Genomic DNA, 72,089 nt, shown 5'->3' with positions numbered 1-72,089 from the left:
TCTAGAGGATGAGGCTTACCTCAGCTTCGTTTACAGAACCCAGACAGCTCCTTTGCAAAGTGTGACTGGGAAACCACTATATCGTTAAAAAAACCCTGGTATTACCTGTTCCAGATTTGCAATATCATAAATTGCAAGAAAGATAAAGCCTGCTCTAAGCTCTAAGATATGCAACTTAGTTTAATAAAGTACAGTATAAAATAACTTATATTGTAATTCACAGCAAATTATGCATTTTGGAAAAATAATTTTTGCTTCAAAATTCCTTTTGCTAATGAAGCAACATATAAGAAAACATACATACTGCAGAATTGACTGGAGAAAAACAAGTAGAAAGTAGAAAGATGTTTATAGTATTGTTTTCTCATATTTTCACACATCAGGAAATTGCCATTTTCACCTGAAGGCAGGAAGCACTGGGTATTCTATTGGAACCCTGTCCTGCATGGTCAGTGATGTTCTGTGACCTGCACTCTCCTGTTCAGAATAACATCAGTTACCAGATACAGAACACTTCCTGATGTTGTTTTGGATATTTACTTACAAGTTTATGAGAAAAAGAAATCTTTACGGATAAAATCTTCCTCTGAAGTATACAGCACAATCCAGCAGCATGTGCTTATCCCTACAGCTAGCACTGTGTTGGGTACTGGTGGTCAAACACATAGCTATGCTTTGAACTGTCCTGGAACAACCCAGCTGGGAAGAAATTACATGTAATCAAGTATTTCTTAAAAAAATGTATGTTTTCAAACATAGGGACCTGCATAGGCTTTATTGGTGCAAGTCATCCGAGTAAGTGGAAGTATGTACACATAAGACAATCTGTGTCAAATCAGCAACCCGTGCATGCAAGGTAAACAGATGTGAACTCATCTGAATCATTTCACAATGTGGCTACAAATGAAAAGTGCAAACACGAACAGCACAATGCAATCCATCTGAGAAATTAGTTGGGAAATACTAACAATGAATAACAATAAATGAAACTTCCCAGCTACCTATTTGAAGGAAGAAGGCAAAGTGAGGACACGGTCTGGAAACTTTCACAGTGAGGAACCTGGAGACGGGGAGCATAACCCCTGTCTCGGCACCAAGCTCAGCAACATCCTCTTGCCCTAGAACATGGCAGCTGAGAGTCCAGCCACTGCCAGAGCAGCAGCTGCTTTATATTTCCAGAGCTCAGTGTAAATTACCATTCAGATTAATGGTTTTAGATACAGACCGAACTTTTCCACTGTGCAATCAACTTGTGAAGGAGTTGATTCATGTGACGTTACAAGAAAGCCATTGTCAGGGTGACCTCACTAAAAGAATAGACGTGGTTGTGTCAATGATGTAGCATATTTAAGATGCTGTTTCCTTGCCTGGAGTCACATGAAATATTATCAGTACTCTCGTAGCTTAAACAAACATCTGAAAAAGATCATCCATCATCAGTTTCCATGAAGGTGTATTACAGAGGGCATTGATAAGTCTTTCTTTAAAATTCTGTTATTTTTACATGTTTCTAAAATTGGAAAAAAATCACACAGAACAAAAATTCTTAAGTAAATGTATTTATTATTCTTGGATTTTTTTTAATGCAGAAATACTGTTATTTCAAGTATAGGCTTACAATCCTGTTTCATTGTTCTTTATGCCAAAACAAGAGACAAAATCACCCTGGTCAACTGCATTTTGATCAGGAGAGTCAAACTGGTTTCAGATATTTATGCACAAATCTCATTGACAGCAGGATCAATTATATTCGCACATGAAATGAGAATCTGCCTCAAAAAAAACACTAAAAAGATTAAGAACTCTTGCTATCTTAACACCCTTTTTACACAGAAAAGCCACTTGCATACATGGAGAAAATATATATTCAGGATACGAAGACCAAGTTCTCAAAATCCATGTCACTTTGATAGCTACAACGTTAAAAAGCAAATTAGTCTTTTAATACGGACAACCACTTGGGACACAAACAGAAACAGCTTTTCCCCCATTCCATAAGTTTTAACTACATATAACTTGGTGAATACAATTTTCAGAACAGACATCTGTTTCACCTGTCTATTGTTTTAAGAAGTTAAAAGCTTAGTTCATTGTCAATGGTTATGAAGCAATTTTCTATCCTTTCATATTTTATGTGACTATCAAATACCAAAAGAGTGCTCTCATTTATTTCCAAAAATGCCTTGTGCATTAACTGGTGCAGCTCAGAGCAGGATATGGATAATGCTGAAAACAACTACTGAAAAATACATTTTTGTGCTGAAAATAATTACTTCTCTTAACTGCAACCTCTTTAGCATGGAATAAGGCAAGCATCAAGGGACATGTGGGCAATAGGAAATGGTTTTGTAGTTGTTAGTAGCATCTTCTTTCTTGCTTTGTACTATTAACAAAAGCTAATGTTAAAGCAGTTATGAAGAGCCAAACAGGTTCTCTACTTCCATTTTAGTGATAGGATTTGCCTAACTAAATGTTATTCTCTGAAAGTGAAATTCACATTTCACAACTCAAAGCTTCAGCCTCCGGACCTACAGCTGGAGTTCTGTCTAAATGCAGCAGAGGACACAAAACAAAACCATCTCTTATTTCTAGAGGTCGCCTCACTTGGGCACACCCAACCTGAGCCAGGTCCTAGAGGAACGATGCGCTCACCATCCTGAAATACAGAGGCTGAGTTGGGCGCCAGTTATCAACCAGGGGGAGATCAGGTTCATTCTCGGCATTCTTGGATAGGCTGCGGAGCTTCGCCATCTGCAGGAGAGCAAAAATCAAAGTGTCCTGATGGAAATCCTTTGGGATTAAATCCACAGCCCAACAATTTAAACCAAGGAGGCTGGCCCAGCCCCAGAAGCTGGGAAGAAAGACTCCTTCAAAGTTGTTAAGATGTCCTTCAGCCCGTCACTACAAGACCTGTATTCATGTTCTTCTCCTAGCAGTAATATTCTTAGAAATAGTCAATGCAGAAAAACTGGGTCCCATCTGAACAGGATTGCGAAAAGTACTGTCATTTATGTACTGTCTACAGAACCATGTACAGCCATAGAAACCGTGGGAAGCCCTCAGAAAATGCCTATGCCCTAATAAACCTCTCCTACTCTAACCGTGCCTTAGTGTCTGACTGTTAAGAAGCCTCTGGAATTGCAAGGTGTTAAGGTTAAATTATAAACTACTTGTTCATTTCCATTGTGGGTCTGTAGCAGAGTCTATATTCTGCTGCAGTGACACAAAAAAGTCCATTAATAATAACAGGAATGTAATCTGGATAAGGACTAGGTCAAGGTTTCAAATAGTTTGTAAACAGGGTCTGCAGCTTCATTGTCCTTGGCCATTTTTTTTTTTAACCAAGGTGCATTTTTTTTGAGGGATGCCCTAAGACGAGTTCTGCCCATACTCTTCAAAACTGCATAGTGCTTTTCCTCTACTGCTTTCTGATTTTCAAAGGATGCAACAGATATACCCACTTACAGATACATTATGTTCATTTGTTGTCACTGCCATGCACAACATTAGACAGAAAGCATATCAGCTGTGATTCAGACACTTGACACGTCCCTGTTTGAATGGCTTACCTTGAAAAGGATGCATACATTTTGTCATGTGTACACTTGAAAATGTAGCCCCATGCATGGCACGCATCAACTTTGTTTGCAACTAGCTTCAGTACGCTGATGTTTCTACCTTTTATGGTACAGAGTTCAAGTCCAATAGAAGCAGAACTTCTGTCTGGGCTGTAAAAGCTGGGTTTGCTGTAACAATACTAATTCCAGTTTATGGACCAAGCTAGCTCAGGCATCTCAACATTGCTCTTCACTACACGGATCAGAAAAGCCAGCTATCTCAGTTTGCCTGAACAATGATGAGGCCACATTTATAACCAGGTTAATATGCATCAGCTAGATTATTCATCTGAAATTAAATTTCAGATTCCAGATTAAGAGTAATTTGTATGGGAACAGCAGGAGACGAAAACAGTTCATCAGTTTTATTAACACTGATAAAGTACTATTGGAGAAGAGACTGCTGGGTTTTATTATTATTTGTGGAAGATCCGCCCTACTCAGTAAAAAAAAAAAAAAAACCAGCATATATTCAGGCTATAGCTACATAAAGGTGAAAAAATTAGTCTGCAATTGGATAGAGTTATTCCACAGTTAAATTCCTATCCCTTCATTAAAAGTAATCTGAGCAGCTAGGCCACCCACTCCACATCTCAGAGGGATTTCTGGTGAATTGATTGTTCCTGCAGAGTACTGATTCGCAGTGACTGCACTTACCCTTGTGGCTAATATACTATTACCATCTGGCTGCAAAAGCATCCAAGCGATCCACTGTAAATGCACACGCACTTAAAATAATTAGTATTAATGAGGTAGTATGCTTTCTAGGATTAGAAATAATTGGTAACGCAATCCTCTTTTATGAATACATTTAGACTGCAGGCACTCTGGAGTGAGGAAAGTCTTTCTATTGTATTTGTACACAGTACCTCACATACACTGCCAATTCTGCTTGAAAAGCAGTTATCTCAGGGTAAGAGCCAGTGTCCCATCTATATGTAGCAATTTCCTTTTTACTTTAAATGCTCCATTTTTTCTACAGTAGGGCCAGTTAGAGAACAGTCTGTACGTTTCCCAAAACTCACTAACTTTAGATAAGCTGAAAAAAAGGCCATGATCCAAATACAGCAGTGATCAGAAAGTCTGTTCATGAAGCTGGATCAATGATGTGATTAGTTATTCCTTTAAAAATGCATTTTAAATCAGAGATGCTCAGTAATGACGACACTTTTCCCAACAAAATCTGTAGCTGATCTTCTGTAATATAAACCTCTACGTAGATTTATTTTGTGGAAACCAGTCAGACCATATTTGTATTTTTCACACAAGTACCAGCTTCAAAATAGCCCACATATTTTAACTTTTGGATGGGCAATGAAACAGGAGGCAGATCCATTCAATAAGCTGTGAAAATTAAGCTGTAAGTTATATGAATACATTACCATATTTCATCTCTTGCCAGCTAAGCTTCCCATCATACCTGAGTTCTATTCTTTAAAAGACAGAGAGCCACATAAATACAAAACACTAGAAAATAGGGGTTTTTTTTGTGATACATGCACATCAATCAATACAACAAAACACCTTATCACCTTGAGAACCTAAAATGAAGTTATGTGTCTACACATAACATCTACATAATACGTCAGTCACTTGATTAATGTTCATGTTCTCACTATCCTGGAGTCTTGAAATTTGTGATATCGTATCATTATAGTCTGCTGAGTAGAGGAATAATCTCAGATGAGAAAACTGACTTGCATGGTACGAGTAGAATCATAGGCTGAAATGTGATGAAAGAGAGCATTCCAATTTCTATAAATGGCATTGAGGGGGAATGAGGATTAACAAGAAATACTTCTTTATGGTAAGTGACCAGAGAAGGCTTTCAAATTCACAAGAAATTATAGTTATCTGATGCTGCTCCTGTTTGTGAAAATTTAGCTGGTATACCTTCCAGAAGCATGGGTATCAAGATCCTGATATAACACTTCCGTAATTTTCTTGGTTGCGTGATGCCATCTAGAATGTGGGGCAGACAGAATCACCAACCAATAAATTTGTATGCTGATAAGAGATGTTTTGAAAGAAGCATGCTATAAGAGATACATTTGCAAAGTAGAATGTTCAAAAAGTTGGAAATGCTCAGCTGCGTTAGGTGAGAACACTGGACTCCTGTGTACAATGTAGTTAGGGTACCTGAATTGTCCCACTGCATTTCATTGCAGATGGTCACTTTTTCACAGCAGCTTTATTTCATAATTTGTCCAGCAACTACCCTCAAACATTCATCATGACAAGCAATTAATACCTTAAGTGAGGAAGCTTGAGACAACATAAATGGTTGAAAAAATACTGCATAATCAAAGTCCTTGGTGCAAACCTAACATAAGCTTTAGCTAAATGTGACAATGTTCTGATTTAAATAGTTGCAGGAGAATACAAGTTAATGGCTTGAGCTTTCCTACATTGGCTCTTGATGTAATGCAGTGTTTTGAGCTCTGTGTAAAACAAAAGGTATGAGCCACAACCAGCTCCATCCTTTCCTACTAGTAAGGGTTAATATCGTGGGAACACAAGGACTGGGAAACAAAAAGAGAACTACTCTTTCCTTTGGTTGATGTCACAAGAGGTCTTTTTCCCATAGGAGCAAGAACTCTCATATATAGTAACTACTGCCTGCTGTCAGCCACACTCCAAACTGCTATAAACTCTCACTATCTACACTGTGTTATCTGAACCACCATGATGTCTGATATGGGCTAGGAAACAGTGAGTTCCAAGTAGAGAAGGTCATCATCTCTGCTCAATTAGTTAACATAGGAGTCATACAGAGACAGATAAAGAGGTGTGTCTAATAGGTTGAGTGCACATATTAGGTTGTAGACTGCAGTCCTTTGAAGATTTTTACAGGTTCCCTATGGAGTCCCAAGGTAGTTTCTAAGCCATTCACTTCTTCACTGTCCTTTTAATCATGCAATTTCTCACAGAATCCAATGAGCATTTTCCTTGTCAAAAGAATAAGATCATGGCACATAACTAAAAAGAAGTGGGTAAAATATTATCTATTTGAAGTTTACCTGGTCTGAGCTGACTATGATAGGCTCTCTAAGAATAATCCAGGTGATGCATTCTTCACAAGGTGGAGTAGTGAAAGACCCATGGTATGTCCAGTAGTCATGAGATTTAGGGAAAAGAATTGAAGGATCGAAGTTTGGAAAAGGAGCTTCTTTCCCCTTTTAAAAAAAAAACACAACAAAACCAAACAAAAACCTCTTCAACAGCTGTGCTGATTTTGGCTGGGATAGAGTTGACTTTCTTCCTAGTAGCTGGCATAGAGCTGTGTTTTGGATTTAGTAGGAGAAGAATGTTGATAACACACTGACATTTTAGTTGTTGCTAAGTAGTGCTTACCCTAGTCAAGGACTTTTTAGCTTCCCATCCTCTGCCAGGTGCACAAGAAGCTGGGAGGGAGCACAGCCAGGACAGCTGACCCAAATTGATCAAAGGGCTATTCCATACGATATGACATCATGCTCAGTATATGAACTGGAGGGAGCTGGCTGGGGGGCAGTGATTGCTGCCTGGGGACCGACTGGGCATCGGTCAGTGGGTGGTGAGCAATTGCATTGTGCATCACTTGCTTTGTATATTCTTTTATCATTATTATTATTACTTTCTCTTCCTCTGCTGTCCTATTAAACTGCCTTTAACTCAACCCACGGGTTTTACTTTTGTTTCTGATTCTCTCTCCCATCCCACCACGTACAGGGAGGGTGAGCAAGCATTTGTGTGGTGCTTAGTTGCCGACCGGGGTTAAACCACGACAACAGCTCTAGTCAAGATTAAGTAAAGATGCAGCTCTGGTATTTTAAGAAACGGAGAGTGACTCAGGTACTTCAAAGGTATGAACTAAGGAAACTAAGCACACATCTACACAAGACATAATAATGCAGTGTAAACATAAGTGAACTGAATGACTCTTCATAGATGGGCCCAGAGAAGCATGACAGAACATACAACTCCACGATGCTACTTCTTGTACCTGAGCTAACTCATGTGAAGCAGCATCCAGTACCAATGTGCTTCACTCATTTCTGTGCAGAAATACTCTTCCTTCTGGCCTCCTTTCTTATGGAAATTCTGCCTATCTATTGAATATTGGATTAGGTCACCATATAATGATGTGAGACAGGTACTCTAGATTTATAATATTTGTGCTAATAACAAACAAGACAGCCTACGAAACATTATGTGGTAAGAATCTCATATTATCTCAGACAAAGATGTCTAGTCAGTGGCATTTCCAGAGGTCCATCAGGCAGCCTATTTCAAGGCCAAATGGAGCAATTTCTTTTGTCACTGACCACTGAGGGAATACGACTCTATGCCTAGTTTTTACGTGAGTAAAGTTTGGCGAGAGGACTCTCATTTTCACAAAATTATAAGGCCCACTAAAGCCAAAGAAGGGTCATATGTAAATGGAAGAAAGGACTTTTCTTGTTAAGGAAAAGCTACCCATGGTTTTATTCACAAGTATATTCTGGCAATGTTGCAGAGCAGAATATGAACACTAGAAAGTTATGCTTCTTGATTTTTTTTTTTTGTCCTCAGAATTTGCAGCAATCTTCCTATAATGAAAAGCCCAACATTGTTACCTTTGTTTTGATAGCATTTATTTCTTCAAGAATTCTCTTCATCTCTGGTTTGGGAGTTTTTCCTACCTGTAAAGAAGAAAGCATGAGCTAACCAAAGAGTTCTGCTCGACCAGTTTTCTTCTTTCTCCTATTTTTTTGTATGTGTATCTAAACATATATCAACTGTAAATTTACAATGCATTAACCCAACCTATCACCCCTACCAGCTTAGTAAGCTATGTCTTCTGTCTGTACCCTCTCTCTGTACCCCAACAGATATTATGATCCAAATGAGGAAATTATATCAGTACAGAAAACAGGTAATTTCACAATACAGCCATTCCTGTTGACATTGAATTTTAGCCTAACAAAGACAAACAAGTCTTCAGGTTCAAGTACAGAATTTGGGAAAAGTTTCATTCTAATTTAAAAACCAGATTTCATGGTCAGATCTACTGTTTGCAGTTGTCTATCTCAACACAGATGTCCATTTTTCTATCTCTAGTGAGTATTAATTAAACAAGAGAGAGCAAAGGCCAATATTTCAGGCTAAGCCTGCATGCCCCCAAAGGATTTTAGAAAAGAATGAGTTACATGTATTGTCTGTGAGTTAGTTTTGTCTGGGAGAATGTTCATGAAAAGCCTAGGAGCGGTATCTGTCCTTGAAATCGGTTCATGATTAGCATAGAAGACAGCTGACTGCTATTGGTCAGAGGGCCACTACTGATATCATGTGCCCAAAGCAGGGGCAAATACATCCGGAATTACAGCTTCTACCAGCCACACAGTGACACAATAGCTGCTGGGACAAGTGTACGCAGTATTGGATACCATTTGAAATAACATGACTCATGCTCTGTAACTTGAAAAGCATGCATTACTGAAAGGCAAGCCCTTCAATGTGGTATGATCCCTAGAAAATATATTCAGAGGGTTTTGCTTTCTTAACCCTGTGAGAATAGAAAACTCTATAGTAGCAGTACAAAGAAGGGTTGCATGCTTCTACTTACTTGCAAAAATATGGCCAAAACAGCTACTCCATCAGTTCTTCTCACAGCATCAAGGTAATTACTGTATTTGGGATTCCAGTGTAACAAATGTAGCTGGAAACAAAGAAAAACATGTTAAAAAATCTATTATTGTATAGCAAGCCATCAGAGGCTGAATTTAGAGTTGTTCATATACATGAGAGAGTTTGAAGCAACAAAGAATGAAGATTAGGCCTTCCAAAAAAAAAAAATCAAAAAGAAAACAAGGGACAGCAATTCATATATGAGTTATATCAGCCATATATTACCATTTAGACTACTATTTGCTTTAAAATAAACTATAAACATGTTAATACAGAAATTGCAAAAAAGAACAGAAATCTCATCTTAAAGCTGAAGAACACAGAAAGGATGCTTAAGCAAGCAGATGGAACATGCAGTTCAGAAGTCATCTACTGATATGTAATTCATTTCCATTTGGCTTTCAAATTACAGCAATTCTGGCAAAGAATCCATATGAATGTAAGCGCTGTATATTATTAGTCTACAGTTCTCATCTTCCCTTACAATCCTAAACTGGTAGAAAATCAAGGCAACACATTCTTCCTTCTTTCTGTTGCTACAGTTTTCTACTTCTGCTATAATACTATCATTTCAGAATACTGTTTTACTAAGTTTGCATTGCTTGTCAGTAATTCAGTCTTGCTGTCCTATGTTTCAGGCCACATTGTTTTGAGAACATGAAAACTTTTGTTTCACACAGTATTTTTCTTTTCTTATGCTGTGAGAATTACTTCAACCCGATTCACATTTATAAGAATTGATCGGAGTAAGAATAAAATGTCACAGATTGATAAATAGAAAGAACTCCTTGAAAAGAAGACAAATGACAAATTTTGTCCCACCTGAGTGATAACGACAAATGTTACTTTACACCCTATTTTAAAGTAAAAAGTGGTGAGTCTTACCTCTCCTGCATATCTCACTCCATTCACAACATGCTCAGAGCCATGGTCGTCAGACGAACCCCAATGAAAGTGAAGCTGACGCAGCCTGTAGACTCCTGCAAGTGGCCCACCTCTCAGCACTGCAATTGATAATCTGCAACAGCATTAGGCTCAAGTATCTTCCAATTCTTTTAAAAGAAATGCATATATATTTAAAATATTTACAATTTACTGTACAGATGCTCTGCGTTCTGAGAGTACCGAGTACCTCTTGGAAATCTGCACTGATTTTAGCAGCACTTCAGGCAACCATCTTCAGCTATATGCACTTACAGGCAGATGAAAATTATTTGTGTCTAGGCTTCCATTACAGTCAATAGAGATCATTGTTTTAATTCAGCTGCATAAATGTGTATCTAGTACCTTCTGGGATATTCCAAAGACACCTGGACAGGACTGGAAGATGTGATACAAGATCTGCAGAAAAACTGTACTTTTCTAAAGCAGTATCGGGGGCAAGGTGAAATACATTAGGTTATCAAAAGTGGCATGAGATGCCTGTGTTTGGGTAACTGAAGTAAGCCCCCAATCAGAACAGTCAAGCCTCTAGAGTAATTCTGCTTGCCTTAAGGTAGACACTAAACAGATGGGTGACCTGAATTGGTCTCTGGACTCCACTGATTAAGTGTGACTCCATCTCTGTTGACTAGAATGGGAGTTTAGAGACATAACCCATCTACTTTTAAAAGCCCACATACAACACCTAAATTCAGATGTCTTAATCTTCCCCTGAATTCCATCTAATATCTACGTATATCAAAGCACAGAAAAATAGCCATGATTAAGGTCAACTACTGAACTGCTAGATGATAAACAAATTCCTGCAAAACACTACAAATTGTGTCCCTTACTGCAGGCTATGACTTATTTATTTAAAAAGCTATGAAATCACTGATGCTGCTTCTGCTATAATGGCTGCTCCCTCCGGCTGTGGAAGAGGGGAAAGAAAACAGCAAATGAGCCAGAAAAGCAATCACTGAGAATGCAAGCTATTTTCCTAAAGAAAAGTTCAGCCTGTGATGAACAATACTGTGTACTCTAAATAATCTTAATATTTTTACAGTATATACCAAATGAAAGTGGTGTATTTGAAAGGATCTCACAATAAAAAGGGAAGAACTTCACATTCACCAAATACTAATTAATATTGTCATTTACTTTATTTGGAGATAGAAGTTATAGCATTCCTATAAACCATTCAGCAGTTCTCAAGAACAGGTCTTTATATGCTAGAGAAAAATATCCTTAAATCTGAAAGGGAATGAAATCCGTGATCATCTCAAGAAATAAAGTACTAAGAGTATTCTTTACTGAACATTAAGAGCAAGCTGTTATTCCTAAAAAATTCCTTTTACTTGTTCCCACAGACATTCAGTACTATGGCCAATGCAGACACAGTAACAGTAGTAGTGGACAAGGCTGTAAATTCTCCATTAAAATAGATCTGTAAGACCAAATAATCCAGTTTAAGGTAAAAACGTGTCATTATTTCCACTGATGGGCCATCAGCAGACATTTTCAATTGGGCATTAGGTGAAGCTCTGCATCACCTTGTGCCAACACATTCCTGCTTCACTCATCTATAAATAGACAGTAGCTTTTACTTAGCACACTTTAAGCAGACAGAATGATGCAAAGACTAAGATACCTATAAACCAACACCTCCTGAAGGACACAAACGCATTTTCTTTCTTTTAATTGCAAGTGTGTGGTATAAAACATAGAAATACATGAAATGACAATGTAAGTAAAGGAAATTTCCTTATGTCACTAAATGAAATTTCCCTATGCTTTAAAAAAGGTAAACATAACAGCTATAAGAATGAAGTTCTCCAATATCTAATACATAAAAAATCCCAAACTATGTCTGCATAGCTCAAAGTTAGTAAAAGAAATCTTTGGGTTTTTTAAACATGTGGCTTAAAACCTAAATTCTAAGGGTATCTTTATCCTCTTGGGGTTTTGTTTTCAGAAAACACTAACACAAATAAACACACACCCACATAACAGCTAGAAAAAGAAGAGGAGCTAAAAGTTTATAAAAGAAACCACAGCATCTTTAAATTGCTTTTCCGTGGTGTTAAAATATAGCTTTATTTTTATATATTTACATATTTATATGTAACAGGGAATTATTCTAACAATTATTACACAGGAAATGTTCACCTTAAATATCTGAGACTCCCAGTTTTAAGGCTGCGATAGCTGTTTTCCTACCACAAAACACTTACAAAAGCATGCTTTTCTAGAAGGCCCCACGACTCACTGAGCTTCTACCTATGACACTGCATGAAACAAAAAGCAAGAGCTTTAAAAAAGGAGCCTGCAGGCTCACTGCTCGCTCCCTGATACATGGGCAGCCAGCGTTTCTCTTAGTCCTCTGAAATATGGTGTAATCCTTTTCACATGGCTAGCTGAATGACTGGACTTACTTTTGAATATTGGAAGTGTAGCATTTCTGTTCCTGTTTCTGCTCTGCAGGATGTAAGAGGATGGCCACAGCAGATTTAGCAAAATCTAACTCCCTCAAACTTGCTGTCATTAAAGTAACATGGCGCAGCTGCAGGAATATACAAACCAGCCCAGGAAGACAAGGGAGAAAAGTATTCACTCCTTTTTGGTGCCTTATTGTTGCAAACTCATCCCATTGCTCACTGTCTGACTCTTTTTTTATATGGGTTTGCACATCACCCTCCACCAGTGCCTGATACCAGAAATAAAAATGTCATGTCAGTCTGAAGCGCTTGCTCAAATTCCGTGTCCCCCCATCCACACTGAAGAACAGTCTGTCACAGAGTAATCCTACATGGACACACACATGGACATCAGTTCCAGTAAAAAAGCTCACCTTTTATTTAATCCATCATGAACTGAGCAGCATGAGACAGAACTGGCTAATAAAAATGGTTTTTTTCCACTGTCAGTGTAATCACTGAGGCAGATGTTTGCCTCCAGAGAAGGCAAGTGTTGCACAGAAGGATGTAACTAAGGCGAGAAAAAACTCTGTATCTCACTCTGTGTGTTTACACAGCAAAATGAAGGTGTGATGCAGTTTGAGTGGATATGGCCGCTCCACTCACTTTACCTTAGTTAGCAGGGTGTCCTTAACAACAGAAATGCATCAAGAAAGTTTTGAAATAAGTGCATCCACCTGCTGAGCAGTTTAGGTAGGGGTCTGGTTGTTAATCTGCGCTACTGTCAATTGTCATCTATCCTCACTAAGGTAAAACTGGCAAAGTTATGCCTACACAAATGCCTTCCCTGTTTGCTGTGAAGGCATACCGTGAAAGTTAGGTGGAAAAACACAAGGAGCACCAGACTCATGAGGTGAGTCGTGTTTATAAACATGAGAAGAAATAACTGTTCTTACAAGACTTATGATCCTCACATCCTGCCAAATCTATAAAATGAACTGGTAAACCACAATGAAATTTAATTAGTAAGTTATTATTGCATGACAATTGAAAAAGATACATTACCTTTGTTATGCTGCTTTATAACAGAAACTAAGAGTGCAGTATAAAAACCACAGCTTTTTAATGTCAGTGCCACGTTTTAGATGTTATAAAAAAGCCTCTGCTCAAAAGAGGATGCCTGTACTGAAACAGTCTGGCGAACTGCAGGGATGAAATGTGTTTCCTAAAAGCTTTTGGAACTGAAATTTCAGTTCTCACTCAAATTTTCTTTAAGCAACCACTGAATAGATATGCAGAGGAATTACTTTTGTTTGTATTTGAACTTTGTACTCTTACAGGGACAGACTGGGAAAGAGAAGTCTCTGACAGAAGTCTGTCAGCGTGCCACCCACCCGCACCTGCACTGCAACACACCTTTTCCAGTTTTGTGCCTCTTGATCACAGCCTGTTCATCAGTGAGCTCCCAAATCATCTTTGTAATCTATGGTAGGGCTGCAATCCCCATCTCCAGGGGCAGAAAACTGACAGTCCACTGCGTAACTGTAGCCTCAGCAGGCCCTTGACTGTTCAAGCTCTTTTTTTTTTTTTACCCCTAACAATGGAAGTGCAAAGTTAACAGAAACTCAACTCCTAAACTCCCTGTACCCAAGTTCTGCAGTACTCAACACTCAGTTACAAGCTATGTATCTCACACACCACCATGACAATGGTCCCACCAGTTAGGTGCTCTCAGGACACTTCTCTGGCATGAATATTTTTGGAATTTTAAAAGCAAATGGGCTCTGCTAGTAGAAATAAGATTGCAGCCCTAAGTCAAAACAAAACCAGAGTCACTGCTGGACCTAAAAGAGTATATGAGTTGCCATTCAGGCCAAAAAACATAGCGGTGGTAGGCTGCCAAAGTACCCAAGTCCTGGTATGTGTTTCATTGGGCACAGCCACCTAAGAGGTTTTAATTTCAGCTGCCAGTTCTTTCCTGGATTTTGAGACTCCAGCCTCCACCTGCAATGATTTTACAGTGCTTAAGGTCCTTCTTCCACATAGGTATGGTAAGACACGTGACTGAGTCCACAACAATCCATTAACTTCGTGCAGGCAGCAAAGGCATGACACAGCTCCTAAAGCAAGTATCTGTCATCAAAGCCTTCAATTGTATAGCAGATTCTTAAAGTCAACCAGACTTTATAAATAGCTGGAGATAAATTCTCCAATTCCTTCCACTAGACTAACTCCAAAGATAACAGTAGTAAGGACTTTTTCAACATAATATGTGAATTACATTGGATGGCACTTTCCCTGGCAGCTTCTCTCTAACCATTTAAGAAACTGTCACAGTGGTGAATATTGAAAGTATTCCTGGCAGAGAAGACACAATGGAAGTAAAACTTGAAGACATCCCAAGTAACTTGTTTCATCACTCACCTTTGCAATTTATTCAGCAATCTGTTTCATCTACCACTAATGAAAATCTAGATAGAACTACAGATATGGGTATGACCACTCTGCCTGAAAAAGTTAGGAAAATAAAGGAAGCCCTTAGTTTTCTGGTTAACTCAGAAATAATTCAGACAGATAGAGTGATTGATAGATAGACAGACAGATACAATGTCTTTGTTCCAAAAGAATAAAATCTTCGTTCCTACACGATTGCTGTTACATATATATGTATTATGCAACTGGTGGCTCCTCTACACAAAAAATAAGTCACTGTACATATCCTAAAAAACTTAAAACATGCTCAAGTCAGTAGGAATATGCACAGTGGAATTCGTCCTGCAATTAGCATTATATTAGAGAAGGAACACCACCCACAGACTCTGCAGGCAATGGTATAACAATGGAGACATAACAATAAACACAGAATATTTCTTGCCTTCAAATAGTTGAGAAATACACCTACTTTTTTTCCAGTGAGTCACTTTTTATTTCTGAGATCGGAACACAACAGTTACTGAGCAGTTAATCTGAAAAAAAATTCAGAACATTCCAAAACTTTCTGCTCTCCATGGCCACAGTGTTGCGTTCATGCTGCAGCTTGCTGTGCCTGGATACTCCCCCCGTGCAAAATCTGAGTAGTTCTAACAATAATTACTTTGACTTCTATGCATAAGATGCAACCATTGATATATTTGATGTTGTTCCAACAAATACAAGAGATGGTAAAAAATCGTAAGTAATGGTCATGGAGGTCTTCTCATAGGCTACAGCTACATCTCTTTACTGATGTATCGTGTTATCTGACATTAATACTGTATTTATTTAAATAACATTAAAGATTCCCACTTTGCTAGAGATGTAATCAAACTCTTGACTGCATAGTCATTTGTGAGTTTTGATAGTGTATTAACTAGTCCAGCTTACCTACACTTTGATCCTTGGTTTTCATGAAACCCAAGTCATTCATTAAAAAACCATTAAACTAAATCCATGCCCAGAGTTGTTTAAGATCAATCAGCCTATTAGTGAAATTCCTCCTAGTAATTATAGCTGTCAATCCTAGCTATATTGTAATAGAAATTGGAACTTCTAATGCAGTTAAGAAATAAGTCTGTACAGTGTGGAACACAGACTTTTCAATATTTTACTGAAATTGACATTTCTTTTTCCTTTTCTTACCATCCCATGTACTATAAATAATACAGTTCTGATGACCTTGGTACAAGAATAAAGAGCAAGGTATGCATTTGATTTTTCCTTTTTATGATAGTGCTAATGCAATTTCATACTTCTTTCAGTAATGTTTTTTTGTTTGAAATATAGCCGACAGTATTGACATGCAACGCCAGTGGTTCTGCCAACATAAACTAAGTATTTCTAGCACCTGTTAAACAGAACAGACATATCTCTTCAAAACATATAACCCCCTAAGTCTTAAAAGCTATGCATTATATATGCAGCACATTGTACGTTGTCATAACTACAAGCAGATAAAAGATTTTGGACATTCAAGCTGAAACACTGGAATTTCTCAGCCCTATAATTCTCATTAAGACAAAATCTCATAAATGCCAAAGGGAGTTTAAACTGATTAAATACCATGACTTTGTGGCAACATCTGGTTCATTACTTCATTTATCAGAAATTACATGGGTACAGTTTTCAAACGTTGTAACTTCAGCCACATACAGTTACAGATGTTCTGCTGGGCATCTCAGATAGCTTGAATGGAACTCAGGCCTCATAGATGAAACCTGGACTCCTTGCTCCTGGAAAGCAACACAACTGCAAGCTTTTGCAAGCTCAGAAATTTACCTTACACCTTAATTCATCCTGCACCAAGCTTCTCTGCAGCTCTCTCCATTCCCTAGGATTTTACCTATGGTCTTTAAAAGTACTCGCAGGCCTTTCCCACCAGTTGTGCAGGGCACTGGAGTCACAGAAACCTGTACATCACACGCAGGCAGTACATGGAGACCTTCTGACAGCTGTGAGCATTCAGAGCACACTGTCTTCCAAACAACTTGAGAAAGAGTCACTGATATATAATGACAGCTTGAGATGAAAACAAAACTAACCTGATCTATCGAAAGAATCGTCAAATACAACTCTGCAGGTTTTCCCATTGTTGAGGATGGTCTTAGCTGCACCAGGATCATAACTAGCAAACCATGGTAGTAGGGAGCGATCGTAATGCACTTCTTTGTTATTGATTTCAATAGGTGACTGATGACGTCCTTTGGCAATCGGGTAATTTTTGTGCCACTGATCTGGTCCTAGAAAAAAATACAGGAAAATGTCATGAAAACCTTTTCCAGCTAGGTATGAATTATACCTGTGTTACAATAAATGCAAGCTTGGCTTTGCTTAGCTACAGAACATCACTTAAATGTATTAATAAGTAGGTTACTAATTGCCTGGTTGTCAGTCATGCCCTGTCAAGAGTTTCACCGTATAAAAAGCAATTAGATTATTCTAGCTGGAATACTGGATACTGCAAGTCACTCAACTGAACCTAAACTCTCATAGCAACCTGAGGACTTTACTTATTAGGAGACTGACAATACGCCAAGGAAGGAAACTAGAGGTGTATACTCCAAGTCCAGCAGCGGCTAGAAATATGATGGGATACACCCAAATGGTTCAAATGTGGCACCGTGTACCCATCTGGAGAGCGGAAAGGCCACTGATATCTGAAGAAGACAGGACTTTGAAACGTGGATTTAATTATCATCATGGTTTTATCAAGAACTTCACGTGGAAAAAGCCCGACCGAGGCCGTGTTCTTCCCGCAGCAGAGAAGAGCGCAGGCACAGCAGGCCAGCCAGGCTTCCCACCTCTGAAGGCGGGAGGGATCGTGGCTGCACCGCAGACCGCCACTGCTCTTCTGGCATCCAGGCTAGCCTAAAGCTGGACTTCAAAGCTATGTCCAACTGTAAATTATATTAACAGTAGGAAAACTGGCTTTGTTTAACTCGGAGACCCGTGCCACGGCCTCTCCTTCCACTGGCCTCGCCTCTTCCACAGCCGCGAGTGACGAGCGACCGGCCACGCCGCCCGGCCGCGGCCGCTGCACAGGCCCGGGCCCGCCTGGAGCCCCTGTGCCCCCTCCTCACGCAGGCTGGGGAAGGGGGGCTCCCGTTTTGCCCGGGGGTTGCTCCCAGAGCCGCGGCCCTCCAGGGCCGGCGGCCGCCGAGGAGCGGAGCGGAGCGGAGCGGAGCGGGGCCGGGCCGCGGCCCCGCGCCCCCACTCACCGTTGTCGCCGTCGTAGCCCCACGGGTAGTAGTTGGGGTTGATCATGGTGTCGCTGCCGCGCCCCGCCGCCGCGCCTCAGCCTCTCCCGGCGGCTCTGGCAGGACGGTGGCCTCGTCTCACGGTGGCTTTTTATAGACTCCCGCCAACTCCATGCCCTTCCCCGCCGCCGGCCGGCCGGGCGGGACAGCCGGGCCCCGACCGCCGGGGGCGGGGAGAGCCGCGCTGCCTCGCACCGCCCGCCCGCCGCCGCCCCGCCGTGAGGCGCCCCGCCGCCGGCCTGCCGCCCCCGGCCCGCCCCGGCCGCCGCAGCCCGGGCGGTTCTCCTCAGGGCGGCCGCAGGGCGCGGCGGCCGAGGGGCTGCCGCTGTCTGGAGGGGCGCGGAGGGTGAGCGGGGCGTGGGGCAGCGCGGCGGCCCGGCGTGGCTCCCCGGCGGTGCTGGCGCCCGGGGGCTGCGGGGAAAGGAGCCCGCCCGGGCCGGGGCTGGGAAGGCCTGAGGGGACAGGGGCTGCTGCCGCCTGCCCCGGCGCTGGGTGATGGCCATGTAGGCAAGCACAGACGTCCAGAAGTAGGTACAGGCAACGCAGGAATATTTTTCAAGTTCAAATAAGGTATGTATACGTACACACAGACGGACGGACAGACATGCACATAAGCCAGGACGCTTAGCCTGGCTGGTTTCTGAAATTAAATTTACAGGTTGCAGGCAGGCTGGCTGGCCTTTTTATGGTTGGTTGTAGAAAGCCTGTTTGTAGTTGTTTTATGGTTGGACTTCATGATCCTAAAGGTCTTTTCCAACCTAAACCATTCTATGATTCTATAGTTAAGACCACATCAGGTTAGGAGAGGCTGGGTCCCTCCTGAGGAGACCGCGCTGGTGATGAGTTTCCCACCCGATGTGCAGCGTAACCCTGATCTGGAGGTCAGCTGGGGATGAGGAGATGAGTCCAACAACTTCTGCGTGCAAACAGCTATCACAGGTTCACACCCTTCCCTATGAAATTCCCACATATATGCTTGCGTTCCAGCGCTGCTCCCTGCTGCGCTGTCTCCCACTGCCTTCATAAACAGCTTCCCTGCAAAGTATCAGTAGCATTAATTGCCCCTCATCTTTAAAGAGGTGCTGATTCCCACTGCAAGGATTCTTGGAAACTGAAAATCATTAAACTAGTTGAGGATCCAGTTCCTGCCAGCTTCAGATAAAATCTTTATTGTCAAATTAAGCATAGAATCTGTTTGTTTTGCTTCAGCTCTAATTGTCCTTTCATTTAGCAGGGTGTTATGCATTGAATTGCACTGAAAATCGTAAGCATACTTGTTAGCATGCATGCATTTCTTACGCGACTCGCATATGTGACACACAGAAATCAAATGACTCCTAAAAAATATTTGTTATTCTGACACATGGGGAATTATCAGGCATGTTAGAGAAGACAGAGGTTAGCACCAGTGTCATAAAATGGATGAGGGACTGACTAGGCAGAAGACAAGACATAGAATTATTGTGATTTACATTTTAGTAGACTTTCTGAATAAGAAGTGAGATTATTTTATTTGATAGTCATGAAGTTGGGACAAAAGTACAAGTTGGTTAAAGAAAAATGCAAATGGCACAGGTTGGAAGTGTGGGGTTGTCATATAGAAAAGTTCAGTACCCCTGAACATGGTGTAAACTACAGTGGGTGAAATTTAGTAGCAGAAAGTGCAACACGGTGATCCTGAATCATGGTCTTGGCTGACACATTTTTTCTGATCTGAAGTGGAAGTGAAAGAGAAGGAGGAAGAGTGGGATTAATTGGTGATAAAATGTTGATAAGCATTACCAGGCAGGAACTGCTCGCAAAAAAACCGGGCACAAACCAGGGGCATGTCACTGGAGCTGGAGAGACCCTGGCATGAACTCCTCTGAAACAGGTCTGTGGTCCTCATAAAACTGAATTGGAACAGGATGAATTGGAACAGGTGCAAGGGAGACAAGGGAACTAAAGAACCTTTTACAAGAGAGGACTATAAAAGCTTAGTGTGCTTTGCATAGCGAACAAATGGTAAGAGGGGAAGTGACAGCTGTCTGTATATACACATCATCAGAGAGGTATACACAAAGAAATGAGAAGAATTATTGAAGCTAAAGAGCAATGTTAGCCAAGGAACAATTACATATACGTGTGCCATGAACAATTTGAGGCAAGATAACAGATGAAGGTTTGGAACCACCCAAGGTATTCCAGTAACTTTGCAATATTAAAAGTGGAGACATTAACAAGGTACACGGGAGCTATGTATTTATGCTCTACAGAGCACATACTATTTCCCACCTCTTCTTCAGTTTTCACTTCCATTTCCCACCATCTTCTCACTGCTATGACCCACAGACAAATCTCCAGATCCAGAGCATCTGCCAGTGACTCGGTACACTTGCCAGACTTCCAGATGGAGCTATACCGCAAACAGGACCATAGTCTATCTGTAGTGGCCCAGAACTATGCGCCTCTGTTTCCAGTCCAACATTTGCTCAGATGGAACCCAGCTCTCTTCACTTTTTCCAGTTTCTCAGTTTATTTTTATAAAAACAGCTTTAATTTGCTCCTGAAAACCAAATTAGTGTTAAGTCAGTTCTGAACTTCTTGGCATTTAGACAACCTAAAAGGGACTGTGGAAGGAAGAAGGAATCTAGGAAAAAGTTTTAATCTTAGACACTTTAACTTAGACCTGTAAATCAGCTAAGTTACTTCTGAGGAAGAAAAAGACGTCCGGTGTGCATCTGCTTTCACTGAGCTCTTTTTCTGTGGGACTTGAGGGTCATCAAGAGTATCAAATGAGACAGAAGACTTCCTCCTGTCGTCTTCTCTGATCCTCTTCCTTTTTCCAGACAGTGTTCTTACCCCTTCCCTCTGGATTTCCCTCCTTTCCTGCAGCCTGAGTACACTGTGTCCCCCAACAACTCTCTCCAGGTGAAATACTCACTTGCTTCCTTCTCACAAAAGCCCCATGTAGAATCCATTACAAACACTGGCCTTACCAGTGAGAGATCTCGTCTTCCAGTAAAAGTAAGCCTTTAAAAGTCTTTGCTGGGCTTTTCATTATTGAACATGGCCTAAGTTCCGTGCATGCTACAGACAAGAGAAGCGTTTTAAGCAAATATACAGATGGCACAGAAGACAACAGTCAAAATTAAATTTAGTCTAAAGTGGAGGTTGAAATAAAAAAGCTTTCACAGAGCACAGTGATATTCACCATTGGACAGCAACATATTCCAATCTGCCACAAACCACATCATGATATACTCAGCTATGTTTCCAATTCAGAGATTACTGGATTCAATGAAATACATTTTCAGGCAATACATCAATAAATGCTTTTAAAGTACAGATAAGTTATATAAGAAAAATAAGCAAATATATTGTATATATTAACATGTTTTCTATGTGATCTCTAAGGCACTTTAACAAATGTTTTCTCCCCCAAATACTGATGTTTCAATGAGCAAAATGCTCATATGTGTCTTCCCTGTGAAATTCTGGTTAGTCATTCAAGTTTTTTATTCGTATACCACAGATTTTCTTTATATGCATTGCTAAGACTAAAATTACTTTATAAGTTTTAAAGAGGATGCTTTTTAATTTGACAACAAAAGATAATTCCTTTGGATCCCAGCAAGGCTCCTCCTTTTTTTTTTTTTTTTTTGAAAATGGGTATTATTCACACATATATTTATAGGTTGTATTGCATCACAGAGTTATTATTGTTGGTATTTGCTCTTTATATAACAGTAGCAGTCAGAGGTCCTATCATGCTAGATATTGTACAATCATTTAATAAGGCCTTCTTCAGAGGCCTGAGAGACAGATGGGAAGCAGATAGGCACGCAGGAGCACTGAGAGTAGCTCATAATTACAAAGCAGAATAATGAGACAGTTAGAAATAGGATTCCAGGATTCTCATGATTCATCCCATGCACAAAATCACTAGAACCTTGACTTCCAAAAAGTTTTGTTGTCCTAATTTCTTGTCGAGATACAGAAATTTATTTCAAGGCAGACCACAGGTCACAATTTGGTGGATCCCATCTGTGTGTTGTAACTAATAAATCTGCTGCTTTAGATAATGGTAAAGTCAGATTTACAAAAAAATATGACAGATTTGGTCTCTAATTTAAGATCCATTTTAAGAATAATAGTCAAGTTCAGAGATGAAAAGCAGTCAAGAAATGAGATTAAAATTCACCAGACAACATCTATCCATTAAAAAAATAAACAGGCAAATTCAACGCACAGAATCCTGTAACGTTTCTGGTTAGATAGCCATTACAGTGTTACTGTAAGTATTACACACATGGCATATATGCTGAAATGTCTGTTCAAGAGTGGAGCAATCTGCTCATGTGCCCTGGCACTGAGGCTTTGAACAGTAAGAATTTGACCTCATCTCTTCATAAAAGCAAAATCTGAACCTGTCTGCTGTGAAATTCCCACAATTTCATCGCTCCTCTCCACTAACATATAGTTTATATTTATATTTAGTTTACATTGACCTTAAACTGTAAGTCTAAAGTGAAAAGGACTAGTCAAACGTTAAACAGGTGATTAAGTTTACCAGGATAATTTTCTAAAGCTTATACAAAACATTTATTCTCAATCCGTGGTATTAACTGATGTGATAAAATTCTCAGTCTTAGGATCCAAACACACATAAGGAAAATCTGGAAGAGAAACTCACACTCTTTATAAACTTAAACAGCAGTCCCACTTCCCAGTCTAAAATGCCCCATCTCTCACTCTTTTTCTGACCATGTTCACTGTAGCATGTCTTTATCAGAGGCATTTAAAGGCATTTATGGTTCAAATGCCTTTAAATACTCCATTAAATGGTTTAGATGTAAGACTAACCTGAGCACTTTTAGAATTATTGTCCAGATCCTGCCCCTTACCTACCTTTTTAGAAGGACTGAAATATATCAGAACTTAAATAGTTCTGCAATATAGCTAGTGAGAGGCAAAGTCCCAGGACAGAAAGCACAGCATGAATCCACATTCCTTACATGTTATGGAGAAGTGCTCAACAAAAGCATCTTCTGTGTCAGTAAACTAAAAACCCTAAGGAACACGGTGGGAGGGCAGATCTGCAATTGTGAGGATCCATCAGCCAACGCCTTGATGCTACTGATGGCAGTGGGGACAAAGACACAAAAATGACTTCCAGAAATAGATAAGAGGTTGTGTTTGCTCATGTTTCATAACTCACTTCCAGAGAGTGGAGGAGGTTGCTATTTCTAGCAATCCTGCCATAGTGATTCCTCCCAAATGACTTTATTTAGGCTTTGCTCAAGGGACCAGGAATTAGTGCAAGATCCTTGACTGATTTGCAAACTATCACCTCTACATATTGTTTCCATCCCTCATGATTATTCACCTCTCCTTACAGATGCCTAAGACAAAAGATTGTTGACCCAAGAGTGTATAGTCTCATTTTGAACAAGTACAAAAGTAATTCCCGTTCAAAGAGGCAGAGGCACGTAGTTGGCCACGAGATTTAGGCTGGGCAGTTATATTTACTTCTCATACCTATGCTTGGACTTTACACTTCAGCTAGATATTTTTCCACATAATGCTAATCACCATTAAAACTAGGGCTTTGTCAGGAGGCATGAAGAAATGATTTGAAGCTTATTCTGAATTTAGGTACAGGACATGCACAAAAATGTTTTAATAAAAGGCTATGTACATTCAAAGTATCAGTCTAAGAGTTACTGTATTTCTCTGTAGCATAATTGTGTATTCATTCCTGGATTTAGACATACACATTTCCAAAACTCATCAAATCAGAATGTATAAATTTTGCTTTCATTATAAATATAAAGGTACATATATTCTTTCAAGTTATTCACATATTTCACAGAAATCTCAGCAACTAAGATGCTTTCATCTCTAATTACAGAAATTTCCCATATTGACATTTTGCTGTGAACATGAGAAAGAAGCTATGAAACTATGGCACTAGCCAGCCACACAGAGGGTCAAATTACAGAGCCAGTGAAAACACTTTCAATGTATAACCATAGAAAGTAATGTAATTATGAGCCTCCGTTCATAACAAAAGAGTAAAGCTTGGGAAATTTCTGTGATACTTTTGTAATTCCTGTTTTGAGGTCTAGGAAGTATCAGCTCCTGCTACGTTATGTTATTACAGGATTCTCATCCAAAGAATCTTGTTCCTTGCATGTTTTCTGCTCAGAACTAAGGGAAGAAAGAAATATAACGAGTGATTGAGAAAGTCCACTATTAAAACAGAAAAATTCCTTCTTCCATTACGAGGCAGATCAATAGCAACTAGAAGTAAGATCAGACTTATCTTTCAACACATGCTGCCACTTATATAACATGCCCCCACCCCAATTTTGGCTTATTCATATAAACACTGATACATACTGCAACTTTAATTCAAGCATTTTTTCCCAGAGAGCAATTCTTTCCTTTTTCTCTTTGCCTCTTCCTCCTCATCCCTACATTGTTTGTACAAGGGAGAACAAGGCAATGGAAAAGCACTGCTCTCAAGAGCTGAGCCTTTGCCAAAAGGATATGCTTACTAAGGTCATGCTTACTTCTCTAGGGTTATATCTATATTTGTAATACTGAATTGCTTCTGCAAGAGACTGAGAATGCTAATTCACCCATTTATAGCTGTTTCACCCCCCAAATAAACTTGTAATATAGTATTTACAAAATGGAATACAGAGCAGAAGGAACAAATAAGACATTTGTGTTATCCAACCTATTTGTGGTTCCCAAATTGTAGCAATGAGACTACAGCAGGTGTTTCACACCGTCTTCAGAGATTGCATCCAGAGCCTTCAAATGTGAAGTTTGGTGGTAAGTATACATAACAGCTTAAGCAGAGAGAATTTGAGAGCTGAAGGTCCTCTGGATATTTTGTGGATCACCAGAAGAGAGCAATGAAGTCATACAAGAACAGCTATCAGCTGCTTCTAAAGAAAGCTGGCAAAGTTATCTATACTTTTACTTGAAGCAAGGAAAATGCACAAATACTTCAACACACAATGCTGCAGTTGTGCAGATGCACAATACTTCAGTTGTTTGACCTTTATTGAATATACCCCCCCCTCCCAACTTCAAAATCAGCTAGTCACACCCACAAAAGTAATTGGCTTAAGAAATATTAAGTAGACAGTATTTTCCCATTTGGCATTTCATTATTGTGACTCAACATAGTGGTGTATTGATAAAATGTAGACAGAAATGATACCATGAGGATTTCATATTTTATCTTCAAAAATAATTGAAAATATTGTTGCTGGCAATGACATGATCTTTTAAGGGAGTGAACGAAGCACTGCTTTTCCAAAGGATATAGTCAGAAAGTGTCATCTTAGTCTCATATCTATACATGAAAAGCATCAGAAGGGGATAAAATCCCAGTATGATTAGCTACTAGGAAAGCCCTCTTACTGAACTGCTGGTCAGCTACAGTGCTACAGGTATTTGTACAGTAGGCATGTTATTCAGTAAATCTGAAAAATGCACATATGCAATAGAATAAAAATATGAGGGAAATGTCGTGCTAACAAAAGGGGGGCATTTTAGTACATGCCACTTATATATATAAGCCTGCCTAAAACTAGCTTAGAAAGATCCAACCTCAGAACTGCAGCATAGTTCAAAAATGTGTTGGGATCAGCATCACATAAGCCAGTTGGCTAAGCGTTATGACATGATCTTGATGACATTTCTCTCTCTGTCTGCTTGGAAGTAATGCGATAACTATGGAACGGGTAGCACCATAGCACTCCAGCAGCTTAAAAACCTCTGCAGTTTTCTGCAGATCAAATAAACAGCCAGCTGGTCACACCAGTTAGTACCGTACTGCCCAGCTATGAACTGAGTGTTTTCTCTATTCATCTTCCTAATTAGGCATATTTACTGATAAATCACTGAATGGTTTATTGGCTGAGCAGCAAAAAAGAAGAGGGAAATAAAGGGAAGAAGAGGGGTATGAAACCTCTATTGTGTGACAGAGAGAATAGCCTGGACAAGGGACATATGGAGCCCTTGCTGTAAGGAGAATGGGAACTGACTATGGGAAAAGGATAGCAGAGACTGATATAAATTCCTGGGGCAAGCAGAAAGGAGAAAGGGGACTGAATAGGAAGGGGCAGCAGTGAAGAAAAAGATGGAAAAAGATTTGTGGCACAAGGATTATTTGCATGATAGAAGATAGGCTGGTTGCCAGGAGTCCATAAAACAGAAAGCAGGAAAAGAAGGCAGCTTACAATGTCTATGAGTAGAGAAGCAAAAAGAGCCAATGGCAAGGTCAATAAATACATCCAGTAAAAGCAGTAAGGCATTGGTACAATCCTCCAGTATACACAGAGTCCCCATCCTTGAAATTATGTACATCTATGATCAAAAAGAAAGGGGCAAGTCAAAGAGATTATGCTAATTTAAATGAAATTAAGGTAGCTACTTATTCCGATACTACGAACAAGATTTGGTCCAGTAGAGTGTCCATTATTGTCCTGGGGTGAAATTTCATTTGTTTTATTTACTGGCAAAACTTTAATGACCTGAACAGTGGCACAAAACGCATCCTCAGCAAGTTCAAGGATGAAATCACAGGCTGCTATCCAGAGGAACCCAGACAGGCTGGAGAGATGGGCTGACAGGAGCCTCATGCAGTTCAGCAAAGGCAGTGCAAAGTCCTGCACCTGGGGAGGAACAACCTCGCTGCACCAGGACTTGCTGGGGGCCAAGTGGCCAGCAGGCAGCTTTGCACAAAAGGACACGGAGATCCTGGTGGCCGACAAATGGAACACGAGTCAGTGGTGTGCCCTTGCTGGGGTACACGCTGACCTGCATTAACAAGGGTGTAGCCAGCACGTTGACGGGAGTGATCATTTCCCTGTCTTCAGCACTCGTGCAACTGGTTCTGGAGTCCAACTTTGAGCCTGCTAGCACAAGAAACACATTGAATAAGTGTTGTGAGTGCAGTGGAGGGCCAGCAAGAGAGTGGGCTGGAGCACACGACAGGCAAGGAGAAGCTGAGTGCACTGGATTTGCTCAGTCAGTAGAGCAGGCTAAGATATGCCTGCTTTAATTCTGTTTTGCCTCAGCGCCTGATTGCAGAACGATTGCACCGTATTACAGAATAGTTTTGGAATGATTGTTTTGTGCCTAGTACAAATACTAAATAACATACCTTCTATTTTAATTAGGTATTTGTGGAAAATAATACAACAAAAAAGAAGCTGCAGAAAGCACCATACTGGTTTGCAGCCGATTGCACATAGCACGCCTGGCAGTGTGCAAAAGACATTCACACGGTGCTTTTCATTGAGCATGCCATAGTTGGTGTGACATGTCACAGCCAAGAAGCCAGTTTGTCATATGCCTTCCACTTCACTGAAATTCGTGCCAGGCTATGGAAAACATGAGAAGCATGAATGGAAACCTATCAACAGCCAGATCTTTGTCTGCCAAAATAAAAAGAACAACATACTGAGTTAAATTATGTTGCTATTATGTCACAACCCCCATTTTTTCCCACAGTTTCTATTGTCAGAGAGCAGAATCTGATACTTACAGAAGAAGAGTAGATAGCTCTATATAATATCTTTCTGCCAGGTTTTATTCAAATTTTATTGCTACTCATCTACAAAACCCCAGAGCTGCTATGGCATACTCTGCTCCACCACTTACATTATTTAAAAGTCCACATGAACAAAAATCTACACTGAAACAAGAAAAAAATGCAAATTTTGTTAGTATCAGTAATTTAGTCACATTCTTAGGTAAAGGCTTTTATACGTGGATGAACTAGAAAAAAAACCCAAGTAAACACATTTAGGTGAATGTTAAAAATGTGTTGGAACTCTTGGCTGGAACGCTGGGTAAAACACTTGCCGTATTTCAGCATATGTTCCCATCTACCCACTTTGCAATGCAGTGCAGCTACAACACATAATTGTGAGCTCATTTGGATACTTTCTGAATGCCATCCAGCTGTTTGTGTTGACTGCATTGTTTTGCCTGCTACCTCTCAGTTCCTTTCAAAGCGCTGGAAAATATTTTCTTCTGCATGTGCGCGTGCACACGCACACACACACATCACCCATGTTTAATTGTCAGAGCCAACGGGTTTGCTTCATTGAATATACGAAGTATATCTTAAGAAGTATATCTTAATATGTAAGAGGTATATTACTAGATGGGCAGAGGACCACATTAGGTTCAGGATAACAGCTTGTATCACTACAGTAGTGGCGATGGTAATGCAAGATAAACCAGAAATATGTGTTTCTGTAGAAAGATCTCATCTGCAAAAGTCCACCTGGTGCTCATGAGATGGGTCAACCAAACTGCTGCCTAGTGCAGGGAGCTCATAAAGTACTCCAACAAGTTTGGCAACTCTTTGTTAGCTTGCTTGTACAAAAAATCCAACAAGTCCACATTTGCTACACCAGTCCAGTTTGCAGCCTGCAGTGACCAATCTCCTGTGCAAAGAGAAGCATGCTTTTCTAGACCAGATATAGGTAAGCAAGAAAACATCACCAGGAGAAAGATTGATGATGGAAGGGCCTCCCAAAATCCTGCCAAAATTAAAAAAAAATCATGAAAGCAAACTCTAGAACACAGCCTGCTGCTAGAGACAACCCAGGCACAAGTTAAGCAGTAAGATAGAAAGCCATTGAGACAGACTGTCAAAATACTCTGTAGACCTTATCAAGTACATATAGATAGAGAAACATGAGGGGGAACCATGTCCACAGCAAGACCTGATGCTGGATACATAACACTGAGCCATAGATTATTTTGGAAACATAAGCGAGAGGGTTTTCTGGGCTGTGGCCAGTGTGATCATATATATGGAGCTGGATTAGCTTCTGTTATGGTGAAGGCCGTGCCATTTCCTTCCCCAGCTGCAACCTGGGGCATATTCCAAATGGAGTAGGTGTAAATAACAAAGTTATCTGTATGCTTTAACCAAATGTCTATATAGTGATGGAATAAGGAGAATCAGATCATAAATTCCAGCAAGCACTAAGAGGATAGATGGATTATATAGAGATTCCCAGTGACAAGAAGTAGCTGGGAAACTTTTCTGCAGGTGCCCTAACCATCTGGGCTGTTTGGCAAAACTCCACATCCTAGTTTAAGATTATGTGAATGTTCTCACATACTCCCTTCACCAGTTCCAACTAGGGAAGCTTGGCAGTTTTTGTGCATCAGACAGTCCAGACAGTGAGTCAGAAGCTGAGGGAAGGAGACGTTCAACAGCTTGTCTCCTTCTGACTGGTTATCACCATGCATTGCTATGATGCTTGTTTACTGGTCACAAATTTTTCTCTATGCATGCATAAATGGAATTCATCTACTCCTTTTCCTGCCACATAAGGTATTCTTGAGTTCCCTTGCCACCATGGAAATATGTGCACTTACATTCATGATGTCTATCCAGGCAACACGTTTTAGAGGATTTCTTACTCAACAGTTCAGTCACAGTAAATACTGACAAGTGAAGAGGCTGCTCACTTGAACACGTGCATTATGAACTGGACCTCACAATCCTGTAATACAAGGATAGAAATGCAAGTATTAAGAAATGGATCCACTGTTTAACTTGAAGTCTTATGGTTCTACGTGTAGTGTTGCCTAGATGCTACTGTGAAGCTGTTCCAGGCAAATCTTTTCTGAATCATGGGACTTCATTTCCTGATTAAAGACTTTTCAATACAACAAGAAAAAGAAAAAAAAAAATAAGAGGAGAGCTCTAATGTAGTATTGCTTTTTGTTCAGCATTTATTACAGAGCAAGTGAATACCAGAAGTGTATTTAAAAATGGCTAACCCTTCATCAGATCCTGTGACAAGTGAACACCGTGCTTCCAGCATGGAGACAGAGAGTAACTAGGACAGCCCAGCTCAGCAAAGTAGCATGCGCAGCAGATTTTGTCAGGTTTCTGAAAATTACTATTGACTGGCAATGCTCACTTTTATTAAATTTAACTAATACAATTTTTATTATTTTATACTATTAAATATTGACCATTAATAGTTCAAACTGATGGGAATATAAAACAACAGAAAGCAAAACTCAGTGTAACTCAGATCATATCCCTGGGTAAATGGTCACAATCAGGGTCCAGCAAGAAGTTGCTTTTATAAAGAACTGCTAGGCAAGATTCTCTGCATTAGACCTTCACTCCCTATCACCCCTAAGAGGAAGAGCACATACCTGTGTACACAGAAAATAGTATGATTTGGGGGTTTTAAGGCTATGGGAAGCACATATAGGAGCTCTGGTTGGGAATGTTCAAAATATTTTATGGGACTTCTTACAGTGGCATTGAAATAGTCTGATGATGTACACCAGTATAAGAACATAATTGTTTTCACTGTTGATTAATACTGTACCATATTGTCTTTAATCTAAGTCCTAGCACAATTACTACTTTGAAGGCAGAAGACACGTTCCATATCCTCAATTTTATTCAGATTACACTGACTCCATGCCTTTTTCAGAATTTTTCAGGAGTGGAAGTTATAGGAAAGTGCTTTAAGATATTAGGCATGGAAAGTATTGTTTCTAAACTTGCATCTCCTACCTTTCCCAACAGAGACAATGAAATCAGTGTTTCAATTATAGGTCTTACACACTGTTGGGCAACAAATCAACTTCCATCTGTTTATTCAAGGGTCAGTAGCATTAGTTTAGCTATAAATTTAGGTACGCTGCAGACACTGATGCCATCCGTTGCTCAATGATGGCTGACAAGAAAAATTATTCCTTGATTATACTCTTTCTCCAACAGATTTATGACACAGACAATGCACAACACTGTGCGAGCTCTTAAATTAGGGCTTAATGGCTGGCAGCCTGCAGTGTTAAGAAAAAAAAAAGTCACTGTTCTCTGAAAGAAGTGAACTTTAATGGAAACGTCTTTGTTTTTTTAATTCAGTGGAGAAATTATCATAACCATGAAGGATGATTGAGACATCATGTGCAGAGAGAAAATGGCCATGTAGACTGAAGGAGCTAGTCAGACAGGCTATGACATACTAGCAGGGCAACATGTCCTGCAGTCCTGGTCTCATAATTACTCAAATTAGCAACCAGTTTGGTGCATATCAGTGGGAGATTTTAATCTGTAGGTCCTCTTTCCTTGTGATAGGATGCTTTGGGACTTTAGGAGTGGAATTAGCTGGACTTTTCTCAGCCTATAGAAGTAGAAATGCTTATATACATAGACTTTGCGTGAATAAACATGCAGGCAAAATATAAAAGCTTTTTAGTAGAAATGGATACCAGTCTGTTACTATCAACGTTTATTTAAAAACAGGATCTTATAGCTCAAGAATAACTTGGATAAATTGCATTTGTTTCAATGTTTATTTAGTTACTTCTGCTGGGCTAGAGGAATCTGCCCTGCGTGGCAGCTCAGGCCTCCTGTTAGCTGCAGGTCGTGTCAGAAATGCAAATGTTGAGGAACTGGCTCCACCGTGTGGGCTATGGAAAATGAACATTACAAGTCCAGCAAGAAGCAGCATCCTTCACACCAGTTTTCAGTAAGGGTGTTTGCATTGTGTATGGGATAAAGGTAGGATGAATAGTGGGAATGTCAGTAAAAAAGAAAAAAAAAATACTGGAAGGAATTGGAAGAATTAAAAGTCTTAATCCAGTAAAGCTTTATTATCACCACTGTACACGTCTGAGAGAACCGGCCCAAGGTCTCACTTGGGCTACCACAGCGAGGAAGCTGGTCTAACTCCATAAGGACTTTTGAGTTCGTCAACAGTTTTCTGACAGATCTTCTGCAAGATATTAGCAACAGTAAAAGAGTGACAGTGTGCTACTCAAATTCACCAAAGGCATATTTTCTCCTAACACCTACTACATATTCTGCTTACTGATGGCATGACAGAATTGCAAAAGTATGAGTTAATGTAAACCTCTGGCTTGGAGAATTAGTGGCACAATCAGTGAGACTTACCTTAAGAATTCTGTACAGACAACATTCTGTGTAAGCACTCCTGCTCGTGCTTATTTATGTCCAGCTATGGTTCAGTAGTGCAACCACTTCTTCTGCGTACCTGATGGCATCATTACTTCCAACCTTCCTGTTGGATTTTCTCCTAGAAAGGCAGGATGCCATCTCCAGGGAGGTCTTGTTAAATAGAGTTCTTAACAGAAGTGTTGCATCTCACTTAATGATAATTTTCATCTTCATATATGTATTCCTATCAATCCTTCTTCATTTGCACCCATGTTCTTCACAGTCATCCTTATTGAAAATGAGATATTCATTTAGACTGTGGACTTAGATTATCTTTGCCTCATCCTGATTGCAGAGAAGCTGCATTTCTTTCTTCTCCATCTTCCTTTTTCATGGCTGATTTTCCATCCACTATGTAATTTTTTTCAAAAGTAAAAATTGACATGACTTCTGACAAAGTTCACTTTACTTATATGATCTCTGACATCAAAGATACACTTTCTTGGCTAATGATTTGCCTTTTCATTTCTTACTGTCACTTAGTCCCAACAGTCTTTTTGGTCATTATTCCTCAGTAAGTACAGGATTCCTTTTCTGTGGTTTGCAATGTAAGCTCCAGAGATTTTAGAAGTTTTTGCTTTAAAGAACAGCAAGTGTTTTCCTTGTTTAAGTGCATGGACTTTTTCAGTTCAGTTAACTTGTATTTACACAAATACTGAATACTTGCCTTTTTGAAATAAAAGCTTTGAAGATGCAATTTTATCTGCTTCTTTAGATTTGAATGGAAGCAACTTGCAGTAATCAATGCAAGATTCATTTCAAGGACAAGCACGCTTATTCACTGAAATCCAAACTATAATTGCATAGCACATAATTTCCTGTTGCACTCATGATTAACTGATAAAGAAATCTGGCGTTTGCTACATACAGGATTAAGTGGATTCTACACATCCTTGCAAGTAGTTTGCTGTCCAGTCCAAATACAGAAAGTTAAGATTTTCTATAATAACAATACTCTGTTGGTATTTCTTTCCCTAGTAATATTACAAGGTCTCCATCTGTATTCAAATCTGTTTCTGTGTTGTAATGAACACAAAACTTTACAGCCTTTCGGTCTCTCCCTCACAAATAACCCTGAACTGGTCCATTTCATTTTATTGCACATTTTTGCAAATCAACATGTGCAGCAGCCCTAAACTGAAAAGAAGACACTTCTAAAAATATGTTCTTAAAGAAAAGGTGAGTCTGATTTGATCTGTAATTCATCATTAGCTGTACGTTAGCTGCCCTTTTTTGGGGGGGAAAATGTTATAATATATTCTATTAATTTCTTCATTTTGGAAATAAAATAATTCCTGAATACATGTTTTGTGCTGCAATATTGGCAAAGATAAATGCCAGAATTCATTGAGATGAAAGGCAGATCGATGAGGTGGAACACACGCTGTATAGCTGCTGCCTTTGCTGAGGCATGGGACAAAATGCCTCAGGAAGAAATAGGTATTATTTTGCTAAACTCACTGACAATATGAACATACTTTAACTAATTACTCAGCAGATAAACATCAGCAAGCAGATCAAGGAGAGTCTGTCTTTGAGATACAGTAAAAATAATATATATTATTTTCATTTTGTAGTAGAAATGCATAACCATAGCTGGTTGTATGCCGAGAGTCATACTAGGAATTCACAGTTCAGTTATGAATTTACACCCAACTGAAAGATGGCCACAGCTGGTGGGAAACTTGTTTCAATTAATAAAAAAGCTTTGAAACTGCAGGAATAAGCTTTTAATTTTCTAGTAATTGCTCTTGTGAGATGTGGGAAGCTGGGAGGGTTTCAGTGTCTGTCAAAACCTAATAGGTGGTAATTCATTTCAATCATTTGCCTGCCCTGATGAAATTAATATATACATTGTATACATTAAAATAGTCAAGGATTTAGTGCACCACACTGATTAGGGTAATTTTTACTGTTTTTTAAATTCATCAGTGCCCAGAGGCTTTTTTCTCTGTTTGAGATAGATGAGGCAGCAGGGTTAGAGTCCACATAACATATTCTTAGTTTGTTATCAAAGTAATCAATACTAAGCTACACTATTCATCAAAGAGAGAAAGGCAGTGGAACAAAACTATCTGCGCTTTATTCTTCAGGACAAAAACGAAAGTGTAAAGCATATTTGCGATGAGGTTGATGTTTTTGTGTAGTAATAGTTTGAAGACAGAATGGAATCAGAGCAAATGCATGAGGGAATAATATAAATTTTGGACTGTATTTTCCTTTGTGCCAACATGCAAAGCATGTGTTTGCTGTTGGAACCAAAACTACTGTGCCAGTAGTTGATAAACTTCTGCCTAGTCTGCCTTCCAAAAGCAGTAGAGGAAACGTGCAAATAAAGCAAAGTGCACTCAGTATCTGACTTTGTGGGCAGTTAAGATGATATTTCACTTGAAAAAGTTTAATTTGCATGCTTAAAAGTATAAACTAGGAAATTTCAGCATGATGTAACACTTCAGCTAACTGATCCATGTGCTTCTTGCAAGAAACCAAAATTCATATCCAAGTTAATGATATTCAAGATCAGATATGAATGTATGAATTTTGGGAAGACGTATGAGAATGTTTGTGTCCAGGCAAGAAATAAACACTTTTTTTGTACCTGAAAACAAAGAACAAGTGATACTGTTCCGATGTCTCATATTTTTGAGGACATGTTTGATTGGATACACAGAAACCAGGATGAGATATTAAACTAAACTCCAACAGCTAGAAAGGTGATTACACTAGAGTGTCTGTCCACCCTTGTATTACAAGCATACATACCAAAAAAAAAAAAAAAAAGTAGCAAAGTTTTCTAGTAGGTTCTTGTTACTTTTAATCAACACTCAGCATTAGAAATAAAACCAGAAATCCATTTTTTATGTAAGTCAATTTATTGGTTCTCTGAAGACACAAAAGCTGTTATTTCAAGTGCAGGCAACTAATCTTGTTTTATTGCCCCAATAACAAGAGATTAAAACATCACAGTCAATGGCTTTAGGTAGAAAGACTGAGATTCTTGTCTCAGTTATTTGTGTTGAAATATTCTCAACACCAAGATCAACTGCATATGGATATGAGAAGACATTTTACATGTAAGACATAGTACAGTAGAAAAAAAGTTGCTTATGAGCTTCCTGTAGAAACATTTTTATGTGTTGAGAAGATGTACAGATTCAGGAGTTTAAAGAAGATCTAAGAGACTCTTAAAATCAATACTGTTGCAAGTGCTGCACTTGTAATTTCAAAAGATGATCTTCTGGTAAAATTAAGCCAATGCCAAAACATTTGTAAACAGGATTCAATCAACACTTTAGTTTCTGCTGACATGAACTTGGTTTTTAAAATGAAACTGCTTTACACTAAGCAAAATACACTTCTAATAAACTGAAATATTAATGCTCAATGGGAATCCAGAAATTCTTTGAACATTTCTAAATGAATACAAAGGATCAAACTCTGCCCTCAGTTTCATTCCTGAATTCTCACTGAATTGCACTGGTAATAACAGCAGAATTTGTCCAATGTTGCCCATTCATTACTTCCCTGTTGGAGCACCATTTTTCTAGTAAAGGTGAAAAGTGAAATAGTGAAGGAGAACTGGGAAATGCCTATTCAAGCCATTTGTAACCCTGCTTTTTTCAGCCTGACATATCCCTTATAAATGTTGCTGTGAACACGTTTGTGGCAACATCTCCAGAAGAACGCCCTCTGCCACCTACTGATGAATTAGAGGAATACAGAGAATCCGGAAGCTTTATTTGCAGGAGGCTTTATGGACACCATCTTTGACCACCCAATCTCCTGTATGTAACAATAGTGAATAATCACCGTGACGGTGATTACAACGTAGCAGATCTTTACTCATTTAGCCTGCATGTGGGTTCAACCTAGAAGGTACTTGTGTTAGGCTGTTTAGGATGCATGCGGAGATGATGGAGTTTACATGATGAAGGACAGGGGAAGATGATTTAGAAGTTTCTGTCTGCCACTGATTCCGTGCTCAGATCATATGTGCAAGCTGATGTGTCTCCCCAGAAAGTAACAGAGCTAAACAGACTCCACTTAGAGTCTAACTACACAGTCACAATAAACAAACACTTAGGTGACTTAACCTGGATTTTTCAGTAGTGGGGAAAACAAATTACACATATGAGTCACCCACAAAGACCCTCTCCATATGCAACAGAATCCCTAACAGCTGAAATCATTAATATGCAGACTAAGATGTCAAAAATAAAAAAGCAGGCAGAGCATCAAAACTAAAAATCCATCATCCTGGGAGGTAACATAGTCAGAGCAGCAGACAAAAGGCACTTGCCCCTCAGCAATACTAAAGCTACTGTACTAAATACAAGGCAACATGATACCAGCAGCACTCTACAGCTGGATGGGTGAAGTAACAGCAGTAGTGAAAGAAGAAAAGATTGATGAGCAGCAGTAGGACACAGCAAAGCCAGTAAATGCTGAAATGACAGCAAGGTATCTTGTCATCTTCACACACAGAAGCTGAGTATGCCTGATTGTATCCCCAGAATACTAATCTAATCTTGTATACAAACAATGAACAAGAGAGGGAAGGAAAAATCTGGTATGTTAAAGAGGAACTTACTCTTCGGATGTTCACACTGGACATGGGATATCTGAGGAAGATTACTACTAGAGATGCTGCAGGAGCAGGCATTTTAGCTTCTATTCCTGTACTGTTGACCCACTGTTATTTCTGCTTTTCTGAACTACTGGTTCATTTTTCTGCCTTTACTACATTTCATTTGAAATTAATTTTAAATATTGAAACTAAGCCCATTTTTATTTCCAAGACCACATGGCAGAGATGTGACACTATCACAAATGCTGAGGCATTTGTGGTCAAGAATCACGTATCTCTCACATTTCCATATTAAGGTTAGTATTTGCGTACAGTATTTTTTCTGCTTTCAAAATCAGATTCAGTTTTACTACTCAGAATTTCAAGCTGAGAAACACAGATCTGGATCCAGAGGAAAAGCAGTAGACAGCAAAAACTAACTACACTTTGGGATACAGGGATTTTCTCAGGTTCAGCAGAGTGAGACTTGAGACTTCACTTGAAGGAGGCTCTCACTACCCTGCCCTTCAGAGGCTGAAGTGGGCGCCAGTTATCAACCAGTGGGTTCACAGGTTCGTTCTCACCATTCTTGGAAAGGCTACGGAGCTTCGCCATCTGCAAGGAAGGAAAATTAAAGTGTCTGGGTGAATTCAACTGGAAGCAGTGTGGACCTTGATGTCTAGAACAAATTCTTGAGACAGAAAAGGAATTTTCTAATATAATGACAAACATAATGGTAGAGATTATTGGTAGAGACCACTGCAGCCCAACAGCTAGCACTGCTGCTGTGGATCTTTACACTCTTCATCCACAGAATAGTGCATCATATGATCCCTTGCCTGGGCTTTTTCGGATTTCTCCATGACCCCCACTCACAATGTGGAAAAAGAATAGGGGCCTTCTGTGACCCTGCTGGAGCTGGACTGCAGTCAAATCACTTGTGAAAATATGGCTATCTGTGAAGGAGAGTGCACAACTAAGTCTAGGCAAGGTAGTCTGATAGAAAAAGCTGGTCTGAAGAAGTTCATATTTTGTTCTGTAAGGCAGAGAAAGGTATGCCCAACTGGGTCATTAAGTTCAATCACGAATTCAGCACTTAGCCATTGTTCTCCAAATTAATTTCAGTTCAGTGTTGCTGTTGTTACTCTTTCATCAGAATGTAAAATAAATCTGTTCTGAAAACAGCCAAATCAGTAAAAAGGCTATATACCCTGACTTGTACTGCTGAAGCAGAAAACAAAAAGTTTTAACGCAAGAACTGAAAAGAAGGTCACCTTATCCAGACTGGCTCTCTATTCTTTTTCCTGTGTAAATGTAAATGCACGTTTGAGCTATATGAATACAATTAGTACATTAATTTTTAATTAACATTCAGGTTTGCAGGTTCTAGCTAGTTTGATCCTTCTTACTGACAGTTTTTAGGAAGTCAAGATCTGGACCAGCAATTTCTTAAACTGGGAAACCGGCTAAATGTTAGTCTCACTTTTCACTTAATGCTGAAGCCCAGAGAATGAACTGACACTGCTGTGATGGCTGAATTTTGTGGCTTGGGGGCACAAACCTGCGTACGCAGGTTTTCAGGATCCCAAGAACACTCCTGCTAAAGCTATTCCAGGAGGTGTCTAGGAAGAGAGCCTGATTCTCAAGGTCAGTTTTACAGTCCCTTTCAACAGTCCATTCTGTAGCAATTTCTCACAGTCCTCAGCTAAACCTTTTCTTATCAAAAAAGACAAGGTAACATACAGCTTCCAAATCATCACACTGACATACTGACACACTGTTGAGAACTGGCAGAGGAGTAGCAGAACTAGCTGGAGTTTACCTGGTCTGAGCTGACTTCAATCGGCTCCCTCAAGAGAATCCAAGTGATGCACTCCTCACAGGGGGGTGTAGTGAACGAACCATGGTAGGTCCAGTAGTCCCGAGATTTGGGGAAAAGAATTGAAGGATCAAAGTGCTGAAAAGGAGCCTCTTTCCCCTTGGAGAAACAAAAAATAATTCCCTGCAGTAACTCTAGGGATATGCATCTTAAAAGACATCAGTATCTATGTTATAATAAAGGGAGTAATTAAATATAAAGATACATGCAAGAAATCAGTCTCTTTTTCTTCCTGTCAAGCATTTGCCCTGCAATTAGTAACAACTGACATTTTGATTCCACTAATAAATTAAAATAAATTACAAATTGAATTGGGCGGGACCAAAGCAAATTCATTGTTATATTTTTCTATTCTGGAATTATCAAAATTTTGTTTTATTTTGGGTCACTTGGGATAAAAGTTAAAGGCTGTAGCACTGCAGGTACTAGTACCCTTTTTATCCAATAGGACAGTAGCCAGGCATTTATCCCAGATTCATTAGAGTCTTCTCCTCTATCTGAAGGAATTTAAATCTGCAAGTCTCTCTCCTCCCAAAATTGTGCTGTAATTACATTGTCACGGTGACACACTCAATCTTTTTGTTGTCACTACTACAGTTAATGTAAAAAACTAAAATATTTCCTGGAAGAGTACTAGATCCTGAATGTCTTACAACTAAAGGTGATTATCACCAGACAAGGGAAAACTGTAGACACCAGATGTTTCCTGAAAAGTTAATTCTTTTCAACCGAATGGGATACTCAAGAGAATATCTTCACAGGAGTGTGATGAGACTTCCTTGTCCCCTCAGGGTGACAGGAACTAAACAAGAAGGTTCAGTTCTCTACTGGTATTTAGGATGCAGTTCTGGAAAGCAAAATCTATTATGCCTAATTCCTTCTTGGTCCTTTTTGGTCACAACAACCCCATGCAACACTACAGGCTTGGGGAAGAGTGGCTGCAAAGCTGCCTGGCCAAAAAGGACCTGGGGGTGTTGGTTGATAGCCTGCTTAACATGAGCCAGCAGTGTGCCCAAGCAGTGGCCAAGAAGGCCAACAGCATCCTGGCTTGTATCAGGAATAGTGTGGCCAGCAGGAGTAGGGAGGTGATTGTGTCCCTGTACTCGGCGCTGGTGAGGCCGCACCTGGAATACTGTGTCCAGTCTTGGGCCCCTCACTACAAGAAAGACATTGAGGTGCTGGAGTGTGTCCAGAGAAGGACAACAAAGCTGGTGAAGGGTCTGGAGCGCAGGCCTTATGAGGAGCGGCTGAGGGAACTGGGGTTGTTTAGCCTGGAGAAGAGGAGGCTGAGGGGAGACCTTATCGCTCTCTACAACTCCCTGAAAGGAGGTTGTAGTGAGGTGGGTGTTGGTCTCTTCTCCCAAGTAGTTAGTGATAGGACAAGAGGAAATGGGCTCAAGCTGCACCAGGGGAGGTTTAGATTGGATATCAGGAAAAATTTCTTTACGGAAAGGGTAGTCAAGCATTGGAAGAGGCTGCCCAGAGAGGTGGTGGAGTCCCCATCCCTGGAAGTGTTCAAAAAACGGGTAGACGTGGCACTTAGGGACATGGTTTAGTAGGTATGGTGGTGTTGGGTTGATGGTTGGACTGATGATCTTAGAGGTTCTTTCCAATCTTAATGATTCCTAGTTTTTACTTTCATTATAAATGATCCAGCCACCAAGCCAGGAAACATGAAATTGCTACTCTACCTTTAATTGGTTCACTGATGGACTTGGTAATGTTAGGTTAGTGGTTGGACTGGATGATCTTAAAGGTCTTTTCCAACCTAAACGATTCTATGATTCTCCTATCATTGAGAATCTTCTCTAGATGGGAACAGTGTATTACCCTACAAAATGCAATGGGAGGAACTGAAATCTTTTCCACACATCCTTGCATAAAATATGGGTGGAAAGAATAACATCAAGACTCCAAATATATCTTCCTGACAAAATTATTCTGTAAATTCAATATGAGTTTGCAAATAACTTCACAAACAAAACTGTGCTTTTTCAGTAAATACAGTACAGTGTCCAAGAAACTCCTCTGTCTGTAATGTATCATAGCAGTTGAAACTGCATGTGCGATAAATACACTGGTAATACTATCCATTAACCTTTCCTGAAAAATAAATCTTGGTAAAATGTATGTGACGACAGGGAAAAAAAAAAAGTGTAAGAGATAAAATACAAGATGTGGCTGTTTGCATATGCACCTATCTTTTCTCTTTTTTTCTTCACCTATTGCTTTTTCCAGAACCACTACAGAGAACATCTGTATGTAGGAAACCAGACTTCTATTTTTTTGCTGTTAGAAGTCATAAAACTTCTAGTTAGACAGTCTCAGATAGAATGTAATGGAGTGGGTATCACTGCCATCTGGTTATCATTATACGTCAGTTTTTCACAGGGTGATCGATCAACTTCTAATTAATTGTGGCAAAGCTCTTCTGCATGTAAATGGCCAAAAGATTATATAGGGATTACGAGAGAAAGCTGAATCTGTATCAAGACAGAGATCATTGACACAGCAGGGGGAGCAATGGGTAGGGTAAAAAAAATGACCTCCAGTTCCCTCAGCAGAAAGAACTGAATTGTATCTCAAGACTAACAAAAGGTTGAAAAAATAAATTAATATGACTCTGAGGGAGGAGAGAACAGATTTCAGGCTCATACCCACACATCAATGGCAGTACATACATACATAAATTAAATGCAAGAAATTCTGCTACATTTGGAAGAAAGTGCTTACAAAATTTGTATAATTCAGTCCTGGTGATCTGGTGCTATGTTCAGTGTCAAATAAAAAAGGGACTTTTCTTTTAGCATCATTAGAATCATAAAGCTTATCATGAAGTAGAATTGCTAAAGTATACCTAGAGGTTTATGTTAAATAGCAGTAGATCAAGTATCACAATTCTCTGCAAAGAACTCCCTTCTGCAGTTGTACCTGTGCAATAGGTATCGACTTTGGTCCTTAGATCATTAATCAATAACTGAAAACCAGTTTGGAATAGGCTTGCAATGCTATTTGCACCAGTTTTATAGGAAGACAGAACCTAGGACTGGTGCAGAAACTGTACCCTGTAATCCCTTTTATAAATTAATTCAGTTCCATCTTAAAACTAATAAAGTTTTTAATCTCTTACACTGACTGGGAACTTGCTCCATCATTGCTACTAGTTTCTTCTCGTTCCAGGCTAACTAAATTTCTGACTCAATTATATGCATTTGTTTGGGCCACTGCTGTCCTCAAATTCAAAAGCTTTTCATTTCTTCTTGATATTTGCACACCAGCATATTTTTACAGAGCAGTATCAGTAAGACTATCAATTGTGCGTGCAAGGATTGACACAAAATCCTCCACAAGAATACTTACAGAAGTGAGGACTTATACGTTTACTTAAGCAAAAGACAGTGTCCTGCTCCACAGTCCAATGTATCTGGTGCTACTGTTAGGTATTAGAATGATGCCAAAAAGAGTGAATCTGAACTTCTGATTTCTGCTTGTGCTGCTTTTCAACTACATTATATCACAAAAATTGGTTTTAATACCTTGGTCTTAATGTTATCAATTTCTTCAAGAATTCTCTTCATCTCTGGTTTGGGATTTTTTCCAACCTGTAATGCAAAGCACAAGTACTGTATTTTTTCATCGTGTTCCACAGTATTTGAAAGAAATTCAGTACATCCCATCTGTCAAGTTAGGCAGGAGTACTCTCAGAGCATCCAGTACAGACTGACACAAAACTTTGAGTGATAAAAGAACATCCGGAATAACAGACTCAAGTAACTGGCTTTGCAATTAAAAACTGTGTTGAAAGACTCTACAAGGTATCTCCCACTGTCTGAGGAACAAACTGCTTACTCAGACAGTGTCATCTACCAGCCTAGCCCTTGGCTCCTGGTTTGAAAGCAACCACAACCACTGTGAGATGTATAAGCACTCAGCAAAATGTTGATAGTCTGAACAGCTGGCGTTCCTGCAGACGCTTCAAACATTCTGCAGCACATATACGGTCAGATTAGAGTTGATGTAAGACATATGATGAGATTCACGTCGTGACCTCCTCAAGCTATGGGGTCATTTTATTGCTTGTGTTCAAGTCATTCAGCACCTCCAAAAGCTTTGACATGGCTCTGCATCCCAGAAGAGTAAAGATAGTATGCAAAAGACATGCTGTTATTGACATGTCTTGTTCCAAAATAGATTAAATTCAGTTCTTCGGGAGATAATTCAATCTCTGTTTTAGCAATACTCAAAATCCCAGTCATGGAATATGACAAACCCAGACGAAAACAACAGCTCCTACACCGACGAGCAATAAGGAAACAGGGAAAGAAGGCCAGAGAAGATACAGTGATACTACTTTTCTAGACCTTTTAGCTGACCTTAGCATGGTTAATAGGAACATAATGTTATACTATATAAGTTGTGTTTTACCAGATAAAGCTTTAGCCTAAAATAGACCAAAAGAAATGACAAAGGAAGAATAATTGAAGGACATAGTCATAGGGGAGAATCTGGACAGGTGCTGACCTTCTGTCACTTTCAGTTTAAACTAACCAGAAGAAAAAAGGTCAGGCTGGCTCACAGTATAACAGAATTAAAATGACATTAGATCTAGCCTGTCCAGGGACACTGTGGCAAAATTAATTATATCCACTTGCTATTGCTTGTACGAATGCAGCTTACTAGTGATAAAACAATAAAAGAAGAACTATTCTCTGATGCTGTGTTCAAGCTGAAATGCCCACCTGCAGGTAAAATGACAGCCAGATAGCTGAAGTTTGCATAATTTATCACTATTAGATCATCTGCCTGTTAGTGTTTCTCAGTGTCCTAGACCACATGCAGATTCGATAGTGGGATTCCTTTCTTTCTGTTAAGTTTATAAAAAATCAATTGGAAAATATTGGTACAGTATTCTTTTGTTATGAAGCTGCTGTATTTCAAGGTTAAAATGTTCAGTGAACTTCTTTTACCACCAGTTCTTTTCAAATACTTGGTCTTTTTGGAGCAGGTTTGTTGATCTCCTTTTGATTCCCAGCTCATGTGGGGATCAGCAAGAGACCAAGGACAGGAATCAGTCAACATAACCTTGCTGACAGGTAGATACAATACCTGCTAGCAGACAAAGGGCAGGAGGAAACACTCTTCCTATGCCGACTGTCCTCCTCACTCAGTACACATCACAGCACAGAGCTGGTCAGCTATCAGGGACAAAGTTAGCAAGTGTCCCAGGCGTGAAGTTGTGTGTCTCTTGTTCAATACCACCCGTGATATGTGCCACTGGTGTCACAAATGGTGTCAGAAGTCGGCTCTGAACGGGTTAGTGCATGGAATCTGGAGGGCCCAAGGACATATGTGACTTCAGTCTGTGCATCGCTTTGAATGTTTTCCTGTAAAATGATACAGTGCAGGGAAAAACAATGGGAACTTTTGCCCTGGCACTAGAGAAAGATAAAAAAAACCACAGAAAATTATAAAGACTTGATTGTAAAGATTTGCTACTTACTTTCAGAAAAATGCCCACAACAGCCACACCATCAGGTTGTTTCACAGCTCCAGCAAAATTACCGTGTTTTGGATTCCAGTGCACCATATGTAACTAAAAATCAATGAAACCTCAGCTATAAATGCAAGAAATGGCCAACAGCGCAATCTTACAACCTTTTACATTAAAATAAGTTTCCAGTACACAGTAAGTAAAGGAATGGACCCAAAGAAGAAAACTATACGTATTTCCTATTCCTCTTCCCATGCTTCCATGCGCTCACTTTCTATAAGCATCACTTTGCATTTAATTGAATCATAAAAGAAGGAAAATGGAGTTTACCACACAATACCTTTAAAAATTAATCAGATGATTCAACCATAAACAGTTTAACCCAAGCACATGGCATGCACACATGCAGTGCATAAAACACCTACTGACATGCACTTCATCTCAAGTAGAGTTTTAGATCTTCATGTTATGCAGATAACAGCTCAAGGATTTACACTGGGTTGTATGCAGTACCTATGTTATTGTTTTGCATCTCTTGCTACTTTCGGCACACTGTACTGGAAAGGAGTGGAAATAGTAACCTGACATTTCTTTCTCATTTCTACTTTCAACAATGCTGTATTTTGAGGATGTATTTCAAATTTTTACATCTCTTCCAGAAAATCTCTGGCTTCTGCACAGAGCTACAAATGCTGCAACCAGCAGTGTGGAATCTCGAAATAAGTAGTGTCTGGAACATAGCGCCATACAAAAAAAAAAAAATAGGAGTCTGGTGCAAATTTTTGACTTTTTTTTTAACACAGTAATAATTATCTAAAATAACATCAAAATAATTTGCCCTGAATATAAATTAATGTATTGCCCTCTGTTTCTTTTCTCTTGAGGATAAGGATATCATTGCTAAGGATAAAGGTGGAGCAGCCATATATCTTTGGTTGAATTCTAGCAAAATTTCGTACATTCCAGGCTGTCTTCTCCTGTCAATAAATATTTGAGTACTGGAAACAAAAGCAGAAGTAAAAAGTCTGTGCTTGAACTAACCAAGAAATGGCTTGAAGGAGCAGAATTTGTCTGTTTAGTCGGCCACAGAAAGTAGAACATTAACACAGTTTGGCTGTGGCTAAGGAATGGGAAAAAAACCCCAAACAATCACCCACAGTCATCTCTGCAATGTTTGTGCACACTGACTCAGCAACGTATCTGCCTGAATTTTCTCCTACAATAGGTGGGTAAACCCTCTGTAAGCTCTGCACCTTGAGGGTATAGGTGGAAGGCAGGAAAACACTACTGCAGACTTTTTGTGGGCGTAGGCATGTATTTTGAGCCTATTCTCAAATAAGGTAGAGGGAGGTGGTAACATTTGCTAGCAATTCACTAGCATCAATAGTGAATTCACTTATATTTATTACCTGAAGAAGTCTTCAGGGCCTAGAGCAGCCATTAATTTTGGCAAATTTGGACAACAATAGTGCAGTAGTTTACATTAAAAAAAACCCTCAAACATCTCTTTTCCACAGTTCCCAAAAATAAACCTAGGGATTTTAAAGCACAGATGTTCAGAAACTAGAAAATACTCTTTACCACTCTGAATCAGTTTGAAGGTGGATCTAATTTTGAATGTCAGTTTATCAAATGTGCTTTTAGCGAGTTTTTCTACTCATTAGTAATGCTTTCTGAAACTAACTTATAATTCAAGCTATACCAGAAATGGCTAAAAACCAAAAAACATCAGCAGAAAACAGATCTTCCTATTTAGAAATAACAGATCGCTCTGTCTCAAATATTTTTAAAACATTCTAAAACACTGGCAAAAACTCTTGCTTGAAGAAGCAAATTCCATGTTAGTATATACTTGCAAAGATACATTTGTTGGCAGATGCAACGTATCCCACTGCACGCTGACGAATAGTCACAAGTTTCATAGACAGATTTTAGATAAAAATCCATAGCTAAATACTTGCAAAAGGGAGAATGGTTAATCCGTTCAGATGCACAATCATTCAAATTCCAGTTAATACTGAATACTACTATTAAAATAAGTCCTACCTCTGCTGCATATTTCACCCCATCTATAACATGCTCAGAGCCATGGTCATCAGAGGAACCCCAATGCAAGTGAAGCTGACGCAGCCTGTAGGCTCCCGTGAGCGGCCCACCTCTCAGCACTGCAATTGATAATCTACATCAACACTAGCCTACAAAATGCTGACATACACGTTCACTGAACGGGGACTCATACTCTTGTAAATCCAGCTGATTGCTGTGGGGGTCACAACACTCACCAGTTTACAAGATTGAGGCTGAATTCTGTTATCACTCAGGAAGAGTCCTGTTTGATGTGAAAACTGTGGAAGCTGCTGTGAGTCAAGCACAGAATCAAACCCCAGAAGCCCAACAATTCCCTTGACTCTTGGCAAGTGGACACACTATAGTTCCTGATGTGCAGAGAGAAGGAAGGTGTTCACAGCTGATTCTTGTCAATAAATGGTTTGTTGTGAAATGGTTGGGGATAAGACTGTGAAATTAACCCAAAGGTGCTTTGAAGCATACCTCTAGTCCATGACTGGCATACCTTTTACAGTTCAGACAACTAAACAACGGTTACAGCATAGTTTGCTGCTTCTTAGAAAACAAAACAAAACCATCTATTTCTTGAAAGTGAGGGAAGAGAAGAAAGTTTAAGTCAAATGAGTCAGAGAAGTGTTCTTGAGCTATAGTCCACATTTAACATTGCCACCAAGGAAACAAATTAAGAAGCTATTATTTCTGCTGTTCTTAGCCAAATAATGCTGACCATGCATCAGTCTGACAGTTTACATCAACTCTGACTTTGAAAACATCACACCTGCTCTTTCAGTTTGGGGATTCTTTCGAGCAGGGACTGCTTGCAGGATAAGCTCTCAAATGTATTTTTCATTCATCACCTAAGGCAGGAATGAGATGTGTTTCCTTACACAGCAAGCTGATAATGCAGTGCCAGAAGACCTTGTTTAAATAGCATTCAAGTTTGAACTTCTACCAATAGCTTTGAAGTTCAAAGTTAACATTGAAATAATATTTAAATCCTCTTGTGCCCAATGGTCTCAAATTAATTCTTGATATCATATGTGTTGGAATACCTACACAGAGCAAGAGGTTTAACTTTGCAGTTTCTCTTTTTAGTTGGTAGGTGTCATAGCCATTGGGGGGCAGAAACAAAGCACTGCGTTGCGTTTTAAGCATGCAGTTCCTCTTTGTTTTTGGAGTTTGTTCATACATAAATAAATTATCATAATTAACTCAATACAGTATTGAGTAAGCCTTCTGTAGAAGCCTTTAGTGGAAAATATAATATGTCACATAATAAATTATTATTATTATTGTTTCACTTTTGAATGTAGGAGAAATAAGACATAGACTCTAAGGCCCAAATAGAATCATAGAATGCTTTGGGCTGGAAGGGACCTTGAGAGACCATCGAGCCCAACCCCCCTGCAGTAAGCAGGGATTGAACCTGTGAACTTGGCGTTAATCCTTACAAATATTTGCTTGCCATTTCACACTGGAATCAATGGGAGGCAGGAACTTTCAGGAGCTGAATTTATATGATCTACCTACATTTACAAGCTAAATCAGTGTCAGAGCTGGAAACTCATTTAGCAGTCGTTTCTTACAAGTGGCCCTTTCCAGACCTCAAATACCGTGAAGCACTTGGAAGCAGCACTTCATAATGGTATGCAGAGCTCTCTAGCATAAAAATAAATCTTTTTAACATTCAAAATTTTCCATGTGATTAGATCAGAAAAAGGCTATCTTCAAGGTAGATTTCTTTTTCCAGTTAAAATCAGGTCTGTGACTACTACTTATCCTCAGCTGCTGCCACCACAGAAGCCAAGAAATGAAGGTAATGTTTATGAAATGCTTTCTCATGTGGTTTTTCAGAGCTGTCAAACATTGTACTTGATTCCAATCAGACACATCCCTATGACAGGCTTGAGCCCTACACTACTGTACAGCAGCCTCCAGAAAGTTAGTAACAGGAGCAGGGAGTGAATGTACACGCTGGGTGTCCAGAGGAACAACAGAGATGATGGGGAGGGGAGAGGCAGGGAGGGAGTGGAGGGAAGATGATTCAGAGGAAGGGCTGCGCCAAGGGCTGCACTCGGCTTGGCCAAATCAGGATCTTTCTCCAATACAGTTCCCTGGGCAGACATGTTCTTGAGCAGCCTCTGTCTAAACATTTCAGCCTTTAGGAAGCTGCAAAGACAGAGCAGAACCACCATGTGAAAAGGTTCATAATCAATTTACTTTCCATGCTTTGAGTCACGGCATTGATTTTGTGCTTGTGGAAGAGCATTCCATGTTATAACAGAAGGTTTAATGTATGGTTTGTCTGAGGCCAATGTGCAGAAACTGCAGTAATAAATACTAAAGCACAATACAAATACTTAACAAAGAGATGGTCCCTGTCCTAAATAGCTTAGATTCCACCTGCGAGATATGGAACAATAACAATTAGCTGTAATGGTAAATAAAGGAGTTCAAGGAAACAAAAAGCTCATCAAGATAAACAAGTGAGATAGTAACCTTTCAATGTACTGCAGATTCTATGTATTTCATCAATTATATAGCTTACTAAGAACAAAAACCCGATACAAATGCCATCAAAGCAGATACAGAAAAATACAATGGAAAGTAACTTTGTTTTCCATTAATTAAATTGCTTTCCTTCTTGCTAAAGGACTGATCAATACTGCATGCTCTTGAGATGTCTTCGCATTATACAGTATCGTGAACTGATTATTTATTTTGACTGTTGTTGCCTGTCTGCATTCAGAGCTATGCACTGATACAGCTCTGGAATCAAGTTTTGAACAATTTAACTTAGGAATTAGAGAGTGCTCTCTCTTGATTAAATAACAAAGCCGTTTCACAGCTTTCCAGAAGCTACGAAATGCTACTACCATAAATGCTGTTTTCATAGCTTTTTCAGGCTGTGGAGGCTCTTAAGACTTAGAAGAAATCAAGACCACAGTCAGTGGACACGCGCAAGTTTTGTGTTTACCAAAGTGCCTCAGAGCGCACACTAAACCCCCCTGGGTGACACCCTCTCCCCTTACACCAAACCTGAGGATGCAGTGTGTGTTGAAGGAGGTGACTTGGGGAAGAGAAGTCCACCTTCCAGCTCAGTCTGTATTTCAGGGGTGCCCCTGCAGCTCCAGCCTCCCGGCCCCACCTACGGCGGACCTCAGCATGGCTGGATCCACCAGAATAACCTCCGGGAGCATCTTTTTTACGTGCCCGAATGACTCTTCTCCACCAGCCTCCATAGGCCAGGCACCACAGGATGCGTTTTGATTCCCAAGCGCTTTGCAAACCTCAGTTCCTACCAACCCCCAAAAGCCGAAGCAGAAACCAACCTGATCGATCAAAACTGTCGTCGAAGACGACTCGGCAGGTGCGCCCGTTGTTCAGGATGGTTTTCGCTGCCCCGGGGTCGTAACTGGCGTGCCAACTGGAGAGAGAAGCGTCGTGCCGCACGTCTTTGCTGTTGATCTCGATGGGCGACTGCTTGTCCCCCTTGGCCATGGGGTAGTTCTCATGCCAGTGCTCGGGTCCTGAGGGGGAAAGGCAGGGAAATGTGGCTCCGGCTCGCCCCGGCCGGCCCGGCGGCCCCGCGCCCCCACTCACCGTTGTCCTTCTCGTAGCCCCACACGGACTGGGCCATGGTGCCGTGCCCGCGCCCCGTCCCTCACCCTCCGCGGCGGCTCTGGCGGCGCCGTGCCCTCCTCCCGCCCTCCCTCCTTCCCTCCTGCCCCGGGGGGCTTTTTATAGACCGCCGCGGCTCCCTGAGGAGGGGAGGGCAGGGGGAGGGCGGCGGCGGGAGGCTGCGAGGCGGGCAGGGGCGGCCGCCGGGCCGTGAGGAGCCGCGGGGGCGGGGAGAGCCATTTCCTGCCCCCCCCCACCCCGGCCCGCGACGAGAAAGAGGGATGGCGGCGGGACCCAGCGGCCCCCTTCACCCCCCCCGCTCCCCGCAGGGCACGCCTCAGCCCGCCCTGCCCCGGGGGTGGGAAAGGCAGGGCACCCCTGCACCGAGGAGAGCGGGCCGGAGGGTGCTGGTGCTGAACCTGCGGCAGAAATGGCGGGAGCGGCCGGCAGCCCCCACGGAGGGGCGTGGAGCCAGGCTCGGGTGGAGGAGCGGCTACGGGCAGAGCTAGCCCGCTGCTCAAGCACCCGGAGCCCCCCAGAAGGGAACGCCGGACCCCGGCCCGGCCCAGCCTGCGCGGTTTTCCCGTCTGCGGGCAGTGCCGCAGGCGTGAAGTCCGCCCGGATGATTTGGGGCGAGCTCCCGGGGCAGGCTGCAGAGCTCCGGCGTCACTGCTCTCACAAATACTCCCATTTCACAGCTCCGAAAGGCACCGTATCTGCCTGGAAGGGTATCTCATGGCCTGCAAAACCATGCTGTTACGCAGCGCTAGCCTCCGCCAGCCCCAAATGAGGCCATTCCTGGCTATTCGGTCAAATTCGGGTTTGACGTCGTCCAGTCGATTCTCCTTTGTGCCGGGAGCTTTACACCAAATGCGTTTCTCATGTTAGGCAACTTAGCAGTCAGTATTTTGGTCAGGAAAACAGCTGTTTTTCAGATGACGGAGAGTTAGTGATCGGTATGGTTGTGTTAGTTGGCTTTGTCTCTACATCTGTGTTGAACACTCAAAGGTTTTCTTTCAAATGCCAGTTTCGCTGCAGTCCCCCTTGGCTTTGTCAGTCCACGTTACCGCTGCTGCAACTGTATCTACGTCGAGCTAAATACTACCTCAAACTACATACCTCGAGCTAAATAATATCCCAAGCTAAATAGTTGGGAGTCAGCCAAGAAGCATGGTGAACCATGGAGGTTTCCAACATAGTTGCAGCAAACTTGCTCAGATGCTTCTTGTACCCATCAGCACTGGAAAGCAGCATGGAAATAAATCTGCAGCTTTGAGAGGTTGTAAAGCCTTTGTATTGGTGAGGTACAGGGAAAAGGTTGAGAAGCTGCAGTATACAGAGCCTCAGATTAATTCGGTGATATTTCATGTCCCAAAACTAGCTGGAAGATAAAGGTTCCCCTTCTAGCTTACCTACATAGTTAGGCTAATAAATAACTTTGTTTAGGGTAACTGCAATGATTTCTTTAAACTTGTTTAGTAAATTCTTCTTGCTCTGAGGTTGATCTCAAGTGGACATCCCCCCTTTAAGACAGAGGTAGGACAAGATCTCTCACTTAGGAATCTGCACCTGAGAAGGTTTATATAGAGGTGTATATAGTGTCTTTATATAGAGAAGATATGTCAGATTGACGCTCACTAAACCTTAGCAACTTACATGGTATATCGTAAGAGGTGTTCCTCTTACCATCTTTAAAGATAAAAAGACGGGCTCATTATCAAAGTGTCCTTCAAAAAACATAGTTCCTCATATCTTCCTTAGGCAGAATTCAATTAAGAACATACTAGGAGGTGATTTAGGTACAATGGTATGGAAAATTACTTCTTTTCACTTTCAAAAGAAAACTCCGAAACAAAAGAAAACACAATCTTTTACTCTGTCATCAATCAAACGGATAACTTCACATTTGTTGCAAGGACAGGCGTGTAAAATTGACACCTGTTGCAATTTTAATTCAGAAAGCTTAGACATTAATCCTTTTGAAATGGTTTCTACCTCATCTTCCTAGAGAGAAACATTTGTGAGCTCATGAAATTCTAATTGGAGCAGCTCGTTTTCTGTCTGTATAAACAGACAGCATTAGTGGGCTTGTTTATTGAAGGCTCAGAGAGACTTTTAATCAACCTCATATATACAAGGAGTGCTTATTGGAGCCATTTGTGGAGGTAAGGGACACGATTTGTATTGCACAGAAAAAGGTGCAAGTCAGTTCTTTCCCTAGTATTTCAATTCAGTGCTCTACATGAGAATTTACACAATCTTCTCGTTAAGGAGACCCATGCCTACAGCAGAAGTCTTCATATTTTAGCTTTCCAGTGAGCTGGTCCTGTTGCACCCAGAGGGGCAACATTTTGTCAGCTCCTGCATGTTGCGGCTTCTAGGCACTGACTTGCGCATAGGCAACAAATGCTAGGATCAACAACGTAGATACTTGGAGTCAGCCCCAGGCACTGAGTCATATCACAGTGTTTCACTGACTTTGTGGTGGTGGCATTCTTTTCCTGTTGCTTTCATTATCAAAGGTAGAGTAAAAAGAAAATGTAGCAGCTTTATCTGCATAAAGAGATAATCACAATAAAATTGGGTTTGCCTCCCTTAGGACCTACCTTCACATTTATACTTTTCTTCTGATATTGGCTCAGAAATTCATTATCATCTAACTTGCATAACATCACTTTCTCTAGGACATAAGTAATTGTGTCATGGAAAAGCCATTGTAACTAGTAAAAGGCCAGTTTCAAACATTTAAGAAGAGCAGTGTTCTCTCATGCATTCACAGGTGCATTGCAGTGATTTCTTTCTATTTTCTAAACCTCTGACATGTTTAGAAAGCCAACAGCCGTCTGAAATAGCAAAGGCGAGAGCATAACAAGATCATCCTATACCGTTCATGAAAAACTTAAGGATTTCTGCGAGCCCAGCTGCAGTACCTTCACCCAAAGTACCCACGGTGTGCCACTAATGAAAACATCTTTGCAGTATCTTCTGAAAAGAAATGATACTGTACCCATTGTTCAGGTGGAGAATTGAGGTACAACATTTTTAAGGATGGCCTTCATAAAAGTCATCCTGCATCTCTTATACACTTTAAAAAATCCTGGCTGAAATTGTTTACCTCTGAGTAGGCAAGAAGGCTGCAAAACAGCAGGGAATCCATTACAGCCCTCCTTACTCTACACTTTAATCAGGTCACACTCATTCAGGAACATATCTGCATGCAGTAATACTCGGTAGCACTGCAAGGCATAGCAACTTGACATCTGTTTCATCAGAAAGATAAGGTTTGAGAAATCAGGGAAGGAGAGGTAAGAGGAAAACGGGGCAATTGAAACAAACTGACCAAAGCAAATGGCAGATTTCAGCAGCATCATTAGTGGCTGGGGCTAAAAAGTATTAGTAAAGTCATTATCTGTGATTTTAATTGCAGAAGGAAAGCTGTGCATTTGTTCATAGTGTTCTAATTTTGTCCTTAAAAGTAGAATTGGTCTGAGCATCAACTGGAGATTGTTAGGTGAGGTACAGGCTGAATAAATACTAAATCTGGCCTCTCTCAGACTGTCCTCTTAGAATGATCCAACAGAACAGCACATACAATGTAAGGACTTAAGTAAAAAGCAAGTGATATAGCATGAAAAGTGATGTCATTAAAGGACGCAGCTGATGTTTCAGCTTTGAAAGATGCCTGCCAGACAGCTTCCTATCACTGCTGTGTCTGTAAAAGTGTAATATCAAAAAGTAGTATAATCCAGTCCCAGTGGATATAAACCAGCAATCTTCATGCTAAACTGCTTCTCTGTTACGGTAATAAAACCACCCATGTAAAGTAGACAAATGCATGCATCACACGTGCCTGTAACTGAAGAGGAATGCAGTGGGATGAAATGAGATCAAAAGTGAGAGGTTTTAGCAGACACTCTCGTCTGAAACTGGTACCCAATCACAGGATCGCAGCTGGGCACGTGGTGACAACAGTTCAAAAAAAGCTTATGAGAATAAATAAAACATAGTGGTCCTGTTGGATACCTAACCAATAAGGTACTCTTCATCCCAAAGAGGGTTTTGTACATTTGTCACCTAAATGAAAGATCGAAACAGAGGGACCAGTACTAATTAACATGCTATAGCTATGGGACACTGTCTGTTGGACTTGCAGTTCAGGTGCAGTATTTGCTTCTGCTAAACAAACAAAAGGCATAATCACGCTCATCTCACTTATGAAAATACCTGAAATCATAGACACTTTCTTTGAGAATGGAAAGCAGGAATAAGCAGTCTGGAAAATGGCTCAGAGCCATGGCTTCACCCAGAGCACACAAAGCACGTACAGAAGAATGATGCATGGAAAAGTGACTTACAGCAGCTTTGGGCTCTGCCAGCTGTGACTGGCTTGGCCAATACCTTGACATAACTAGAACAACCAAAGTGCTGCTCCATCTCAGGATGCCAATTTCCAGCAGTCTCCAGGGGCCAGTGTGACAGCTAGAAGTGGCTGACTGTAAGGGGACACATGAAAATAAATATGCCAGCAGGATGTAATTCAAGAATTCCCCTGCTTGAAGCTAAGTTTTCCAGGTTCCACCGTGCTCAGGGCTATTTCCCATGAGTGATTTCATGCAAAGGGCTTTACCGGATCACAGAACGTGCCCACAATGAGCACATTGTTAAATGAGCAAAAGCATTTACTCAATGCCTGTGGCCAACCTAAATATAAAATATCTTCCACTATATTTAATAGCTTGTGGAAGAAAACAATACAACAGAAAGGAATCTGATAATACACAATATGGAAGGGGCAGCAATGTTTTTTGACATATTGCACATTGCATGCCAGGCAGTGCAAGAAAGGCATGTCACCCAGTGCTTTTGATTGAGGGATGCCATGGTGGCATGCCATAGCCAAAAAGCCAAATTGTCATATGCCTTCCACTTCACTGAGATGCCATGCTATGGAAAACATTGTAGGCATGAATGGAAACCCCCATTGACGGCCAGATCTATGTTGGAAGATCTGCCAAAGGAAACTGAGAAGTATATTGGGTCAATTTTGTTGTTTCTATACATGATGAGTTCTTTAGCTACATTTACTTTATTTGATGAAAAGCAGAATGTAGCACATCTAGGCAAATATTAGGTAGACTTTTAATGCATCTTTCTGTTTCAGAGGTATATAATTCAGCAGTCTGGTTCTGGTTCTGGTCCTAGCAAGTCTCTAGGACCTTGCTTGCAAAATCCCATCATTCTCCTGTTGTGGCTCAGAACGTGCACTACCATTTGCAGAACTTAGCATTTAGTCCATGAGATACAATAAACATGGAAATGGTAAGCCAGACTTCAGATTCAGAAAAAGGAACTGAAAGGCGAACAAGTTTTCCTTGTGGCAATGTATTAAAATGATCATAGACTTAAAAGAGTATCAGTAACAAACAACCAAAAAAAAGCCCAAAACAAACAAACAAACCCCACAAATGGTAAATTTATTAAATATTACATGCAGATCTGGTACAATAAAAATATACTTCCTGTTTAAGATATGTCTTCCAGATCTGAAAAACTAAACTGATAAACTCTGCAGGAAGATGACTCTTCTGTTTTTCCAATAGGGATTTGTTTGTATGGCACTCACACTGAAATCCAAATCTGAGCTGGGCTGTCTACTTTTATACACACTGGCACAGTCTGACTTGAAATAATCCAAGTATGAAAATCTGACCTATACTGTTTGCTTTTATAAGGTCTGGACGTGTCTGTGTGGAAATTCCAGCAGATTGGCAACTCTTCTATATCAAGGTAGAATTTTATGTATGACCTTCATCTTGCATGATACTCTGGCAGTAACATCTACCTGGGAACAGTCCTAACCAGACCGCAGAAATGCTAAGATGAGGCTCGAGGAGTTCATGAGTTTTACAAAAGACATCTCAATGATATATGTCACATAGTTAATGATGCAGCAAATCAGAAATACTTCACACATATTTTCCAGTGAGACACATCCTCCTAAAAGAGAATTTTATAAGAAAATCGTTGGATGTGTTTCTAGCCCTTTAAATATGCCCTCTGCAGGCAGCGGAGTTTTCAGCTCTTAATCATCTTCCAGAAATCCCTTGAGATGCCTGTCTCCCAAAGCCCTGAGAAAGTCACTCCTTATGAACCCATACCATTTGTGCACTTTGAAAGGTCAGAGCATAGCATCCCATTTCTATCAACACCTGTGCTTCTCTTCATTTAAATGGAGTCAGGATTTCACTCTGAGACCACAAAACAACTTTGAAAGCATCATCTGTAGGTCATCAAAAGATAACTTGTTGCATAGAAGCATAAAAATTTACATGTGTATAGCAAGTGTAAGGAGTATGTAATTAAAAAGGAGGCAGTATAAGGAACCCCATGCTTGTCAAATACACAAATTTCAGCAACCATATTGAAGAGTAGCTATTACCAGAAGAGAGAGAAAAAAATACATAATAAAAAGCCTTCAGTAACTGACAAACAATATTGGCTGGAAATGTTAATGTTCTTGGAAGAACAGTTTAAGAAATTAACAATATATCATAGGCATTTTTTTCAACAACCCCCACAGAGGCAGACTAAAAGAATGATATGCAGTGATTCTAGGATGTAATCTTTAAAAATCTGTCCGAGGATACAGTAATAGAACAGTACCTCATTTTGCAGAAGGTAGTATATTACAGTCTTATGGACAAAATCCTCAGATTCCATCCTCTGCATTCTAAGTCTCGTTTCTATTAATTTATACTGATGCATCTTCACGGGCTGCTCTGCAATATTCAGCTTTCTCTAGCATGAGCACTAACAAGCTTGGGCTATGGATTCTACAACTCATCTGCTCTTTAAAGTTGCCAGCACAACTAACTGCAATGCTGTTGGTCTGACAGTTCAGCATGACTCAGCACCCTGGTCTGCCCAGCACAAAAGATTTTGCTAGTTTTTCTCCCTCCGTTCCTACCTTTCTGTGTCTTTCTGTTCCTCAGTCTTTTTCTTCACATTTCTTTAACTTTCCCTGTGGTGTTACTGTCCATTCTCTACAAATGTGTTGGTTGCCCAATGCACCTTTACATTATGTATTTTGAAAAAAACCCTACTCTTTTTTCTCCTGAATGGAAGCCAAGGCTTTATGATTGTTTTTGATGATTGATGCTAGGCTTATTTTATGTGATCCAATCAAACTCTGCCATTCAAATCTTGTAGTCATTTCAGTGACCTTACTCACATACCCACAGTATTGCTGAGGTACAGAAATACGTTTGAAGTATGGAGCCAAAGTACTCAGACCCTTTCAGAACTCAGCTCTTGACTCTTGACCTTAAGGATGCTTCCGTACTACCTATAAAAGCAGTAAAAAGTATCAATGTAATACTTACTTTTTGGATATTTTAATGGAGTTTTTTTTAAATTAGTAAACCCTTCATGTCATTGTGGAACTGTTCTTCCTAGACAGGGGCAGAATATTTTCTGGCACAAAACTCCACGTCTTCCTAACTTGTCTGCAAAGAAGACTAGTAAGGACCTTGATGTGATAAGCTAGAGGTAAATTATGCCTCATGCTTGCAATGAAGACAGTGACTACTGTTAGATTGTGCTGCACTACAGGCTTTTTTGGAAGCAGTAACAGCGTCATACCAAGGAGTGACACTGAGAGGTGCCCTCTGGTATTTCCTGCTTCTGCTGCTACAGTAATGGTCACGGCTTATAATCAACACATAAAGAGCTCAATAATAGTGAACACTGAAGCTCTTTTTGTTATCCTAGCTTGGGACCCCTAACCCAGAGCATGCAAGCGCTGTCCACCGGTAGCCACACGTGCGATCTGGAACTACAGAGTTTGGCCCTTCCAGCAGCGGTGATTGTATATCCTCCCCAAATTGTCACTGGCACAGATCCTAATCACTGTCGTCGTAGGAGCACACAATTTTGACTGCGGAAAGTGGTTGAGAACACAAATGATTCTCTGATTTTTCACATTTGCTTGGTGCTGTGATTTCAAGAAACTCTCCTTTCTACATAGTCAAGCAATCATCCCAGACTTCAGAAATGCTTTTGATTTGCTCAGAGTTAAGATCAATGAAACCTTTGTGTTCAGGTTGCACACAGAGGTAAATTCTCTGAGGACATGAAGGATACACCAGTTCAGTACTGCACAACCTGGATACAAAATGTAAGTGACCTACTTCCTTAGTAGATCTCACTGGTTAGTTTTAAGAAATATGCAGGGCTGAAATGGAGAAATGAGAATTAAATATATGATAGTGAAGAGTCATAGATTGGGAAATACCTATAGGAAGTCTCAAGTCAGTCAATACTAACGGTTTATATAACCAAGCAGTATCTGCCAATTTCTCAAACATCCCACATGGACACAGCAAAGATTTCGCAGCTATTCAGAAAGCAAATTCCTCCAGGACAGCGCAACGGTAGTGAAAGGGATATGGCAAGAAATGAGAAGGCATTAAATCTAGTCCTGCCTCTAACACTGACGTCCTCTGAGGACCTGTGGGTGTCACTCCGTGGCCAGTGTTCACATTACTGTAATAGTGCAGAGAGTACAGCACCCTAGTCCTTATCTCACAAGACTGTGTTAAAGATGAATAATATGATTACCGCAAACTCTTTTATTCATCAAAACAGCCACACAGATGCTAAATGCTAGCTACCTACTTGTTACAGGGACACCTTTACTGAAGGTGGGAAGTCTGATCTGTTCTGGGTGTCTGCATTGCACAGCATCACCAATCTATTTCATTATTTTCTTGTAGAGTTATGGTCTGCAGCTAGCATGCTGGGTGGAAAGAACAGCAGACTGAACACCCACAGCAACCTGAAATTTATGTTAGTGTTTCTCAGTTTGAGTCCCTAAACATTAGTGCTGTAAAGCTAGTTTCACTATTCAGTCTTCTTCTGTGTGTTTATGGCTGGGCATTTTCCCAGCTTTAACTACATGGTTTTTGCAAAGGTTCTCTACACAAGTTATAGCAAAGTATTTTAAGGCATTAGACATGGAAAATATTTTTCTAACCTTGCATCACTATACCTTTTTTGACAGAGGCAATGAACCTAGTGTTTCAATTATAGGTCTTACACACACAATTGGGCAACAGGCCAACAATTTTCATCTGTGTATTCCAAGACCAGTAGCATTTGTTTAGCTATAAATTCAGAGATGCTGTAGGTTATGATCTTCTGTCGGGACTGGGAAAATACATGCCATGATTAAGCCCTTTCTCAAAACAGTTTAATCTAATTAATCACTTTCCAATTAAACTCCAGAGACTAAAATCTAAAAAAGTAATTAAATAAGGTATTTCTGATGGGATATCAAGAAGGGAGCATATGCTACTGCACTCACTGTTTGTCTTCCAGATGTCTTACATCTTACTGCTATGTAAAAAGAAAGGTAGAGATTATGTGAGAGGAACATTACAGTCATGCAACGTATGTCTTTTCCCTCTCTCACCTGGAATGTCTAGTATTAGTTTGGACAAAGCAAGAGTAAAGGACAAGACACATCTTGAATTCCTCGGGAGGCTAGAACTGGGTGACATTTCTACCTCTATCTTTTATATTTTTATCATTTTTTACCATTTTATCTATCCTATGATTTGAATATACTAAACTGTAAAGGTAGAGCCAATCTACCTTTAAATGCGGATATGTCTTAATTTTCTGGTAACAAATTTTCATACACAGAGAACACACATACTTGTGTAAGCAAAATATGTTTGCAAATGTATACAAGTAACTTCTTAATACTAGATCCTGACTAATGAAAAATATCAAATTTCAAATAAACATTAGTGGCACTAGAAGTGGTATCATAGGTCAAATTCTCTGAATTAATGTTGGATGTCAGTTGCTAAACAGAAAATTAAAAACAAAAACAAGGTAAGAAAAAGGTATTTTGAGTTAAAAAAATTTTTAAATCCACTTTTATTGCTGACATAATTTTCATCATTTTATTTTGAAATTTTAAAAGTAAATTTAACTTGAAAATACAGTGTTCCTTAACAAAATGAATGCATCAAAACAAAATGTTTTATTTTCTAGTATTTCTAGGTTAATCTAGGTCACCAGGTTCATCTCAACCCCCTGATGAGAAAATGTATAACCTGCATGCCTAAAAAAATTTGTTCAGCTCTGCTCTCAGTTGTATTACTATAAAACCCAGGGAACTGTATGAGATTCCAAATAGACTTATCATTCTAGATGCAGCAAATGAATGAGGGTCTGTAAACTCAAATACCTGCTGTCAAAGGCAAGATTTCAGTGATTAGGCTCTTAATTTTTCTCCAAATTTTCCTATCATTCACAGATAATTCCCTTTCTCAACTACGAAGTCTAGTGACTCGTTTTCATATGCCTTCACCTATGATGGTCTGGGAAGGAAAGGCAGATAAGGGTTTTCCTCTATCAGCAAAACAGTGCTGACTTCAGCAACTTGTTAATGCTTTTTGAGAGGGATTTTTCCCTCTTGAAAATCAGTGAAAAAGAAGAATTTCTAATCAGCTGCTTAGAACAGCTGAAAGGCAACAGTATAGCTGGTACAAATGCAACTAGTACAACTGTAAACAATTAATCCTTGCACATGCTTTCATGGAGTGCTACTAACAGTTTCTTAAAAACATGTCTCACAAGGGTGAAGAAAATCCTCATCCTGTAATGCCACCCTTCTTTTCAAAAGGTTTATGTTCTGAACAAGTTTCTCAGTTTGCAAAGAATCAGAGAACCCAAGGCACAAAAGAGTAACAGCAGACAATTTTATACTATTGATAGAAAATGTGATGCCCAGATAAACCTGCAGAATATTAACAGTTTTTCAATAAAAGAGCTAGTTATGATAGGTTCTAATGCTAATAGTTTATTCTGAATTCTATCAAACTATGCTCCCCAATGTGAAAGGACAATAAACCAAACCTGATAAAAATTACCTTGTCACAAAAAAGCATAAGATTACCCTTGTCTTGCATTAAAAAAGCCCCAGTCTTGCATCTTTTCTTCAATAGGTGGTTACCCTGGACCTTGGGCTGGTAACTGGAGTGTTGGGGGATACTGTAAACACAACTACCAAAAGATTGCCTGCTGTTGGAAGGAGTGGGGAGGGCAGTATTTCAGTTTTGTAAGTAAGTTCTGTTTTACTCAGCTATTTTGCTTCAGTACTCCAGATTGCCCTGTGCTCAACAAAGAAAAAAGTTTAAATAAAGCCATCATCTGAGTATCCAATCTGATGCACTGTCACAGCGACAGATTTGTGCTGTGGAGGACAAGATGCTTGCAAGATAGTCTCAGACCTTCCTCTGTCCCCAAAATTAGAGAAAAGGACTGCTGCTGGCCAACAAAGGCATCTAGCATACAAGCCCAACCTAGCAGAGAATTTAAGCACACACAGAATTTTAAGTTTTTAACCAGTTCTTTTGATGGCATGCTCACACTTTAAAGATGCTTGTACACTTTATAGACACAGTTCAGGTGAGTAACATTTTTTGTCACAGATGTTGGAGTTTTATTTTACATAACAGTGGTCTGTTTTTAAAGTCACGTAGAATTTCGGTTTTGAAGAAACTATGACTTTGTTTCAAAAATTAATGTAACTTGATCTGGTTATGTCCTTAGCTTACCAGATATTCTTTGCATGTGCTGGGGTGGACTTGGGAGAATCAAGCCTGTGCTTCCCTATTTAGTCAATGCATGTCTCAGCAAAGCACTTGATCTGTGTTCTCCTGCATCTCTAGCAGATGGTACAAACTGCCTGTACTTTGTAAGACAGCATTTACCATGCTCTTGAAAAGCCTTCACATTGCTGGCAGTCCCGCTTCTTCTCTGATGCTTCCCTCTGTTACACGTCAACAGCAAAGGCCAAGCCACATTTGCTGGTCCTCTATGAGAGGAGGGATCTCCTTCACTTGTGCTCCATCAGGGTTTGAACTGTTGCATATTTGTGTACTTTGAAAACTCTGTGGGGACAGAGAATATGATTCATGCAGAACAGACACAGTAATCCTTCATCAGGTTATTATGTTAATAACATGAATATTTGTAAACAGTAAGTAAACCAGCAATGAACTCACTTCTGCGAAAAGTAAGCTTGCTTTTAGGAGACAAGGGATTCTGTTCTCTTCAACAATCCATCTGCTTTCTTAAGAATTTACAGAAGAGAACAGAGATTAAAGAAGCATCACTTGTAGACATGTAAATAAAATTAACATAAATTGGTGACAATTAATTGTGATGTGCTTATTATATTCCAGTAATAAGTAAGCAGTCCTTCAGCAATCACAGCATCATTAAAGGAAAAGTATCTGTTTCAGAGAGCTTACAAGACTGTCCTGAAATAATGGCAGACCATAGTGTGTTTATAAGATTTGCTTCTCTGTCTGCATTTACTACATGACACTTGATCTCACTATGGTATTGCACTTTGGAATGGAAAAAACCCGACAGTTTAGTTAGGCTTTTAGGAAGCATTAGCTAATTATAGCTTTTATAATCGCCTTCATTTAGAAGTAGTCTCCTGTTTGTAGTAGCTGAGATCATCCCCATCTTGCAACAGACCACACGGTCACTTGCTAGATACCCTGGTTTTCCTACAAATACGCATCTGTGAACTCTCAATACTATTAATTTATCTTAACAAAGTAATAGATTCTGGACTGTTTGCTGTTTTACTTTATTCACATGATTCATTTCACCACAGATAAAAATTCAGAGAACAGATATTTTCTATGTATGTCTTAATCCAAATGTAAAGTATTATAAAAATCATTGCGCAACAATGTTCAAAATTCCCTAAGCGATGCCCACAACTCTGACTCATTCTTCTTATCTTTAACTCTGGACATATTCTGTACATGACACATTATTTGATTCCTGTATCTGATCGTAGAAAACAAACAGAAAATAAAACAGCTTTGCTGAAACTCAGTATAATTCTTACCTAGTGTTCCAATATTTTTCATAGTGACAGGGAAATGTTTTATAACATTCCAGACAAAACTTCAGTCACAGAACCATAAAAACACTTAGGTTAGAAGGAACCTCAGACAGTCATCTAGTCCAGCCTGGAGCAATACAAAGATGAGAAAAAGAAGGACTAACCTTCACTTAACTTTACTATCTCCGTCAAAGTACCAAATTATTATAAAGGATAGAAATATTTTATTGCTAACATCAAGCAGTGCTAAGATAGCCTTGTTCTATGTTTCTGCATTAGAGATACTCAAGGTGTGTGAGGGAGCCACAGGCTGGAACTCTTATCCCACCAGGTTCTCCTACGCATATATTTCCTTTCCATCTTCCCACGCCTTCAGTTCCAGTCTGGACCCATTTTATTCTGCACCTCTCAGATTTTTTTCTGCATCTCTAATACTTCTGCAGGTCCTCCATTTCCTGTTGGCATCTTAGAGCCTCCCCCCAGACTCTTCACAATTTCTTGTTCAGTTTCTAAAACACAGAACCCAAAATATCTTTATTTAGAACTGTTTTCTTGTCACTTCAGAAAGCTGTCAAAGAGTGCTGCTTATTGAGATCATCTGCGTGGTTTTAATCTTTCACTAAAGAAACACAAGGGTATGTCATTTTGAATAAGAGCAGGCATATTTTAAGACACTGTTACTGGGAAGTGTGAAGTTGGGAAAAACTGCAAAGAAACACACAGAATCTGAATTTTTCACAAAAGTAATAATTCTGATTTTTGACTATCTATCCTGCCAGATAAAGATGTTCTTCAGAGGTGAAGTGAAATAACTGGGAGACTCTTTCATGGTCTCCCACATTCCTGCTCTGTCAGCATGCCATGGGATGGGCAGTGGCCAGGGAGATGGTAAGGGATAGGGAGATTTTTTTCAGGACTTCTTAACTTCTCTGAAGAGATAAGAGCATGAATCATAGAATCATAGAATCATTTAGGTTGGAAAAGACCTTTAAGATCATCCAGTCCAACCATTAACCTACACTACCAAGTCCACACTAAAGCAATCAAGGGTAGACTAGACTAAACCATGTCCCGAAGTGCCACGTCTACCCGTTTTTTGAACACTTCCAGGGATGGGGACTCCACCACCTCTCTGGGAAGCCTGTTCCAATGCTTGACTACACTTTCCGTAAAGAAATTTTTCCTAATTTCCAACCTAAACCTCCCCTGGCACAGCTTGAGCCCATTTCCTCTCATCCTATCGCTAACTACTTGGGAGAAGAGACCAACACCCACCTCACTACAACCTTCTTTCAGGGAGTTGTAGAGAGTGATAAGGTCTCCCCTCAGCCTCCTCTTCTCTAAGCTAAACAATCCCAGTTCCCTCAGCCGCTCCTCATAAGTCTTGCTCTCTAGACCCTTCACCAGCTTCGTTGCCCTTCTCTGAACACGCTCCAGCACCTCAATGTCTTTCTTGTAGTGAGGGGCCCAAAACTGGACACAGTATTCCAGGTGTGGCCTCACCAGCGCTGAGTACAGGGGCACAATCACCTCCCTGCTCCTGCTGGCCACACTATTCCTGATACAGGCCAGGATGCTGTTGGCCTTCTTGGCCACCTGGGCAGACTGCTGGCTCATGTTCAGCCAGCTGTCGACCAGCATCCCCAGGTCCTTTTCAGCCAGGCAGCTTTCCAGCCACTCTTCCCAAGCCTGTAGCGTTGCATGGGGTTGTTGTGAATGCACAAGTGTGCCATCATGCTCTTCTCTCCCTTCAGTAGCACTCTTGCTTTCTGTCTGTTGTCATGCTGAGTTCAGCTCACTGGCTCCTTTCCTCCATCTCAGTCTGTTTACATTGTTTCAGGTTTTCAAGGCCACCTCTGTACAGAAAAGGGCTGGAAAACTTTTCTTTTTTTAAACTGAAAGGAGACCTGCAGTCTGCTCCATTGACCTGGGACTCACACAGTTCTCTCTGATCCTTTGCCAGAACACCAGAGGTTTGTTTTGTTGTTTTTTTTTTTTTTTTTCTGTTGCCTCTCTGAGAGGAGTAGGATAACTAGGTAGTACAGAGTGTGATTTCATGGTGGCAGGGAGCATGGAACATGCAGTTAATCTAAACTGCAACAGAAACTAGGGGAAACAGGGCAAGCAAATCCTTTTCAGACACATCAGGCTTTTATCAGAAATTTGGGAAAGCTGCTGTTCATTTAAGAATAGAAAAGATATCATGATTTATCTATTAAAACAACTAATTCCTCTTAGTCCCATTTAGCATCATGGGGCTGTTACATCCCAGTGGAACATCCAGTAGTAAAGACGGTTATGAACTGAGTATGTGCGGTTTCTTGCAAAAACTTTGCTCAATTTCTGTACAGTTTGCATTAAATCTTGATCATTCACCACATTCCTGTACTTCTGGTTTACATGGTGGGATGTCCCAGTTGGGATGCCTGCTATGTTTCACTTCTGTAAGAACATTACACAGGACTAAGGCAGGTTTTTTTAGTGCAAATACAGAAATGTGTGTCTGTATGTGGCAGAGTCGGTCTAATGGTTCTGGGTTTCTCATGAATTCTGTGGTATTCCTGAAACTATTTCTGTTTCTTAACAAATACAACTCTTAGATTGCAATTGTTAAGTTGCAGTAGGTTTCAAACATGGCCCAGTGAAAAAAGAAAGGTACCGACAAGGCGCACTGTGCACCAGCCGGGCTGCCCACATGCCATCAAGCAGCTGGGTAAGTTTGGAAACTTCTACAACTCGCACTATGCTTGTGGAGTTTAACATGGAGCATAAAAAGAGAGAACACTGCTAGCATAATAATATCTTTAGAATAGAAATCAGTGAAGTTACATCTATGGTACATAAATATGCTTATTTACATAGGTACATATCTGCATTTTACATTTGTAACAAAACTTGCATGTGTTACTTGTGCAGATGGTTTTTCAGCAGTTCAATAGCTCAGAAAGAGAAATACTTTTGAAAAACAGCTGACGCTGAAATGATTTTTTTTTTTCTGGTCCCTTTGTTATTAAGAACTCTTTTGAGAAACCATGACAGAAGAACTGCATCCCTAACTGGCTCACAGAAATTATTCTTTGTGACTATCACCAATGTGGACAATAAATTAAAAGATATGGCAAATTAAAGTCACAATAGCCAGCCAGAAATATAGCTAAATAAGCCCTGAATCAAGTTTTAAGCAGCATTTGATGAGAAAAGGTTCAAAAATAACAAGAACGACAATAACCTTTGCAGTAGCTGTATACCATTTGTTTTGCTACTACTGTTTTGATTGAAGAGTTAGTGCTTTTTTACTCACTCTTGCTGAAGAAACCATGAATTTTAATGCTTTGTCACTGACAAAAGAAAAAGAAACTTCTCAGAATTTCTGCTGTTCCTGTTTTTCACTGCTTAGTCTCTTAGGAGACTGGAAACAAATATTCTCAGCCACTCAATGCAGCCTACAGTAGAACACAAATTAAATCTTTCTGTAGCATTTTGACAAAAATCCTAATATCAGAAATTGCTTTCAGACAACAACCTTAGCCTATAAAAGTGGTTATGTTAGAAGGTCCCTTCCAACCCAAAGCATTCTATGATTCTAAGATGTCTTTGAATTGTCCCATTTCACCCATGTTCCAGGTCAAAGATACACAGGCTGTTTCTTACTGCTGTTTTTTCACTGTACTCAAAGCAAGCAGCAGAGGGCACAGCTCCCTGCTGAAAGCCTTCCAAGCAGGAGGTTGTGTCACTATGCCTCAGTCTGCTTAAAATGTTTTCTGTCTACCAGGAGCGATGTTTTGATTAACACACTGCAGTTTCCATAGTCAGTAATACCTCTGAAAGAAGGCGTGTCACTTTTACTATTTATCCAACAGTCAATTCTGTACAAAATCATGAGATTTAGTTATGCCTAATGCAACTTCCAGAATGCAGGTGTTGTCGCAGACCACTGAAGTAATTATTTACATACTGTTTTGTGCAGAACTCCAAAAGATGAACACATTTGAATACCTTGGGCAAACATCTGCTCCATACATACAGCTCAAACTTGTTCACAAGCAATAGCAGCGATACTTGGCAAAGCTATATTCAAACTGATCAGCAGCTCCAACTGAAGGGTCCAAATCCTGAAAATGTATCAGGCAGGTAACAATTTTGAGCAATCTCATGGCACACAAATGTGATTTTCAACTTCTGGCCCCAAACTCTGGGGTCTGTGGATTCTTTTCAAGGTGAAGGACAACTGAGAAGAGCAAGGGTGCTTTCAGTAGCCTTTGATTTTCTGTATCTTTGCTGGTAAATGTTTAAGCATCTGGCAATCAAAGGGCTGAAAACCCCTAATGTATGGCAAGTAAAACGTACCATCATAGCAGTCTGTCTTTCTCTTTTATATGTTATATCTATAAACCAGGTTAAGTCTGTTGCAGCTTTCATATTCTTCATATATGATATCTTTCATATTAAGGCACAGAATTAAAGGAAAAAAAACCATAGAACTACCCCATCATTTCTGATACAGATTAATGTTGTATCAGTATAACTGCAAATAATAGGATTTTTATTTATTACCATGCCATTTCCACCTACAAATCTGTTCTGGTATCTAAGTGTATTAGTTGCAATTCAGTATATTCCCTGAATATGAGGTGCATAATGACATTTATAAAGTTTCGCTGGTATTTGCTAGAAAATATGGACTACATAAGCTCACAGAACACCTGGTAACAAGAAAAGATTATGGATACTTCATTATTTGGACAGAACTTTTCTCCTTGCTTCAGACTTTGGCTGTTCTCATAACTGGGACAGGGAGTTATAGGACAGACAGTGTTATATTTTATAGGTCTGTCTTCAAATAAAAATAGAGAGATGTATTATCTTTCACCACCTAAAATAAATGCTCAGTTAGTATTAAAAGCCTAAAACTGTAGCCCATAGCAGCTAAAACTCCCCAGTTAAGGTAACACTTCCCCCCCCCACCCCCACCAAAGAGGGGCCAGGTTTGATCCTATGCACAATAACCAGCCATGCACAGACCAACTGAGCTCTATCTCTTCCATTAGCAAAGCACGGTGCAGGAAGCAGGCATGAGGTAATATGAGACAATAGCTCTTTCACAACCATTGGGGTCCTATTATCTCCTGCCTTTATGCCACAGGCCAATATTTACTATGTCTGTCTTTATTTTTAAGGCAATCCTTATCTCTTGCACCCTGTGCAGTACTTTGCACAAGGATGGCCAGAGCTTCCTCAGATCAAGTGATGCCTCATGGCTCGGAAGTGCCCTCCTTCTAGTTCACTCTAATACTTTCATAACTTTGCAACTTTGCTCCCACTCGTTTACTTGCAGTAGCCATAAGGGAAGATTATCTAATACAGTTTATTTAATTTTGACCAGAACATTACAAATAACAATATATTGATTGTAAACATTAACTAAAAAGGATCACTATCAGAGCTAGTGAAATACTTTTGAAACTTTTTGTAGGATTTTTTCACAAATCAATTCACTATCAAGATATGTAGTATTTGGCACTTAAAAAATGAAAAAATCCCTTTGAATGTTCTTGTAATTTAATATTTTGCAGATGAGTTTTCTTTTTTTTGTGGCCAGTGTCCTTAAAACAAGACTATTTTACATTCATTCCTATACTATGTTCATTTTTAGTTTCATACTCACAAATAAGGTCAATAGGTGTCCTGCTATGCATAAAGTTAGACACATCTATAGTGGTTTGGCAGTTCAGAGCTTTAGACATTAAAAATTTGTCCACACTCATCTGGAAAGCCAAGGATCCACTTCTATTTATACTGTGAAGGTTTTGCCAAGGATATCACATTTCTTTAATCCCAGTTTCCTGGAAAGATGCTAACACTTTCCCTGCAGAGTGTGGATAGCCTAAAATGTGGAGGCAATAATAATCAGTGGTTGATGGAATACAGGCTTGTGTTTTAAGAAGCTTATTACCATCCATGATCCTCAGCTTTCTTATGACAATTTAGTCTCATAGTTCTAATGCATTAGTATAATGTGACAATGTCTGGACTACAAGTACTCTGGAGGAATGCACAAGAGCCACAAAAAATGCTTTAAATCATATTAATTTAACTCATATTTATAGATAATTTACTTCAATCCCTATTGCAATTTGTAAAAAGCTTTTATTTTGCAAAAAAAGTTCAGTGCTCTTTGAGTTCGGAAGTCTTTCCTCCTAGCATGAAGTCGTAAAAAGCCTTGAAATGGTTTTTGTCAGGTAGAAGAGGAAACTGAAAGAAGTTGCCCAAATGGCAAGTGCTGTGCAACAAGCGCTAAGATACCAGCCATGCTTCCTAAGTTGCATCACCTGAGTTCCTGGGACTTCGTTTAAAGTCAAACCTAATTTCTTTGTCATCTGGAGAAAGGCTGATTGTAAAGCCACATTGTAACTTCAGGAATTAAAAAAAGTGGTAAGTCTATTCAAAGCAATACTGGATTCTTTTCCTTTGAATCCTGGTTCATGAGCTCTTCATGTGCTCAAGAGCTCCTTCGTAACATTAACCTTACTCTCTACATTCATGCAGAAAAAATAAAAAAATGTTTTTGACAGGTTTTAATTTGAAGTTGTAAGAACCAGCAGCTTAGACTTTAATTAAGAAATACTAGTAATTAAATGTTTTAGCAACAGTGATAGGGTCATAGTTAAAAGCTGAAGTGCACTTAGGGAAGTATAAAAGGGTGTAACAGGAGGAATCATAAGCCAGTTGTGTTGGGTTTCAAGAAGCAAACCAGTTGTTGTGTCAGTCACACACAGTCTGCTGCATATAAATCGGAGGTCTAGAATTACTTTAGAGCCTGGATGATGAGGCAGTAAAAAGGTCACAATTCTGAAAGTGTGGCTCCTGTTCCAAGAGATCATTTTACTGAATCTCTGCCATGCTCACCTTGCACAGAAAGAATATTTTTCATAGTCAGAAAACTGACATTGATTATCTGATCAAGCAAAAGACACTGTGGCAATTTTTCCACATAATATTCCCATTGCATCTGCCTAACAAGACAAGATTTATATGTCCTTTGGCTATTCCTGAAACTTAATTCCTTTCCTTGTTAGAAAATTCAAAATTATCTTGCCCCACTCTTCTGTATTCTTTGTCACTGAATTTCTTTATATTATATTGTGCCCATATCATGCTGGAATGCACCATCTGTTTCACTCAAACCACAAACACAATTTCAGATCCCTCTGAATTAGTTCTTTCTATCTAACTGGTCATTTGTTTTTTGTAGTGGTCCAGCTGATAATTCTTGACCACTGACAGAAGGTCTTTGGTATTATCTGTACAACTCACTCACAGTGACCAGCGCTGTCTATGTATGACTGATAGCAGACAAGGAATTGAGGGCTCTCTGGCTCTTTCACCCTGCTGTGAGTGTGAACAACTGCAGCTGATTTGGTGCTGTGGCTCTCATAGGAGTGAAAGAACTTATCCTACATTATTCCAAAGGAACGATGATAATTGTCAACAGATTGGGTCAAAAGTCAGGATTTCTGTTCTGCAAGAAACACATTCTGTTCCAAAACAGTTCTTTAAAGAATTTATAAAATTTGGCTGCTAAATCCCCCTACAAATACATTCAAAAGACTTCTGATTCTCGAAGTGAAAAACTCTTGGGCCATGAACGCCTTTGCCCCAATGCACCAGGCTTATCTTTCCCTCCAGGACACCTAACTGTCCTAGGGGACAGGCAGGAAGCTGGGCCGCTTCCATGTCACTAATAACCTTGTAACTTGGACTCAAACCCTAAATCTTCTCCTGCAGCAGGGGAGAGGCTGCAAGTCCTGGGTGCCCAGGATGAAAGTGACTTTTTCGGGGCTCCTGGGCTGCCTGCCATATGGCTTGGTTCTCCAGAGAAGTGGGCTGCATCTTTTTAGTGTCTAGTGCCAGGTTTGGTTTCTGAAGCCTCAAAACTTAAGTCACCAACACCAGCCTGAGTCTGTTTCAGCGCTAAACATGGCAGTAATTTATCACAGCCATTTGAGACTGTAGTAGCCAAGACAGCGGCAGGCCTCCCAGTTCCCTTTGCCCCAACAAGGTGCTGAAGGCTTGACACAAGCCTGGTTACTGAGGTCTTCAGACTCCCTGCTGGAGAGGTACAAGTTGGTAACTGGCCAGGTCCAGCAGACCTAATCTTTCCAGCTGATCTATTAGTTTTGCTGTCTTTGTTTCTCACGTATTTTACATAGCAAGGTTGCCCGAGGACCATAAATTGTGCACCCTTCAGTTCAAGTAGAAATTTCACGGTATAGTGAAACACTGATATCATCTTAATAATAGCTCAGTTGGTTAGAGCATGGTGCTAATAACGCCAAGTTCACAGGTTCAATCCCTGCTCACTGCAGGGGGGTTGGGCTCGATGATCTCTCAAGGTCCCTTCCCACCCAAAGCATTCTATGATTCTGTGATTCTAATCTGACTAGGAAATTGGTCAGGGACTAAGAGGGTGAAGCTGTCTCTCTTTCAGCAGAACTTTGTGCTGGTAATTTTCGTTTGAACGTTTTCCATTCTGATCAAACATGATTTCTGAACAGCAACAAAAAATTAATAGAACATTGCAATCCGCTTATAACTGAGAAGCACCTAAAAGCTGTCATATTCCTAGGCATCAATGCCACAGGTTTTACAGGTTATAACATTACTTGCACAATGGTATCTGAAATTCCTGACGTAAGCTGTGGACATCTGCAAAGGCAGATATCAGTAGTTTCCTATTACTGAGAATAATCTGTAAGAAAAACAGGAAAATGTCAACACATTCCATTTTTGCAACGCAGGATGACAAGGCAATGCTTACATAATCTATGATAAACCTTATTATATGTAGAAATAATTACTCCATACACTCGATTCAAATGGTTACAAATATAGATAATACCACAACTATTTAACTATGCTGTAGTACTTGTCAAGCATATGGTCCTAAAAATACAATCCTGCTTTTAAGCATGTATGAGACAGAGTTTAAACCAGGCAAAATCCCATATGTATTAGTAGAATTTAGCTTTAAAACCAGGAGTCAGGACATGGTATCTTATTACTGAAGAAGTAGGTGATTATGTGTAAATATTCTTAAACTACAAGATAGGACCTACTTCTGGAGAAAACTTTGGAAGCTGGACTTCAATCATGCACTTAATC

General features: G+C 40.0%; 2 protein-coding genes across 2 annotated transcripts; both read right to left on the bottom strand.

Annotated features, from left to right (window-relative positions):
* Window positions 1-2,566: 2,566 nt before the first annotated feature.
* On the bottom strand, window positions 2,567-18,343 carry LOC104027745 (carbonic anhydrase 3). The gene is made up of 7 exons (XM_075704840.1): window positions 18,298-18,343; window positions 17,122-17,319; window positions 10,152-10,270; window positions 9,205-9,297; window positions 8,216-8,281; window positions 6,638-6,793; window positions 2,567-2,751 (listed from the first exon to the last, which is right to left on the bottom strand). The coding sequence occupies exons 1-7, from the start codon at window positions 18,341-18,343 to the stop codon at window positions 2,632-2,634; spliced, it is 798 nt and encodes a 265-aa protein (XP_075560955.1). The 3' UTR covers window positions 2,567-2,631.
* Window positions 18,344-37,421: 19,078 nt separating this feature from the next.
* Window positions 37,422-50,003, bottom strand: LOC104027379 (carbonic anhydrase 3). The gene is made up of 7 exons (XM_075704912.1): window positions 49,967-50,003; window positions 49,696-49,893; window positions 46,343-46,461; window positions 44,306-44,398; window positions 42,342-42,407; window positions 38,749-38,904; window positions 37,422-37,541 (listed from the first exon to the last, which is right to left on the bottom strand). The coding sequence occupies exons 1-7, from the start codon at window positions 50,001-50,003 to the stop codon at window positions 37,422-37,424; spliced, it is 789 nt and encodes a 262-aa protein (XP_075561027.1).
* Window positions 50,004-72,089: the final 22,086 nt, after the last annotated feature.

Source organism: Pelecanus crispus, chromosome 2, assembly GCF_030463565.1.
Source record: "Pelecanus crispus isolate bPelCri1 chromosome 2, bPelCri1.pri, whole genome shotgun sequence".
Classification (NCBI taxonomy): Eukaryota; Metazoa; Chordata; class Aves; order Pelecaniformes; family Pelecanidae; genus Pelecanus; species Pelecanus crispus.
This window is presented reverse-complemented; position numbering and strand designations above follow the sequence as displayed.

What these genes read in the sequence shown, in the direction of transcription:
- LOC104027379 (XM_075704912.1), bottom strand. Translation starts at nt 50,003, where the DNA reads ATGGCCCAGTCCGTGTGGGGCTACGAGAAGGACAACG. An exon ending in GGGTGAAATATGCAGCAGAG is followed by an intron (nt 44,399 to 46,342) that starts GTAGGACTTATT and finishes ATTGATTTTTAG; the next exon opens with TTACATATGGTGCACTGGAA. An exon ending in TTGAAGTCAGCTCAGACCAG is followed by an intron (nt 37,542 to 38,748) that starts GTAAACTCCAGC and finishes CCTTCCTTGCAG; the next exon opens with ATGGCGAAGCTCCGTAGCCT.
- LOC104027745 (XM_075704840.1), bottom strand. Translation starts at nt 18,343, where the DNA reads ATGATCAACCCCAACTACTACCCGTGGGGCTACGACGGCGACAACG. An exon ending in GGGCTACGACGGCGACAACG is followed by an intron (nt 17,320 to 18,297) that starts GTGAGTGGGGGC and finishes ATTTTTTTCTAG; the next exon opens with GACCAGATCAGTGGCACAAA. An exon ending in TCATAGTCAGCTCAGACCAG is followed by an intron (nt 2,752 to 6,637) that starts GTAAACTTCAAA and finishes GCTCTCCTGCAG; the next exon opens with ATGGCGAAGCTCCGCAGCCT.